The 72,089-nt window shown below is 43.1% G+C and overlaps 1 protein-coding gene and 1 long non-coding RNA gene across 3 annotated transcripts; one reads left to right on the top strand and one right to left on the bottom strand.

Annotated features, from left to right (window-relative positions):
* Positions 1-12,079: 12,079 nt before the first annotated feature.
* On the bottom strand, positions 12,080-40,551 carry LOC103654570 (DEAD/DEAH box RNA helicase family protein). 2 transcript variants are annotated; one of them, XM_008681414.2, is made up of 22 exons: positions 40,437-40,551; positions 39,743-40,364; positions 38,453-38,596; positions 38,261-38,343; positions 37,117-37,231; positions 36,688-36,779; positions 36,180-36,234; positions 35,973-36,094; positions 35,791-35,904; positions 35,485-35,678; positions 24,019-24,143; positions 17,490-17,553; positions 17,049-17,125; positions 16,281-16,330; positions 16,039-16,204; positions 15,816-15,937; positions 15,424-15,741; positions 15,255-15,318; positions 13,917-15,011; positions 13,736-13,790; positions 13,432-13,587; positions 12,080-13,118 (listed from the first exon to the last, which is right to left on the bottom strand). In XM_008681414.2, exons 1-22 carry the CDS (start codon positions 40,479-40,481, stop codon positions 12,596-12,598), a joined length of 4,401 nt encoding a protein of 1,466 aa, XP_008679636.1. In that variant the 5' UTR covers positions 40,482-40,551; the 3' UTR covers positions 12,080-12,595. The 2 variants fall into 2 exon arrangements, with proteins under 2 accessions (XP_008679636.1, XP_008679637.1); XM_008681415.3 differs by having other exon boundaries at positions 15,816-15,919; positions 16,048-16,204; positions 40,437-40,548.
* A 22,586-nt stretch (positions 40,552-63,137) lies between these two features.
* On the top strand, positions 63,138-63,627 carry LOC109945624 (uncharacterized). The gene is made up of 3 exons (XR_002268883.1): positions 63,138-63,223; positions 63,323-63,406; positions 63,494-63,627. It is a non-coding gene; the product is annotated as an uncharacterized lncRNA (long non-coding RNA).
* Positions 63,628-72,089: the final 8,462 nt, after the last annotated feature.

Raw genomic sequence — 72,089 nt, 5'->3', positions numbered from 1 at the left:
GGCCACCGATATCGGATTGAGCGGCCAGAATCTCAGCGTACCCCTTCACCATAGCTATCTTACAAAATAGTCCCTGCACTTGTGTTAAAACAACCTGCCATCCAACTCGGGATAGTCTGAGTCTTGGGAAATTTTGCAAGAATAACCCCTGGCTCTTTGGTATTTGGCGCACAGTCTAAAGGGCAGGGAAAATCATATAATTAATTATAGAAATTGATTTTTAGTACAAAAATAAATTCAGAAACTTGATTAATTCCTAGAAAATTCATAGTAAGTCCAAATTGATCCATTTCAGTTCCTATAATTTCGTAATAATATTGTTTATCACTTAGTACCACTGTTTTAACATGAAACCCATATTAAATTTGATCACCTAATTAATTTTGTGTCAAACACATACAGACTTCGGAAAATCATAACTAATTCATTTTAACTCTGTTTCAATCCGTTCAAGTTGTGTTAGCCTCGTATAAATATTTACTACTCAGTAGCAACATTGATTATATGATATCCCATACTTTTATAATTAGGTAACTAATTTTATGAATCTATGTTTTCTGGATTAGGTTATTATAATATTAATATAGTATCCTGACCTTATGGTTATCTTTGGCCTAAAAGATGATTTATAATCAAGTAATGACTTAGATTAAAGTTGAGTTAATTATTTATAAGATATTCTCTCATATGATGTATACCAGTCAATTTATAATATAGTTTAATAGTTAAATCACATAGATCTCCCATAAATCATAACTCCTTAATCGTAACTCTGATTTTAGTGGTTTGCGAACCCACGATCTCGTAGCGACGCGTAGATTATTATTACACAGTTTGTTCTTATGTTTGGTGTGATGTTAATTTTGTCTATACCATTTTTGTTTGTATGGCTACGTTTAGCAGTGAGGTCACAAGTCACCTGAAGAGCAAGTTGGTACCTGGAATCTCAAGCCCTAGGCAAGTTGTGCCCTTGATCACTTTTTACCCAATAATGTTCTTTATTATCACTTATCAATGCATAGGTTTAATTTTGATGGGACCCAATAGGTCACCCTAGACTGATTATCCTTTTTCCTTGTTTATCCCTGAATCATTTGGGTAGTTTTGCTATTGCTCTATATGGTTTTGGGTTTAATATTACATTATCTTCATGTTCCAATTATTCTATTATTTTATTTATTGTTCATGCCAAGATCATTATTTTAAATTGGAACATGGAGCTTAACTTGAGAAACACGTGCCACCACAAGGGTGGAATGGGACGCCCTTGGCTGACTAATTAGGAAAGCTAGTCGAAGATTACCTTACCCGAAAGGGGCAAAGGCAGTAGGGGAGTAGGCGTGTAGGGAGGTTCTCGGGTTGATTTTGCTGTGATGGCGGTCAGACGAGGGATTCCTACATTGCTCTTCCTAGAAACTGTAGCGGGTTTTCGGAAGCTAGTGGAACTTTGTAAAGGCCTCGTAGTGGATCCCTAGCCATTCACCTCGGAAGTGTCTAAGAGCCTTGCAAACCCTGGCGACATGGGATACACGACTTGTGGGTACAGGGTACAACCTCTGCAGAGTGTAAAACTGGTATACTAGTCGTGCTCGCAGTCATGAGCAGCTCGAGACTCTCGCATGATTAAATTATGAAACTAAATTCAATTTGTCATTTGCATTGCATGGGATTTATTATTAACTTTGTTCTATTATTATGGTTTGGTATTTACTTACACTTAGTAACTGCTAATAAAATTTGACCAACTTATTAAAATCAATGCTCAGCTTTAACCCCTGTTATTGATCAGCCTTACACATCACATGAACTCCCACCTTTGGTGAGTTCATGCACATTATTCCTCACAACTTGTTGAGCTATGAACGTATGTGAGCTCACCCTTGCTGTCTCACACCCCCACAGGTCAAGAACAGGTACCACAGGATGAGGCACATGAAGCATGCTTTGATGTGTTCGTGAGAGGTCTAGGCCGTCGTCTCCTAGTCAACTTTTGGTTGCTAGACCGTTGTCTCCTTTCGATGTAATTATTTATTTATTTTGTACAGAACTCCAATTATATAGTAAAGTTGTAACATTCGTTTTTGTACCATGATTCATCATATGTGTGAGACTTGGTCCCAGCACACCTGGTGATTATGTTCGCGCCCGGGTCCCTAAAACCCGGGTGTGACAAGCTGATTCAGCTCTAAGGGAAATCTTGATGAATTCAAGATAGTAAACACAGCGATAGACGAAGCTGTTGATAAACTGCTAAACGAAGCTGCAGAAAAAGTTATGAAAGAAGATGATTAAATTATGTGTAAAAACATTGTAAAGTCTGTGTGTTGCTTTTATGTAAAAACAATTGTGTGTTGTATGTAATTACATTATATACTATATTTCTTTGTGTAGTGTGAAATTAACATACATACCGTTTTTTAGCCGAAGGCGAAAAAATACTTTCTTTTCACGCTTCATATAGAAAATCCCCTTTTTGCCGAAGGTCTTGTAAATTCATAACGAGTACCGTTACCGAAGTACAAGCATTGGCCCTTTCTTTGTCTTGTTTGAGGATAACTGTTGTTGAAGATATATCATTTTTCCCTTTGTCCCACTTTAGTCCATAATTTCTCAACAAACACGTATTTAGCTTCGCAGCTCAGCCGCATTTGTGGATGAAGGAGCAATTTCCCTTCTCCGCTCTTTATGGATGATGTGAAATGATGCATGATGTTGTGATGCAAAATGATGCGATGATATGATGCAAAAGATGTTTGAGTAAAAATGACGATATAATACATATCATAGTAAGACTCTACATCCCCTTAGGAACGACTTTGGAGTCTCTTCACCTTTACTAGGTGGCATTTTAGCTTTGCGTCCCCTTAGGAACGACTTTGGAGATTCTTCACCTTTACTAGGTGGTATTTTAGCTCTGCATCCCCGTAGGAACGAATTTGGAGCTTAGCCCTACATCCCCTTAGGAACGACTTTAGAGCTTCTTCACCTTTACTAGGTGGTATTTTAGCTCTGTATCCCCTTAGGAATGACTTTGGAGCTTCTTCACTTTTACTAGATGGTATTTTAGCTATGCATCCCCATAGGAACGACTTTGGAGCTTTTTTGTCTTTGTTGTCACACTCGATGGTGTAACCGCAGGTTTATTACATAGTGATGAAGGTTGCACCTCCTCAGATTGTTTTTAGAGCAAGAATATAAAGCAAAAGAAACGAAAATTACAATAGTTGTGTAATAAGTTTTTGATCCAGCCCCTCTGTTGCTTCAGTAAATATGCCTGGATTCTGGAACAGTATTGTTGACTGTTCGAGCTTCGGACTCCTCTCTTGTATCACGCTACTTCTGAACCTGACACTGCCGCTGAGGCTGCTGATTGTGAGATGTAGTTGGAGCCAATGCAGGTGGTTGCGGTAAGATCCACCCAGCTAGAGAGTGACTTGCCAAAGCAATCGAAGTTGTAGGTTGTGAGAATGGTTGTTGGTTACCCACATACTCGGGGATATGTGGGGAGTAGCGCGAAGCAGTGTGAAGAACATGCTTCGGTTGGCTCTAGCATGCTTCGGCCTCAGCTAGTTCCTTCTGTTTTGTATCGTAACTTGGCAGGTTCTTGTTGTATGCCCTTTATTCTCACCGTAGAATAGGCAATACAGTCTTCTTGGTTGAGAGTTATATCTTCTATCGAAGCTTCGTCCTCCTCTGCCTCTTGCGGTTAGCGGTCTGAAGGAGCTCTACTATGCCCCTGTTGACTGGGAGTTGTGGTGCTGCCCTTGATTATGATTGTTTCTGTCTTCACTTTGACTAGGATTATAAATTGTTCTGACATGCCTAGGATGAAGCCTTCCCCCGAAGCCCCTAGTGAACCCGGAGTACCTGTAGGCTTCCTCCCTTCTTTGTCGGAAATCATTGTCGGCTCTGATATACTCATCCATCTTTTGGAGAAGCTTCTCCAGGGTTTGAGGGGGTTTCCTGGCAAAATATTGAGCTATTGGACCTAGGCGAAGTCCCTTGATCATAGCCTCAATGACGATCTCATTTGGCACCCTTGGTGCCTGGGCTCTGAGGCACAAGAACCTTCGGACATATGCCTGCAAATATTCTTTGTGATCCTGTGTGCACTAGAACAAAGCTTGGGTGGTCACTGGTTTTGTCTGGAATCCTTGAAAGCTAGTGACCAACATGTCCTTCAATTTCTGCCATGATGTGATTATTCCTGGCCTGAGAGAAGAATACCAGGTTTGGGCAGCGCTCCTGACTGCCATGGCGAAGGACTTTGCCATGACAGCCGTGTTGCCACCATAGCATGATATAGTTGCTTTGTAGCTCATCAAAAACTGCTTTGGGTCTGAGTGACCATCGTACATGGGTAGCTAAGGTGGCTTGCACGAAGGTGGCCATGGGACACCCTGCAACTTTGTGGCTAGGCGAGAAGCATCATCAAAAGCAATGTTATCATGGTGAAAATTATCATACCACTTATCATCGTGGTTGGGGCCCTCCTGGCGATGATCTCTTTGTTGTGGCTTATGTCCTTGCTCAGTATCCAGTGCGATATGACGCATCTCCCCGGCTGCTTCAACAATATTCTTTTGGAGCTCAGTCAACCGAAGCATCTTCTCCCTTCTCTTTTCCACCTGTTGATGTATAGCTTCCAGGTTGCTAATTTCTTGGTCTACCTCTTCGTCTTGTGGAGTTGGGCTAGTGGCTTTCCTCTTCTAGCTTCGGGCCTCCATTAGAAGGATCCCATCTTGATTGGTGTTCAGGGGAGCAAGGACAACCCCTGGCGCTGTTGTCTTCTTCGGCGGCATGACGAAGGTGATTGCAGAGTTCACCTGACGAAGGTGGTCGTCGAGTTCACCAGAGATGGATGCCAATGTTAGTCTCTCGTTCTCGATTTCTATACATAATCAAAGACAAGGCAACACTATATTAAGAGAGATAATCAACCTTCGTCCACAAGTAGTCATCCCTTTAAGAGGACTTCTTCGTAGACGAAGGTTATAGTTTTATCCAATGAATTGTGGTTTATCTTCATCAATAAGTAAATAAATGAATGTAACATGTATTAAGAAGCTTGAACATGACAATTAATCTTCCACATTAACTGTATCTTTCTTCTCCTTCGTGTATTAAATTTACAAACATACCTTCGGCTCTAGAAAGCGAGTTAGAGCGAAGGTGAAGAGAAGATTACATGCAACTGTTGTTAGGCCCTTCCAAAAAGGTTAGCCCTCAGAGATTACACACAAAGTTTACAAATATCACAGGACAACATTGTCTTTTGCCCTCAGCGACTTGGATAACACCTTCTTCTTGTATCATCTTCCTGTGTTGTTATGACGAAGCAACGTTCGTTATCCTTCCAATGTTCCGCATCGAAGCTATGCTGGTTCCGAAGCACCTGTAATACTTGATAATATGCTGATAACAAATGGTTAGCCGTGTTTTTGAGGACCTTCGAAAGACGAAGGCCACCAACACATGGTTGTTAGAGTGATCTTATATTTATAGAGGAAATGTAGCATTTCAAATAAGATTTTATTATTTCCATGCATGCCAATAAATTTTCTTTCATCGCACATTCCTGTCATCCTAAATTTATGTGCATGCAGTAGAAAACAGATTTTTACGCGGTGTACCGAATTGCATAAATACCTACACCATATAGAATAATTAGTATCAGCAAATATCATAAACTTGTTCTAGCAAGCCTAGTTGCATGGCTGTTAGAGCGATCCTATATTTATGGAGTCATCCAATTTTTGTGTGCATACAATGTAAACGAAAATGTCATCCAAAATTTGCGTACATACAATAAAAACTCCCATGATCTACCATAATTATCGGATCTACTATAAAAATAGGATCTTCATGCATGCACCTACGCATGTGCACATGGTTTAGTGGCTCGGTGAGGTTTTTATGCTTTCTCTGTGAACTATTTACATTGTTTCTGTGGACTATTTACGCTATTTGCGCAAAAAATGCATAAATACAATTTATAGCTGGTGTCCCACGCGGGAGGTTGGTTGTTGGACCAGGAGTTTGACTGACGCACGTGGGGGAGGTTGACATGGTGCATGGATGGGGGGATGCACCTAACATCCTCGCGTGGGATGTAGGTGGGCGCGCTGGTGCGGTCTAGCCAGGTCGCGGGTGGTCGGCCAGGGCATTCTCTAACATTTGGAATCACAGGGCTCCCAATACCACTTCCTATATATATATATATATATATATATATATATATATATATATATATATATATATATATATATATATATATATATATATATATATATATATATATATATACTGGGCTTCCAAACAGTACTAGAAGCACCAACCGCCCTGTCACACCTAGATTTAAGGGCAAACCCGGGCGCATCTCAAATGTGTGCTAGGATCAAGTCTCACACATATGATGACTCATGGTACAGAAATCAATGTCACATATTTATTATATAATAGGGGTTCTATATAAAATAGCTAAATAAATACATCATATGATGACAACGATCCTTCGCAACCATAGTTGACTAGGAGACGATGGCCTAGACATCTCCGAACTCATCGTAGCATCCTTCATATTCCTCATTTGTAGTACATGTTCTTGGCGTGCAGTGAGTTTAGCAAGTGTGATCTCACATATGTTCATCGCTCAGCAAGTGTGAGGAAAAGTGTAGTGTAAGTCTTACCGAGGAGAATGGTTAAGACTGAGCATTGCTTTTAAATCGTTTGTCAAAATTTTATTAGCGATGACTAGGTGTAAGTGAATACCAACCCAATTAAATAATTGATCGTAATAAATAATAAATCCCACAATGCAATGCAAATGACATATTAAGTTTAATTTCATAAATTACTCATGTGCGGGTCCGAGCCGCTCATGACCGTGGGCACGACTGATATACCAGTTTTACACTCTGTAGAGGTTGTGCATCTTTACCGAGAAGTAGTGTTACCCTTTTGCCAAGGGACTGCGAGTTCCCATTCATGTCTACCGAGGAGATGAGGCATGGTCCCACTACGAGGCATTTTCAAAGTTCTACTAGCTTCATAAAACCCACTACGATTTCTGTGAGAAGGGGACGATATAGGAATCCCTCATTCGAAAAGCCATCGTAGCATGATTGACCCGAGAACCTCCCTATACTGGAAGCTCCTCACACTGCGGTTGCCCCTTTCAGGTAAGGTAGTCCTCAACTAGCTTTTTTAATTAGTCAGCTAAGGGCATCCCATACCACCCTTGTGGTAGCACTATTTTCTCTGGTGGTTCTCCATGTTCCAATTAACACAACGATCTTATCATGAACAATAATAGATAACCAACAATAATAAATCATAATGGAACATGGTCATGAATCATAAGTATCATTAAACCCAAAATCAGGTAGAGCAATAACAATACTACCCAATAGTTCATATGTTTGCAAGGTATAGGGTAAACAAACTAGGTAACCTATTAGGTCCCATCAGCTTAACCCAACTGTGCCACGATGATTAAAAGAACATTATTAGGTTAAAGAAAGTGATCAAGTACACAACAATACTTGTGATTCCCATCAGCTTATACTTGTGATTCCAGGTGTCTCCCAAAAGTTGGGCTTCAGGTTCCTCGTCACCTCGCTTCTATGCGCAGCAATACATATAGAAAGGCATAGAGTAGGTAAAAAATATTACACCAAAGATGAAAACAAACTAAATAAGAATATTTTACGCGTCGCTACGAAATCGTAGGTTTGAGAACCACTAAATTCAGAGTTAAAATGAATTAGTTATAGATTTTCTATGTTTCTTGATTTATTTTGTACTAGAAATTAATTTTCAGATTTATTTTATCTAATCCGAAGCATATAAGTATCGCGGCTACTATTTCTAGCGAGTTCAAGGTTGTTTTTGTAAGTAAAAGGACCTATCTATTGTAATCTTTATATTAAAGTGGACTGCGGGTTAAATCTCTTAAATCGTGAGGTCTCTTTATAAAGTTTGTCGTGGACCAGCACACGCACGCGGCTGCTGGCTATTGGATCGCCATACGACAGCCTGAGATAGGCCATGAATCGGTATGCACAGGTAGCCGTAGGATTAGAGATTCACGGTCGAGAGACTCGGCGCATCCCGACCGCTCATCACTTGATAAACCGCTCGGATTCAGTGTACCTAACTGGTACCTATGATCTAACCACGGTCGTGCATTAGCATATCAACGTCTGACGCCCCTCCACCCCAATCGTCGGCTGGATGCGGCAATGGTACTCTGCTCGCGGTAGAGGACTCTGACGAGTACATCGGACATGCACTCTAGGGCCCCAGAAGCTAATCCAAAAGTACCTACATGAAGTACATGACAATGCGAACGACAGTGATGTGTTATTACCAGTGTTCGTGCAGTAGTGAGCTCCATCCACAACGAGGGGCGGTCCCGCGGTGACAGTGACAGAGGAACTCCGATGAGCAATCACCGGCGTTCCAGTAGATCATTGAGACTAGAAGCTCCACGTTCATGATCCAGGGCCCTAGTGAATCTCTATCTTTCAAACTGGCGATCTCAACTAGCAAAACCTTGGCCTCATTCACTTTAGCATCAGTTGGGTCCTCTATCCAGCTGGGCACTCTCACATCTGGCTACCTTCGAGAACGAGGAGGGAGTTATTGTGGTTCCCCATGGTAAACCATTCGAATAACCACCCTTTGATGTTATCTTTCAGGGGAATATCCAAGTATTTAGCTTTCTTGCCTCGACGAAGCACCAGGCTAGCCCCTCCAACCACTTGATGTTGCCCACTTGTCATCCCCAGCTTACAATAGTAGAGATTTTTCCACAGTCCAAAATGTGGGCTAATCCCAAGAAACGCTTCGCAGAGGTGCATGAAAATAGCAATTTGAAGAACAGAATTAGGGCTTAGGTGGGTCAAATTAGAGAATAGTAATCGAGAAGACCGCAGAAGGAAGGGGAGACGGGTAAACCCAGGCCCCGAATCAAAAAATGAACAAAAACAATGGACTCATGGGTGTTTTCTATGGGCACGGTGATCCCTTGCCAAACGTTCCATGAACTCAACTCTTTTGGAGGAAGAACGCCCACCTGGACAAGGTGAAGCAAATCGGATTCAGAAACGATGGAGGTGTAGTTACCACAAAAGGGGAGTTGACTATTGGGATCAATAAGGGATGGCGGTTGTTGCACCCCTGCTTCTTCTTGGGTGCCATGGGACCTCTCGTGACCACAGAATCGAGAGCGGGGTCACTAAGGTAGGAGAATTTCAAAGGAAGAGATTACAGCGAAAGAAGCGCTAGGGTTTCTGCCAAAAACTGTCAGGCATAAGCACGTATATATAACTACCCCTACTTATCATAGCATCAGCACTAGGGAGACAATATTTTAGAATCGAAAAGAAAGGTGATGAATCGGACAAGTTGAATTGGACAAAGAACTCATTTTGGCGTACAAGTCGGTCGGGAGAAGTCAGTCATCAATACTAAAGCACAAGGATACAGGAAACTGAGAAAAATGAAGAACTCAACACCAGCGATCATACCTCAAACGCAGCATGAAAGAGAGAGAGAGCTCAGTACTCAAAAAGGTAGGAAACAACGACTTTATTATATAAGAGGGGTGTCATTACATGAGCAAAATTAGTTCATTATAAATTGATCCTTACAAAAGACTCCTGCCCCCACTGCTACCCCTACACTACACCTACTACTTCTACTTAAGTCAATGTCACCTCGCCACTGGCACCGTCGTCGCCGTTGTCGCCCTTGCCGCCGTCGCTGTCGTCCTTGCCGGCTGCACCACCTTCATCACAGTTGTCTTACCCGTCGTTGTCGTCCTCCGCGAAATCCTCGGGTTCCTCCGAGTCATCGAGGCCGACACGCTCGATACCGTAGAGATAGGATCTCTCCTCTGTCGATAGACCCATGGAGTCGTCCGCGCAAACGGGCGACGAGGGTTCGGGGGATGGCGGAGGAGTCCCCTCCTTGGAGAGCTCCGAATCAATGAAGTCCTCCGGTGGGGGAGTCGGAGGATGCTTCCTTTTCCCACCTTTGGCCTTCCTCCTGCCCTTACCATCTTTCTTTCCCGCCATCGGGGTCTTTGGAGGAAGAAGTGAGAAAAGAGAAACAAAGACGAGTAAAGGAGTTGGCAGCGCACGATGGCCTATTTAAAGAGGCAAAGGAGCGCCTCTTAGTCTTTCGGACGTATAATGAACAGTACCCATCCCTCAAATGTTGCATGGGCTTCCAAGAGATTGTATGCTTCTATCACCCTTTGGCGTAACATGGCACCAACGAGCAGTAAATTAACCGCTCAGACGCATTATTATGCCTCGTCAACTCAAGCAACTATTCTTTGGACAAGACGGTATGCACACCCATTGGGTGCACAGATTGGATTTCTAAAACACAATCTTTAAAATATCAAACGGCAATCATGCAAAATGACAAACTTGAAGATCGGCAGAAGTATCCTGGTCAAGCCTGAGTCAACTGGACCTCTATCGGTTGAATTCAGTCGGCGGCTTTAACCAAACACGTCCCGACTAGAGTTCAGTCAACCAGATTTTAGTCAGTTGACCTTCCATCGGCCTAGTCACCCTAAAGGTACCATCAGATCAGAAGCATGATTTACTTGTATCCAGAGAAGTCAAACAAATCCTGCGAAGATAAGATCCTAAGGACCTTCTAGTTGATTGATACTCAAATCAGCTCGAAGCTCGGGGGGGCTACACCCTGCGGTGCACCCAATGGACCCGAACATGGCAAAGTCGCACTCGAAGAAATGTAATCAAATAGCATGACTCATTCTTAGAGTCTCAAGCCAATTACTCTCAAAAATTGGCTTGAGCCTCATGGGCTTGTGGGAGATAGATATCCCATGGGTCCTCGTAGCATGAATATGTTCAATGGGCTGTCTAGTGGGCCCCCAATAAGTTGTCCAGCAAGCATACTATTGGGCCGCACCCAGGCAAAATAGGTTTCATCAAAGAGAATGACGCTCGGAGTTGGAAGCAATCCTGAAGGATTGGCGCAAGGCTGCTATCTGTACGCACCTGTCGCAGAAGGATGGGTGATGTTCTGAAAGCATGTTTTGCGCACAACCGAATGGCAAGATACTCAGAAGGAAGCGATCGGACTCCAGAAGATCAGGAGCGCTCGCAACGACAGAAGATAGACTCAGATGTGATTAGATAAGCTTTCACGATCTGTAAAGAGATACCTTCCCATCCGTCTATATAAGGTTGTGGAGGTACCCCTACAAAACTCTCTCGATATCCCTCTCTTTCGAATCACGCCCACCATTAGACCGATAGATCTTATCCATCGCCAACCATGAATCATCTGTAATCTGTGCACCCCAAGCAAACTCAATACTCATCACCAAACATGACGTAGGGTGTTAAGCATTCAGGTGGCCCAAACCTGTATAATCCCCTTGTGTTCCGACGTGCTTCTTCCATCGAGTTACGATCAACGACGTCGTCCTCCCAAAAGCACTACATGGGTTACCCTGTAGTGCGCAATCGGAACATAAACACCGATAGGTACCAACATGCTAGAACTATCATAACCAAGTGAAAAAGAGGGTCTAAGAGGTTGTGATGCTCAGTTAGATTCATTGCTTATAATTTTCGTCATCTTTATGTTCGTCAATCGATGAGTATCAAGAGAATATAGGATGCGTACTTTACGGCTCGAACCACTCTATAGTGTAAAATGATAGGACACTAAATAAATTTTAGTTCAAAATAAATATAAATATGATCTAATCCTTAAATCTTATGGCCTTGTTCGGTTATTCCAATTCTATGTAGATTGAAGTAGATTGGAATGAATTGAGATGAATTTTGACTTGCTATAGATTTAAATCCTATATTATAAAATTTAAAGTCCATTGTCACCCATACTTGCATATCACGCCGAACTTATAGTCAGCCATACTTGCATGTCACGCCGAACCTATAGTCATAGCCACTAAAAACGCGCTTAGATTTAATGCACTGTCCTCAGAATCTCTGTGCTCACATTGTCGCGCCAATGTACGAAAACGCGTACGTTAATTGAGATGTACAGAAATCGACAAGACTGCACAAAACATTGCCTGTTTTCGGAAAGCAACCAGGCATCATGTACCAACCACTCGTCCTATTGACCAAACTCCACGTTGCCATCATGCTGCACGGATGCCTCGTCTATGCAAAACCAGTCGGTTCAGCATCGAGAGCGAGGATAATCCTGCGCAACAAAAACCGACACTGACGTCACCTTTGCCACTGGGTTTAACACATCAAGTCTCTGAAATGTCTGCATACAATAAGACCCTTATACATCGAACAGTATTTACAGGAGAATATACATGGTGTATTGAGCCTGTACTGAGATAAATACTCTACAAAATCTGCCGCCAGCGCATCTTCCAGCTCCAGGGCGCCGATAAATATCACAGCGGCAGACATGCCAGATCCTGCGGCATTGTCATGTGATGCAGGTTCGGGCCTTCTGCAGAAAACCTCATTGCTTGTGCAGTTCTCAGCATGCTCTGAGATGGCTAGGTACTGCAGCTAGATGACATCATGAATGGATGCTAACTTTACCACCACTATCAGAGACCTAAATCGAATGACGGAGGTGCAAAACTCATGTCTGATGCATTCTTAATTTCCACTGGTTTCTGCGTCGATTGTGTGGTCTTCTGTCTCCACTGTTCGGTTGCTTGAGCTTCAATTGCATCAAGATCAAGGTTCTCAAAGAAACCATCATCAAAATATAGGTGATCAGCGACTCTGCTGGCGACGTGTGGAGATGGTTCTGGTGCTGGTTCTGGTTCAAGGTTTATAACAGGGATCGCCAGAGGTTGCTGGAAGCTTAGCCTTCTCTTTCTGCAATCCAGCTTAGTCGATGATTCACAATTGGCGATCCCTCTTTCACATCGATCCTGTACAAAACTGTACGATGGGCTTGGGTTTATGGTATGATGTTGTGTTTGAATCTCTTTGGGAGTCTCAGTGTAATTGTGCCTAGCCTCTGAAGAATAGCTTGAATTTCCGGTCCGAGAAGCAGAATTGTAAGAAACATCAAGGTACCTTGAGGGTAGAACTACTGGGGACTGAGTAAACAACGATTGCCTGCACAAACATCAAACGAAATTGGCTTCAGGAAAAATAGCAAACATATGAACTAAACTCGTGCAAATAATGTCAAACTATGTTACAGGCTGAATATCTTAATCATAATAATCAAACCGTGCAAATCCATTTGTTTTCAGTTGTAAAACAACGCGGTAATTTTGAACTGTAACTATCGATTATAAAACTTCAGCACTTGTGCTTGTTGATGCCATATTGAATGCCAGGAACACAATAACCACAAACATGCAATCTAGATGGACATCATTCCAAAACTGTGCCGGAAATGAGTTGGCTAATGATCTGATAATACCTGTAGAAACCCATCATGTCACCATTGTGTCGATCACCTTGTTCAGTTTGTGTAAATTCAGTTGGAGTTGCCTGATCATCAATGAAGCTATCTTCGTATTTATCTTCACTCTGATTATCATCCTCATCCTCTGAAACATATGCATCTTCAGACACCCTAATGCAATAATGCAAGAGTAAAGTTGGAAGTTGGTAAGATAACATGACGCATAGGTATAGGTAAGCCATAAAAATAGCAAAAAACAACCAGCAAGAGTTCGTCTGCTGGTATGTAGTTTCCATTCGAAAGGTGACAGGAATCTTACCCGACTTCCTCGTCAATATAGGCATCTAGACGCCTCTTGGTCTTCCTTTTTGTCCCTAGAATACGAGGTTCAAAACATCCAACAAGATGTAAAGATATGTTCCAACAAACACAAAAAAGAAAATGAAAAAAAAAATAACAATATTGAACATTGACTATAAGGGTTGCAAGAACCAGCTCACCCATAGCATGTTTTATTTGGTTTGGCCTATCTTTATTAGCAATATTGCATTCTTCAAACCTATCATCACAGCCATCCAAAGATATGGAAGAGACTCTTTTGATCTTGTCACCATATTTGCATAGTCTTCTGTACTTAGGTGCTTGCTGGACTGATCCCGATGCATCCCCCCCTGACCTAAGCTGATAATCACCTGAGAAACTATCACACAGCATATTCCCAGGAGTATGTCTTGTAGTAGTAGCCATCTTCACATTTGAAGGATGCATTGGCTCTTCTGTTTTGGCTCGAGTCTGATCTAGCATATACAACCTTGATGATCCATCAAACTCGTTTTCCCCACAAAGCAATTGATCGTTTTTCTCAAAGTTCAAAGGTCCTTTGTGACTTCCAGCTACATTGGCATGAGCCCTCTCATCACGTGACTTTGGAGAACCACGCTTTGGCACAGCTCCAAAGTCTGCAGCTTCATCCATCTCTAGACGTAGGTGGCTAACTTCAACCACTGGAGACTCAGGAACAATTCCTTCTTCCATATATACTGTTAGCCTTGAATTAAGCTCCATGTCTTCCTGATATGAATAGGTGGACTCTGGCAGTTTAACATTGCAGGGTGTGTCCATTTTCTCCCTTGGGCTTGTCAGTGTTTTGGATGGTACAGTAGTAAGCACATGATTGTCATCAACATTGTCACCATGCCAAGAGCACTCAGGGGAATGCATGGCTACAGTTGATAAATTATCCACAAACAAATGTTTGTCTGTATTGGTACCAAGGACAAATTCAACTGTTGTCCTACAGACGCCTGCTGCTGATCTGTAAGGTTTGGCTTTGTTCTGATCTTTGTTATTCCAAACTGCACTTTTTATGTCCTTACTGAATGCAATTTTTTGAGGCAGGACAGGTACATAAGTAATCAAAACGCTGCCTCTTCTATCCACAGTTACATAATCACCACTGAAGAAAGTGTGAACCGGATACTTCTTAACTGGAGAACCTGGCACAGAAACATTTTCATTCCACACTACACTCGATGAAGCTTCTAAACCGTCACATTCCTGAGGCATTTCCTCATTTCCATTAGCAGCATAGAGACCTAAACATGGTTAAGAATGCCATTCACCAATTAAACAGAAGTAGATTTGAAACTCCAGGCTTGTAGTTGTGAAATTACCGAATAGAAATGATATACATTGAACAAATGAGTTGCCATAAGAAGGGAGATGGTTTTACATAAATTAAGGGAAAATAATATTACTGTTAGAAGCTTATAGTGCTAAAATGTCAGCATCATAAACTAAACAAATTTACAAAGGAAGAATATGACGAGTATTGGTACCTTCATGTTCCAGACCCTCCTCCACAGCAGAAACATTAGCAGGTTCTTGCAAAGGGATTTCACACTGAATAAGAGTTCAGAAACAATGGTACCAAGCATGATTTGTTTTCATTTTTAAATTATACAGAATAAACAACAAAAAATTCACACAGATTTTCAATGAATCTACCTTTGTCCTGAAAAGAGATGGGTCTTGAAGTTGCTTCATAGCATCAGTTAGCATATCTGTTGTCCGAAATGAATGTGGAACTTTGTGAACGACACTTGGATAAAGCTGAAATCTAGGAAATGCCACAAGGGACGGCCTCCAAACTTCTTCTTTGCACACACTAAAGTACCTAGTAATCATTTGACCGTCTGCCTCCGACATCTTCCATGGAATTGGCGAGGCTTCTTTTGCGGCAACCCTCATTTTCTTTGCGTGAGGAATATACTTGTCTATTGTCAACTTAACATACTTAACTTCTGGTTTATAGACATGTGGAACCTGTTGATGTGGATAGTTAAATTAGTATTTCAGAATAAACAATTTTACGGAAAAAATACATTATACAAAATTACCATCCTAGGACTAGCATGGTATTCAAATCTCTCACTGTTATGCAATAGCTTCCTCATGGTTCGACAATCTCCTTGTTTCTTTCTGTACCCCTGCAATTCCTGACCTTCATAAGCCAAAACCAGTATGAGCAGTTAAGGTAGCAAATGCCAAAGAAGAAAACTTGTATAGAAATGTAACTTTTGAACTTGAGAACGTGCTATTCTCATCATCACAAAAGGATATCAACTCGACCTTCATTCTTTCTCCCGGTTCTTCCCATCCGTTGAATCATCCTTAATGGTGAGACATTGGCATCGAAACAGATCACGAGATCAACCTCAATAATATCAAGTCCTTCCTCGCCAATTGATGTTGCCACCAAAACATTATATACCCCAGATCGGAATTTCTGTAAATGAACTAGATGATTAGAAATGCCATAAGTAGTGCCAAATCAAGAACTGATAGGAGTTATTATCTGATACCTTCAAAATAGCTTGTTGAGTTTTTTGGCTTTGCCCCTTCAGTTGGTTACCTGTCAAAGACCGAAGCTTGAACTAGTAATGTGAAACAATTATCTGGATTCATGATTCATCTACTGCATTTTTATATGCCCCACATCTTGTAAAAACTTCTTCTGTAGATGTACCTAGACAAAAGAGGTAAGGGGCTATTCACTAGGTTCAACCATTGTGTTTTGATCGTCATCTAGGTGGCCAGGCGTACCCCAGATGCCACAGGATGCCACAAGTGTTAGTTACACCATATCACCTAGGTGTACCCCCAGCACCACAGGACAGCACATCACCTCAAAAACCATGGGATCAACTGAACACAATCCCTCACTCATGCCACATGTTCTTTTCCCTAGTATATCCTAAATAATCAGTATAATGTAGTACTAATTTCAATGATCGATCACAAATACATGTCATTTTGGACATACATGGAATCAATATCTTCAATTTTTAACTATTGATAGCTTTTAAAGTATTTTATTCGGAACATTATAATTCCATGTATAGATTTGTTCTGAAAGGTAATTCCATGATATTATGGTTCTATGGCTTTTACATATGTATGTATAGAAAGGCCATTGTCAAAGTTACATTTTGGAGACTGTCGACAGAACGTCAGAACGACATGGTTTTATAACGAGAGTAACTGAAACAATAGCTAATCAGAACTAACAAAAATATATCTGCATGACCTACTTCTGCAAATATTTAATACTCCAACAAGATCCTCCATACCTGCTGAGCTTTGACCAATGAATTCAACAGGTCTGACAAGTTTATCATCAATATCCTGTAGTGAGCAATATATTTCACTGCATTGCAAAGCATTCAGCAAAACATTCAACATTTATGATGAACTGACAAACAGAGGACAATTAAAGTGTTTTCAAAGCAAGCATGTCAACAATAAGTTTATATGTTATATAAAGGATCGTGAACAAAATTTAACAAAACAAATGTGGATACTTAATCTGTAGATTACAAGAATTTGTCAAGACAAAAGTGATTTAAGGACAGCTATGGCCAAACTTGACAAATGAAACAAAAATACAAAACATTTTTTTCCAATCATCAAATAGTTCAGAGTTCAGCAGATAAGTGCCAGAACAGGAACAGAAATGTATGAAAAATATACTTAGTAGAAATAAAGACCAAGTTGCCAGGTTTGATTCTTACTTGACACTTTCTCGGTAATGGGAAAATATAATAATCCTTGAGTCCTTCAAATTGGAATCAGTATCTATGCCATTAAACATAACGTGTAAACATAATGCGTTCAACGACAAAGAACATGTAAACATAACAAGCTATCATATGTGGATAATTCTAGTTGATGTTAAGCAGCACTTGGAACTCCATGACGGCATGAATTAAAACATAAGTCCTTCATAAGGGAACATGCATAAATTAATGGGGTACAGTGCAGCGGTCACTGAAACAGATGAAATAATTCCATATTACCAGAATACTACTATTACTAGCATCATGTGTGCTGATAAATTGCAAACTGTAAATAATCAAACCCAACAGACATAATACTACTTTGCTACAGACCAGTATACCATCATTACAGCCTCTATTTTGAAAGGTGGTCCTACTCACCAGCTCACTTGGCACCTAAGTGCCTTGTCTAGGCACTTTCCCATCTAGACTAGTTTAGGGCATTGATCATTGTATGGAAGCGGAACAAATCGGAGATGGGGAAGATGAAATATGGGTGCATGATGAATTATGATGTCAAATTTCCTTTTTTTTGCATGACAGTATTCTAGCTGACTGGAAAAAGGTACAGATGTCAACCTAGGCAGAGCAAGATCAGTTGTACTGTAAGAAAGGGGTTCAATTAGCTGACTGGAAAAAAGTAGAAATGTCCACACCAAGTGTTAATGTAATATAAGTTAAGTGTCCGTGTGCAAGTAGTGTTCTTATGTTCTTATACTCTTATCTTTATTGCAATTATGTGCAGCTCTCTTGCTGTCTGCATATCTGATGATGAAATAAATCTTGAGCATCTTTGTGTATGACAGCAGTCCTTTGGCAGCCAAGGACAGCAGCCTTGCTGCAGTTTTGACTGCACAAGGACAGCATCTGCTATCTTGACTGCACCTTTAGCATCTAAGGACAGCATCTGCAGTTAGGACATATCCTTTAGCATCTAGGGTCAGCATTCCTACTTAGGACAGCACCTTTAACATCTTTGCAGTCCAATCTTTGACGGACAGCACCTCTGTAGTTCAGCCCCTTGCGCTATAAATATATATCACAACCCTTAGATGGGTATGGCATTGTGTAGTGTGTTAGAAATAAACAAATAAATTGCTCCAACTCGTAGTGTCATCCTCTGGATGAGAGTAAGAGTCCTGTTGCTTACAATTGATATCGAAGCCAAACTATCATGCAGCCTAAACATCTCTTGCGCATCTCCTTCCCGCGCATCTCCCCATACTCAGTCAGCAGCAAGAACATCGACTGTTTCTACTCAACCCTCCTCTCGTGCTCAGACGAGCAGCCTTTGTCCGAGACAGCCTCTTCCCCACACAACAACCCCACGCTAGCACACCATGACCGAAGAAAAGCCCCAGCTCGGTCACTTCAAGTGTGCGGCGCCAGCAGGAGGCCGAGGTCACTGCGGCATAGGAACGCGAGCGAGCAGCTGCAGCGACAGCGGCGAGGGCATCACGGATAGTTGCAGCGGGACTGGCAGCAGCGAGGGCGAAAGTAGAAGCAGCGGAGGCGACGGATGCTACACGTGCGGCGGCAGCAGAGCTCGAGGCTCTGTGTGGCAGTAGCACTGGTAGCTCTGCTTCTGTCGACAGCAACACCAACGACGAGCTAAGGCTGGCGAGAGAGGCAGCGCGAGAGCAGACAGCACAGTGGGCAGTCGTGCATCCCCATGGGGGCACGAGCGGCGGTAGCCCAAATAGGCGCAGACGCGCCGACGGCGCACCGGGCGAGAGTGCACGCGGTGGCAACCCAAACGGACGTGAACGCGCGGCAGTGCTCTCGGTGGCGGCGGTCGGGTCAACGGATATCGTGGCCTCTACAGGCGGTGCGGCTCTTCCTCCCCGGATCAATACCATGGCCACCGCAAGGTCCATGCAATTGTCAAGGACATCAGTCCCGGTGGTGGGTGGCCTACCCTCACCAAGACCAACTACGTCGAGTGGGCCGCGGTGATGAAGGTACGGTTCCAAGTTCGCCACATGTGAGAAGTAATTCAGTACGGCGACGCCGATTACTATGAGGATCGATGGGCGTTGGATGCCCTCATTGCTGCAGTCCCTCCCGAGATGCAGTTTTCGCTTTCCCAGAAACGGACTGCTAAGGAGGCCTAGGACACCATCGCTGTGACCCGCATCAGCGGCGACCGTGCCCGCAAGACCACACTGCATGCACTTCGCAAGGAGGGGGGAACCTGGCCTTCAAGCCAGGTGAGGATGTTGATGACTTTGCTCTCCGCTTCCACACTATGTTGCAGAAGATGGTGCAATTTGGCGACGACACCTACGATGAGAGAGCCATCGAGAAGCTTTTCTGTTGCATCCTTGATAAGTACAAGCAAATCGCTCGCTCGATCGAGTCTCTGCTAGACCTCTCCACAATGACGATCGAAGAGATGATGGGTCATCTTAAGGTCGTCGACGACGACGAACCACAGGCTCTCTCTGGGCCTATCACCATCGGCAGGAAGCTACATGTCACTCGGGAGCATTGGGAGGCCTGCCAGGGTGACAAGAAGAAAAGGATGTCCTCTTCCTCGATAGGTGGCCGTAAACGTGGCAAGCCGCACAGAGGCGCGCGGAGCGGGACACGAGGACGTGCTGATGGCGGTGCCCACGAAGGCGCACAGGGCGGCCCGCCGGCAACCAAAAACCGCCACGAGACAACACCTGCCACAATTGTGGCAAGCTCGGCCATTGGGCTAGGAATTGTCGATAGCCACGACGCGGCCAGGCCCACATCGCACAGGCGGAGGAGGCTCTACTCCTAGCACACGCAAGCATCGAGCTACCTCCAACAGCACCGGCCAGGACGGCTCTCCTCCAACTTGATGAGTCAAAAGCACACGCTTTCCTCAGCAATGGCTCCAACAAGGACATGATCGAAGGATGGTGCCTCGACACTGGCGCCACTCATCACATGACCGGTCGACGGGAGTTCACCGAGCTTGATTCTAGTGTCTAAGGCTCCATCAAGTTTGGGGACGCCTCCGGCGTAGAGATCAAGGGCGCCGGCACAGGCTGCTCACCGGCTGTGAACGCCATCAGGCGTGCAAGTCATTGTGGAGACAGAGTACAGTCGCAAGTTGCACGTGTTGCGCACCGACAACAACGACGGCGAGTTCACAGTGGTTGAGTTCGCGTCGTACTGCGCGGATGAGGGTGTTCTGCGCCACTACTCGCTCTGTTTAACCCGCAGCAGAACGACGCCGTCGAGCGACGCAACCAGCGAGTTGTGGGGATGGCTCGGGCTCTCCTCGAGAAGAGGGGAATGTCGGCTGTCTTCTGTGACAGCGGTCTACATCCTCAACCGCTCGTCCACCAAGGTGCTCAAGGGAATGACGACGTACGAGGTTTGCCATGGGCGCAAGTCGACGGTCTCTCACCTACGGGTCTTCGGTTGTCTGCGTTCACCAAAGGCTTGGCCACATCGGCTAGCTCGACGACAGGAGCACCCCGGGGGTGTTGATTGGCACGTGGAGGGCTCAAAGGTCAATTGCATCCTTGACCCAGGAACATAGCGTGTGCGCACGGTGCGCGACGTAGTGTTCGACAAAGGACGAGGATGGGCAAGGGACAAGGCGGTGGACGACGACTCGACTCCGACGTATGACAACTTCACCGTCGAGTACGTCCACTTCGAGGGAGCTGAGTGAGTAGGCAACTCTTCTTCACCGAGCAGGTCTACCCCAGCCCCCAAGTCTCCACCAATTCAAGTGACATGCTCTCCAACCACGACACCGACTACGACGAACTCTTCGCCACCACGCACTCCAGCACCAATGATAAGACCTCTGGGCTTGTCCACTCCGACACCAACTCGTGTCGAGCAAGATCTGGTGGAGCTCGTTACCCCAGTCTCCCACGACGAGGAGCGTCGACACGTGCCATGACATGACAGCGAGTTGTTGCGGTATCGTAGAGTGGAGGGCCTTCTCATTGACCCGTCAGCGTCGGGCTTAGCGCCTCGCAATCTAGTGACAGATTTGCATCTTGCGTGCGACGACGGCGAGCCTCGATCTTTCACGGAGGCTGATAAACATGTGGCATGGCGTGCCGCGATGAAGTCGAAGATGGATGCGGTTGAGACAAACCGCACCTAGGAGCTCGCTGACCTCCCTCGTCCACGCGATCACCCTTAAGTGCGTGTTCAAACTAAAGAGGGATGAAGTCGGCGCCATCGTCAAGCACAAGGTTCGCTTGGTGGCAAGCGGCTTCCTGTAGCAGGAGGGAATCGACTTCGACGATGCCTTCGCCCCGTGGCACAGATGGAATCCGTGCGACTCCTCGCACTGGCAGACCAGGAGGGATGGCGTGTTCATCACATGGATGTCAAGTCATCATTTCTTAACGGCGACTTCAAGGACGTACACCAGCCGCCACGATTTGCGATACCTGGCAAGGAGGGCAAAGTGTTGCGCCTACGCAAGGCCCTCTATGGCTTGCGACAGGCACCGAGGGCGTGGAATGCCATGTTGTATTTCACGCTCAAGGGGATGGGCTTCATGCCAAGCCCACACGAGGCGGCCATATATCGGCGAGGCAATGGAGGAAATTCCCTGCTAGTGAGTGTCTACGTCGACGACTTGGTGATCACCAGCGCCAAAGATGCAGAGGTGGCAGCGTTCAAGAAAGAGATAAAGACCACCTTCCAGATGAGTGACCTAGAGCACCTCTCCTACCTGGGGATTGAGGTGCACCAGGGCGACTCCGGGGTCACACTTTGCCAAACTGCCTACGCTAAGCGTATTGTTGAGCTTACTGGGCTCACCGACTGCAACCCAGCTCTCACTCCAATGGAGGAGAGGCTAAAACTGAGTCGTGGCAGCACAACGAAGGAGGTGGACGCTACTCAGTATCGGCATCTTGTGGGGAGCCTTCGCTACCTCGTCCACATGCGGCCGGATTGGCATACTCTGTCGGCTACGTCAGACGGTTTCTGCAGTTACCGACGACGGAGCACAAGCAGGTTGTGAAGAGGATCATCCACTATGTTGCGAGGACTCTCGACCAAGGTCTCTACTACCCGAGGTGCCTTAGGGAGGCACACCATGTCGTGTACAGCGACACCAACGCATGAGCATGATCCACTTCTTCCTCGGCAAGTGCCCTATCAGCTGGCAGTCAGTCAATCAGCAGGTGGTGGCTATGTCTATACATAGCGGCCTCCACCGCTTCAACTCAGGCGCTCTGGCTTGCTCGATTATCTCCTCAGGAGAGACACTGGAGCGGTGGAACTCAGGGTGGACAGCCAGTCTGCTCTGGGCTTTGGCCAAGATCCATGTGTTCTGCAAACGGAGCAAGCACATTCGGGTGAGATAGCACTTAATCCGAGACTGTTTGGCAAAAGAGGGCATCAAGGCGCGCTACATCAGCACCAAGAACCAGCTTGCGGACCTGCTTATCACGCCCCCTAGAAGGATCAAGTTCCTAGAGTTTTGCTCCAGGTCCGGGATGACCCAACTTTCTCACAAGACAACGCACAAGACTTAGGAGGAGAATGATGGAATAAGTCTTTGAGCATCTTTGTGGATGACAACAGTCCTTTGGCAGCCAAGGACAGCAACCTTGCTGCAGTTTTGATTGCACAAGGACAGCATCTACGGTTTTGACTGTACCTTTAGCATATAAAAACAGTTTGACTGCACCTTTAGCATTTAAGAACAGCATCTGCAGTTAGGACAGCACCCTTAGCATCTAAGGACAACACCTTTAGCATCTAAGGATAGCATCTGCAGTTAAGACAGCACCTTTAGCATCTAAAGATAGCATCTGCAGTTAGGACAACACCTTTAGCATATGTGCCGTCCAATCTTTGACAGACAGCACCTCTGTAGTTCAGTCCATTGGGCTATAAATATATATCTGAACCCTTAGATGGATATGGCATTGTGTAGTATGTGAGAAATAAACAAAAAAAATGTCCTAACTCGTAGTGTCATCCTCTCGATGAGAGTAAGAGCCCCGTTGCTTACATCTGAGAGGGGGAAAGCCTGACCGCCTGTCTAAGTCCTTTTGAAACATTGCTTACAACATAAAAATAAATAGAAGCACCATTGCCACACACACACATAATACTCAATACAAACAAGCTTTAAGCACAAAGTTAAAGATTTTGTGATGATTAGATGTCTTCAAAAATATGTTTCCTATCGATTATAAATCTAATGATGCACCATTGAGTTCATAGGATAAAAATGCACTCCCTTCGTTCCAAATTGAAAGTCGTTTTATTCAATTATGTAGATGTTAATACATTTTTCTATAAATTTAGTTAGAGTTAGACAAGTTTGACTTCATTAGATACACTGTGAAACATATGAGATTAGATACACTACAAAACATATGTGTATTAGATATTGTAGAAGTTAATACATTTTTCTATAAATTTGGTAAGAGTTAGACAAGTTTAACTTAGGACAAAGTTGCAACAACTTACATTTTGAAATGGAGGGAATTCAACATTAAGAAAGAAGGTTACTTACTAAAGTGCTCAACCATCAGCCTTTTCAATTCCTGTACTTTTGGAGTAATACTGTGAGATGAGGAAAGCTTCATCTTTTCTTTTAATCGCCAAAAGAATTCGTTCTTGTGCATCAAATTCAATGACCTTCAATAAACGAGAATAGAGTTAAAGATGAACATAGATAAAAGCTTGCTTGCAAACCAACGCGCAAAACCAAAATATAAGTATTGTCAAGGGCCTTAGTGTCTAGGGTAGGTGGCCCTATGCTACGAAGATCGTAGCCGCGGTCCGTCGTCTTCTCCGGCGAGGTTATGCCCCTCTGTCGTCGGCTTAGTTGAGAGAGAGAGAGAGATTAGGATAATGATATTTCTTAATTCCAACTCAGGTCTGGTTACAGGAATATATAGGCCCCTAGGCCTAAAGCATGTAGCTAACTGCTCCCTAATTCTAGGGCATGCAAACAACCCTTAATTCTAGGCATGCGAACAACCTTAATTCTAGGCATGCGAACAACCCTTAATTCTAGGCATGCAAACAAACTTATCTAGTTTCTATCCTTAATTCTAGGCATGCAAACAAACTTATCTAGTTTCTATCCTATCCACTAGAGTCGACGGTTGTTGCCTCCTAGGCGCGCTCACGTGCACGCCGCACATCCCTGGCGCGTCGTTGTCTGACGTAGGGTCGGCCGTACATGGCATCTCTCCCCTCCTCGAAGATCAGCTCGTCCTTGAGCTGGAACGTCGGGTGCCGGGCGCAAAAGTCGTCGAAGTCCTCCCAGGTTGCCGACTCGGCCTGCTCCCCGCGCCACTGGACAAGCACCTGGCGGACCCCGCGTGCCAGGCGAGCTCGCACCACCCGGACCGAACGAGGGTATGGCCTGTACCTTGGCCGGGTCCATGACCACGCCCGCCGCCGAGATCGCGTGGCCAAGGTAGGCGACGGATGGGGCGGCGAACGCACACTTTGTGCGCTTGACGAAGAGGTGGTGGCGACGCAGCTCGTCGAGCACGGCGCGGAGGTGATGAAGGTGATCCGCCCATGTCTTGCAGGAACTCGTACAGCCCGTCATGAGTACGGAATGCCGTCTTGTGGACGTCTTCCGGCCGCATGAGTACTTGGTGGTACCCGGAGCGCAGATCTAGCTTAGAGAAGTACCGCGCACCATGGAGCTCGTCTAGCAACTCATCAACCACAGGAATGGGGAAGGCATCCTTTACCGTGAGCGCGTTGAGGGCGCGGTAGTAGACACAGAAACGCCAGGACCCGTCGGCCTTCTTGACGAGGAGGACCGGCGAAGAGAATGGCGAGTCGCTGCAGCGAACGATCCCATGCTCGATCATGGCGGCGCACTGGCGTTCCATCTCGTCTTTGTGGGCCGCCGGATACCGATATGGCCGGATTGCCACTTGTTGCGCACCCGCCTTGAGGGTGATGCGGTGGTCATGGGCGCGCTGCGGTGGCAGACCTATAGGCTCGACGAAGATGGTACTGAAGGAGTCCAGAAGCGCGTCTAGGAGCGGCTCGCTCGCCATGGGGGCGCTGATGGTGGTCGGGCCTGATGCAGAGACGCCTGTCCAGCAGGTTGGGCGTCCGTGTAGGTGGAATGTCATGCGACGGATGCCCTGGTCCCACACAATAGGCCCGAGCGCGCCCAGCCACCGCGTGCCGAGGACGACGTCGTACCCGGCCAGCGGCAAGACGAAGAGATCAGCCGGGAACGGGGCGCCCTCGACGATGAGGGGGGCATCACGAATGACCCCGACGCAGGTGACCCGCTCGCCGTTGGCGACCATGGCGGTGAGGTGTGGCCACTGGTGAAGTGGCAGTCCCGTGCGCCGTGCCGCTGCTTCGGAGATGAAGTTATGGGTGCTGCCGGAGTCGAGGAGGGCGACCAGCGAAGCCGCACCGAGCGCAACTGTGATCTACATGGTGTCAGCCACGGGCACCCCGGCGAGGGCATGCAGGGAGCGTCGCCGTCCGCGCCTTGGGCCGCATCATCAGTGTCCTCGATCTCCACGCCATTCATGAAGAAGATGCACCTGCAAAATCAGTTGTGGCCACGCGAGTACTTTTCGTTGCAATTAAAGCAAAGCCCCTGACGGCGTTGTTCCACCATTTCTTCCGATGACAGGCGCCTGCCCTCGCCCCAAGCTAGGGCTCCGCCCGCCGCAGCACCTGCTGGTGGTGGCGCTGGAAGGGCCACGGGCTGGGGGGCCGCTGGCAGGTAGGTGATGGGGCGCCGGAACGGGCAGCAGAGCGCGCGGTGCGGCCCTGGCAGGGACCGAGGGCCCCCTTGTCAAGCTCCATCAGCTCCACTTGGCACGCCAGACTCATTGCCGCCGGAAGCGACTGCGGATTGTGGATGTGTACCGCGTGGCTGAGCGGCGGTAGGACGCCACCCATGAAGAGCTGGACACGTTGCACCTCCTCCAATGGACCGGCGCGGGTCAGCAGTGCTTGGAAGCAGTTTTGGTACTCCTCAACGGATCCCGTGCGCCGGCACTCGACGAGCTCGAAGAGTGGCGCGGAGCGGATAGGCGGCCCGAAACGCAGGTGGAGGATATCTTTGAATCGGCTCCATCGAGGAGTGCCCTCGTCCTCCTGCAGCTGGATATACCAGAGTTGTGCCACGTCTTCAAGATGGTATGAAGCCATCCAGACCTTCTCCATGATGCGCTGCTGATGGAAGTAGGATTCGCAGCGATTGATGAAGAGCAAGGGATCGGTCTTGTCGTCGAAGCGAGGAAAGTCGATCTTCTAGAACTTGGGTGGCCGGTCGTGGTGGTGCTGGCCGTAAGGAACGCCGCCCCCGCCCGCCCGCCGACGATGACTTCTCCTTGTCGCGTTTCAGCGCGATGACTTCGGACTGCAGCATGGCGACAAAGTCGGTGAGTTGCTCTATCATCTTAGCGAGGTCGGCATTGGATGGTTCGGCCATGGGTGAACTGGAGGATGCGGCTAAAGGTGGGGAGGGTGGTGGGCTTTGTGGTGGCGCGGTAGGGTAGGTGGCGGAGGTGGGTGAGTAGGATCGGCGTGACTGTGATACCAGGTTGTCAAGGGCCTTAGTGTCTAGGGTAGGTGGCCCTCGGCTACGGAGATCGTAGCCGCGGTCCATCGTCTTCTCCGGCGAGGTTATGCCCCTCTGCCGTTGGCTTAGTTGAGAGAGAGAGATTAGGACAATGGTCTTTCTTAATTCCAACTTAGGTCTGGTTACAGGAATATATAGGCCCCTAGGGCTAACCGCATGGAGCTAACTGCTCCCTAATTCTAGGCATGCAAACAACCCTTAATTCTAGGCATGCAAACAAACTTATCTAGTTTCTATCCTTAATTCTAGGCATGCAAACAAACTTATTTAGTTTCTATCCTATCCACTAGAGCCGGCGGTTGTTGCCTCCTGGGCGCGCTCACGCGCACGCCGCACATCTCGGGCGCGTCGTTGCCTGACGTAGGGCCGACCGTACATGACAAGTATCAACTCCATAATCATCACAGTCATAATTTTTAAGGCGGTAAGGCGACTGTCCCCCTTTTTACCTTTTAAGTAGTAAAGCGTAAGACGAGTTGATGCCTTAAATATATTTAAAAATAGAAAAAATATTAATATTTGAGAATTATTGAGGACAAAAATATTAATAAAGAAGAGAAAAAGGATAAAAAAGAAAAAGACCAGTCGAGTCGGTCTACAAATCAGCCCAACTGCCCATTAAAATAAGGTTTCCCACTCCCTCTCTCCCAGCCCTCTCCCTCTCTTGAGCGGCCTCCCTCTCCTAGACGTCTCCCTCCCTCTCAGTCGCCACCCTCTCTCTGTTAAGGCCCATATTGGCTCATATACCTATCTACATATATGGGAGAGTCATCACGGGAAACCCCCATATATTCTCCATCTCATGGTACGTAACATGGTATCAAAGAGCCAATCTGATCCGTTTTTAGCGCCCTCCATATTTGGTCGCGCAGCTCAACCTCTGGCCGCCGTCGCGGCTGCTCGTCGGGTGCCATCGCGCCGCCCCTCCTACTAGCACGTCCGCCACCGGCGGATCCTCTACGGCAGCGCACGTCTCTACAGACGACCGAACCTTCTTCCGCCCGACGTCCATCCCGCCGGCGGCCAGACCCTCTCCGTCCGGCGTTAGTCACGTTCGTCCCGTCGGCTGTCTTCTCCGTGCCGCCTAGGCCCGCAGGCTCGCTCCGCCCGGATCTCGGCGGTTCCCGGCATCATCGCGTCGTCCAGTCGAGACCCGTCGACGGCTCCTGTCTACATCAAGCTCGGGCCATCTCTAGTTGATTTTGGGTCTTCATCTGCCACTCCTCGGTTTGGATATTGCTGGGTTTTCTTCTTTACAACTTTGATTGGAACAGCCTTCAGTGCTAGTATACCATGTTGCAGCCTACTGCAATTCCTATCAACATCACTTTGGATGGTCAAAATTACCGTGAACGGTCCTTCTGTGTAGAAACTGCTTTGCGAGATCATGGTCTTGCCTTTCATTTGATTGATGATCCACCTGAGCCCACTGCAAATAACAGTAATGCTTCTGAAATCAAGACTTGAACAATTAGTGATGGAAAAGTGATGGTTGCTATTGTTAACAGTGTCAATTCATCCATGATTATAGGTCTTTCTTCATTCAAGACTACAAAAGCTATGTGGTCTTACTTATAGAAGTGTTATGTTCAAGGTAGTTGTGCTCTTCTCCATACTCTTATGCAGAAAATACATTTAATAGAGCAGCATGATCTATCCATTGATGAGTATTATTCAGCTTCTGATCGCTTGATGGGTCCTTTGATGTCTATGGTTCCTTCATGCACTGTTAATGACTGAATTGCACATAAGTTCATTAAAAAATTCTTCACATACAGATTTGTTATGGGTCTCAGGACATATTTTGAGGTTATCCGTACCAAATTGCTTCATGGGTCTGCAAGTCTAACTATGACAAAGGCTTTATCTGATTTGCTTGCTGAGGATACTTGCCTCTCATCTATGTATGTCTGTCATACTCCTGTGTCCCATAATGTGTTGGCAGCTTCTCACAAGTCTGGTGGAAAAGACGGTTGCTTTGAGCCTTGCAAGCATTCCAGATATTCTTGGGTCTTTTCATGAAACATCGTTCTGAGCTATATTCTATTTATCAATCTTTCACACGAATGATACATACTCAGTTCTCTGGCCCAATTAAAAAATTTCGCTCTGACTCTGGTGGTGAATACTTGTCTGATAGGTTCCGTCAGTTCTTGACATCCAAGGGTACTCTTGCCCAACTCTCATGTCTTGGAGCTCATGATCAGAATGGTGTGGTTGAACGGAAGCGTTGCAATATTATAGAAACAGCTCGCACCTTTCTTATTGCTTCCTTTGTTCCATCTCACTTCTGGGGTGAAGTTGTGTCTACTGTTGTTTATCTAATCAACAGACAACCATCAACTAAATTAGTCAACAAATATCCGGGTGAGGTACTCTTTGGTACTAGTCATGATCATCTTCGAGTTTTTGGTTGCATCTGTTATGTTCTGCTAGCACCCCGCGAGCGCACCAAATTAACTGTTCAATCTGTCGAGTGTCTTTTTAGGATACAGTTATGAGCATAATGGCTATCACTGCTATGATTATTCAGCTCGCCGCATGCGTATCTCACGTGGTGTGGCATTTGTTGAAAATTGTCTTTTCTTTTATAATTCCTCTACTTCCTCTTCGTATTCTCCAGTAGAGACCACATCTTTTTTTGTGTTTTCCTTCAAGTAATGACACTGTTTTATATCCGCACTTGCCTGGTCCCCTTTTGCCTATATCTCCACCAGAGACATATTCACCACCAGCTTCATCACATCGACTACCTATTACTCGTGTCTATACTCGTCGTTCCATTGTCCCTCCACATGTCTCGTCGCCTCTAGCCAGTCCTGATACTTCTGTGCTTTATTATGCTAGCAATTCTGATGAGCTGCAGGTTGCCCAGGGATATAATTTATGTGATCATACTACCATAGCACCTCCATATCGTTATGGTTATCCACGTGCTACTGCAGTAATTGTTGAACCAACCACTTATCACGAAGCTGCTGGTATTCACGAGTGGCAACTTGCTATGATTGAGGAGCTTGTTGCACTTGACTGCCTGGTACTTGGGATATTGTTCCTTTACCGTCACATGTTGTACATATAACATGCTGTAAGTAGAGGGACTCTAACTCTCATCAGAGGATGACACTATGAGTTGGAGCAATTTTCTGTTTATTTCCTCAAACACTACACAATGCCATACCCTTCTAAGGGTTGGGATACATACTTATAGCCCAAGGAGCTGCCGAGGTGCCGAGCATATGCTCCTGAGGTGCTGTCCTACACTATGGCTACACTAGATGCTGTCCTACACCTTTACAAAAGCAGATGCTAACTGATGTCCACACCACACTGCAGCAAGGACTGCTTTACAAAAGCAGATGCTAACCGCCTGCACCACACTGCAGCAAGGACTGCTGCTGTCCATACTGCAGCAAAGACCAAAAGGACTGTCCACACCACTGCTGCTGTCCATACTGCAGCAAAGACCAAAAGGACTGTCCACACCACACTGCAGCAAGGACTGCTGTCCTGTAGCAAGGACCAACAGACTGCAGGACTGCTGTCCTGTAGCAAAGACCAAAAGACTGTTGTTGTCCTTCCCACAAACCACGAGACTTATTCCAACACATGCAAATGGGTGTTCAAAGTAAAGACCAAATCAGATGGTTTTGCTGAGCGATACAAGGCTCGTCTTGTTGCTAGAGGTTTTTGTTACAATGGACGCACTAACCAATTCAACCCAAAAGCTTAAGCTGATGAGAGAAGGTAGCCAATCCACTTATACACTTCAACACCCCCACTCACGTGCAGCCAGAGAGAAAGGCGCAAACGCAGCCAGAGAGAAAGGCGCAAACGTGGAAATAAATGGGTGGAGGCACAAATAAAGCCTCTGCCAGGATTCGAACTCGAGACCTCTGGCTCTGATACCATGTTACAATGGACGCACTAACCAATTCAACCCAAAAGCTTAAGCTGATGGGAGAAGGTAGTCAATCCACTTATACACTTCAACAGTTTTCAGCAAAGTCAGGGTCGAGATTATGATGAGACTTTTGCTCCAGTTGCTCACATGACTACAATTCATACTATGATTGCCATAGCGGCTACACGTTCTTGGAAAATTCACCATATGGATGCCAAGAACGTCTTTCTCCATGGTGATTTAAATGAAGAAGTTTATATGAAGCCACCTCCCGGTATTGAGGTTCTCTCTGGTTATGTTTGTCACCTTCGGCGTGCATTATATGGTCTCAAACAAGCTCTTCGTGCTTGGTTTGAGCGCTTTGCCTTTGTTATTATGGTTGTTGGTTTTTCACCTAGTAATCATGATCCTGCTCTTTTTGTTCATCAATCCTCACAAGGTCGTACTTTACTTCTACTCTATGTCGATGATATGTTGATTACTGGTGACAACGAAGAACACATTTCCTCTGTGAAGAAGCAACTTGGAAAATTGTTCATGATGACTGGTTTGGGCTCTCTAAGCTATTTTCTTGGCATTGAAGTAGTGCACTCCACAAAAGGTTACTACCTCTCAACCCAAATATAATCAAGATCTTCTTGCACGGTCTGGTATTACTGATACATGGACAGCTACCACCCCTATGGATCTTCACTTACAACTCTGTCCATCTGATGGCACACCTCTTGCGGATCCTTCTCGGTACCACCATATTGTGGGAAGTCTAGTCTATCTTACTGTGACGAGACCCTACATAGCTCATGTAGTACATATCTTGAGTCAGTTTGCGAGTGCTCCAACTTCGGTGCATTATGGACATTTGCTTCGGGGCCTACGCTACTTACAAGGAACATCCACTAGGTGTCTTTTTTATGCTCAAAACAGTCCGCTTCAGTTTTATGCTTATTTTGATGCAACGTGGGCAAGTGATGTGAATGATTGTTGCTCTGTCACGGACTATTGCATTTCTCTTGGCTCCTCTGCTATTGCATGGAAATCTAAGAAACAAGTTGTTTCTCACTCCAGTACTGAAGCAGAACTTCGAGTATGGATCTGAAAACGGAAGTCAACCACCACAAGTTTATGTTGGGGCACAACACTCTCTCCAGGCATCACCTTACAATCCAAACATGCTTGTTTATCTTCTCTCATTGTGAGAACGAAGTCGATCTGGCTCAAACGATGGGCACTGCTAAAAGTCACCAAATGAGACTTTTTTTGAAGAAAGTGTTGCATATCACTAGGTTGTAGGCTACAGCAAAGTCCAAAATATACTCTCCTTGATTCCTACTATCATACCTGAAACCTCCATGAGCCATCTCATAACCTGCATTTGTTGAACCTACATGACCATTAATATCTCCTCCAATGAAAACCTTCTCATTGGTGGGTATTGCTCTAACCATGCCATCTAAGTCTTCCCAGAGACTCCTCTCGCTCTCACTGAGACCAACCTGATGGGGCATATGCACTTATAATGTTCAAGACTGCATCCCACAATACTAGTTTGACTACGATAATCCTATCTCCCTGCCCTTTGACATCCACCACTCCATCCTTGAGGCTCTTATCAATCAGGATACCTACTCCATTTCTGTTTGCCATTGTCCCTAAGTACCACAGCTTGAAAACAGTGTTCTCCACCTCCTTCGCTTTTTGCCCCTTCCATTTTGTCTCCTGGATAGGATATTAACACGCCTCCTGCTCGCTGCATCGACTAACTCTCTTGGCTTACCTGTATAGAATCCTATGTTTCAACTACCTACACGGATCTTAGTCGGCTCAACTAACTTCCTTACCCCTTGCACCCGTTGAGACAGATGTGAAGACCCTTGCACATTTGTCACTACACCTGGGCGCCAATGTAGAGCGCCACTAAGGAAGCGACGACCTGATCCTTGCTCACTTGACACCGCATCCAGATCACGACACGGCACGCCACCAAGGGGGTGGCGGCCTAGCCCTTGCCCATTTAACACCATACCCAGGTTCTGAAATGGCGCGTCGCTAAGAGGGTTACGCGCCCAACGGTTTTCTATTGGGTTTCATCTCCATTTGAATTTTCAGTAATTATAGCAAAAAATTATAATGGTTGTTTGATCGACAAATTATGCTTGCTCAGACCCAAAATAGTATGCAGCAGCACAATACCCCCTCGGTCAATCCATTTCAATGGCTCACGTATCCAACAGGTCCAAAGGGAACGGGTCAGTAGCATATTCAAAACCTGATAAGATTACCAAATCATAACCAGATGGAACTTATAGCAGCACTTGTACTGGGAGAAGTTCAGTCCTTTCTTGATCTAGCTAACAGAACAACGTGTCTAACAAGTACTGGACACCAGAACAGCAACGATATCATTTTTTTATCTTCACGGCAACGAAGAAGGCAAGCAGATCCAAATCCTCTTTGTGCTACTGATAGGAAGCAAGTTCCCTAAGCTGACTGATCTGAGGTTGTAGCGATGAGAGATCGGCGGACGAGGCTTGAACCGCGAGGGACGGCGGCCTGGCGTCGTGGTTGAAGATGCAGTTCGGTGGAACAGGAGGCAGCTAGGGTTGGATTCTCCCGACTCCCTAAAGGAAGCCGGAAACAATACTTGTTTCTGCTTGATCCAATCCAATAGTGTTTACAGGTATATATAGCTCTCTCAAATCAATCTAATAGCTCTCTCAAATAAATCTAACTATCTAGATAAACCTCTCACATCTAACTATGGGCCTTGGCCCTACCCTTGCTTATCCGCTATCAGCCACTAATGGGCTTGCGGCGCCTAACATAAGCCTTGCCGTACATAACAGCTACAACCAGAAACTAAATAGTCGATATTTCCCTCCGGTGCTATAACCAGTAACTCAAACTCCAATGTAGATAATTTAGAGTTCAACAGCAACCACAAGACGGGATCAACTAACCAGCAGAAGCAACAAAAGAGGAGCAAGAATTCCTCTCAACAGGGATCAGAGAAATCAAATAGCAGTAGTAATATCAATAATAAAGGGGCAGCTTACACTGTAGATGCAATCCAATCCCTCAAATAATCCTTCCACCCGCAGTAACGACAAACCACGACCAAAAGCAATGTTTTCAAGTCGGACGACTTGCTAATCGTTATGGCGGAACTACTTGGACGATTAATCTCAATTAATCATGATTAGTAGGATGATTTGGCGATTAATCACGATTGGTCCAAACCGACTTGGATGATTAATCGCGATTAATCGGATGACTTGAAACATTGACCAAAAGGTGAGGAACTTCGGGAATCCTAAGCTACGGACCCAAGCGGTAGCAGCTTGATCACATACTCCACACAGACTCAAGAACTGGAAGATAACCTTAAATATGAAGAACCTGATGGGATCACCATCTAGGGTTTCACGAGTGGCGGCTCTACCAGGAATAATTCAACAATAAAATTCAATCTAATCTAAAACAGGCTCTAGGCCTACGGTATATGGCATACAGGTCCCCTTCAACTCAAAGTCAGACCTTGACCCAACCACATAGCACAATTATGTTCGGACTCCACCAACCACAGTGACCCTATTGTTGATGAGTTAACTAATTATTAAACAAACCAACTAATAACACAATCTGACACATACATGACACATTAAATATTAAACAAATGTGGCAACAATGCAAACGGACAGTAGTTAAATTATGCAGTTACACCAGCCCCAGTTTCATGCATTCTACTGTCATGTACGGCCGGCCCTACGTCAGGCAACGGCGCCCGGGATGTGCGAGCGTGAGCACGCCCAGAAACTAGATAAGTTTGTTTGCATGCCTAGAATTAAGGGTTGTTTGCATGCCTAGATTTAAGGGTTGTTTGCATGCCTAGAATTAGGGAGCAGTTAGCTCCATGCGATTAGGCCTAGGGGCCTATATATTCCTGTAACCAGACCTGAGTTGGAATTAAGAAAGATCATTATCCTAATCGCTCCCTCTCTCAACTAAGCCGACGGCAGAGGGGCATAACCTCGCCGGAGAAGACGACGGATCGCGGCTACGATCTCCGTAGCCGAGGGCCACCTATCCTAGACACAGGCCCTTGACATCTACATCCATAATTTATTAGAATATCTCATATCTGGACCTTGACGATTCTCCTGAGCTGGAGTATAGTCATATATTATTTCATTTGGCATACAACAGGTGCAACCTGGCATCTCTATTCGCACAGAAGTACAGAACCAATTTAAATATACCTTTTTAGCTTCATCTCTTGTTTGTGCAAATTAATTCCTTGAAAAACAAACTTGGTCTCTAGTCTTGTATTATCATTTAGTGTTTATAAAAATGAACCAAAGTGAATAATTTGAGGAGCCATGGGCTATCAATTCATCAGTCCCCATACACCTCAAATTTATGAGCCTAGTTATGCATCACTACAAATAAAAATTTAAAAGTACATTTATGTAGCATAAGTGTGAAGACAATACCCTCCCTTCAATCGTTTGTCAAGATACCCATGTGCAAATTGGGTTCCATGGCTCAAAAGCAACTTCCTTGTGTGACAAAGTGGGCCAAGAATTACAAAAGATCTTTCAATTTCCCCTCTCTCGATTTCATGGATGTTTGGTGGGGGTACTTCCTTGAATTTATCCTTAAATTTCAGCAGTTCAAATTGGGTCCACTGGTGAAATCATGTGAGCAACTAACGATAATCAGGTCACAAGTGGATAAACATTCTTATAATCAAATGCATGGAATGGATGATTGTGATTTTAAAGGTATGATAAACATACATTTGAATAGTCCCGATGGTCAATCACACCAGCATCACGCAACCGATTAATATGTGGGCGTATAATATCCAAAAGCATATCAGCGACTTGAGTAGCATCACTGCCAAAAGGGACCTACACTGGAACCAGCGACTTTTACATCACAGAGGAACAACGAATTGCCAAAAAAAAATCACACATACCTGCACAAGTTCAACTTTGCGTGTGTTAACATATTGGTTCACTCTAGAATCTTCTTCATCACAATAAATCAGCTCCGAAATGTTTAAATTGTCTATAACACTTTGGATATCTGAATGCTTGGCTGAACCACAAGTAGGATAAGGTTGCAAACTTAGATGGTGCCTTCATAATTGTGCAAGTAAGTCTATTTTAATGTAGAGACTTACACCCTGGTGTAGCAGTTAGAGCTAAAATCCTTAAAGGCACACGAGCTGCCAACAACTGCAAATGTGACAGAAAATATAGACTGATCAAGCCAAGTTGCACAGCATTCAAACAACTAGTTGACTGGTGTTCCCTCTGGTCAGCAATAAGTGACGATATGGGGATGTCTCAGCTCTTAAGTCAACAATCCTGAACCAATTGCAATATTGCATATTACTTTTTCCATGTGTGAAGTTTGGATACTCGATTATTCAAATGATCTGAGTAACTTGTCACAAAATGCATTCATATAATTATACTTTTTCTATGTTTTATAACATTTTGTAACAAAAGGTACTAGTCAAAGTTGTGTTTGGAAACCATGTCAATGTCCAAAACACCACTTATTTGTGACTAAACAGAGTATTATAATGAATCAAAAGATATCACAATGAAAAAAATGATGACAACAAAACAGGATTTCAAGTGCAGGTAAAACAAATGAGTGTAGTACATGACAGTGAAACATACCTCTCGGATAACCATGCAGTATGCATAATTTCCTGACGCTCGATGAGCCTCATCTATCACTAAGCAAACTATTTGTTGTACCATGCATATACCTTTTAAAACCAAAGTTTATAATGAAAAAATGTATATAAATAATAAAAGTAAAATTGAAGCATATAACAAAAGTATGAACATAAAACAAAAAAACCAACTATATAGAGTTCTTAAATGCTGATTTTCAAGTAAGTTCGTGTTCAGTTATCATTCTAAAAATAGTAAACGGACCTTCAACTGATAGCAAGATGGATTAGCAATAACAACCAAAGAATATATCACAACCTCTGGACAATGGAAACAGCTTGTTTTCTTCTTATTTTTGTTGTCTGAGCGTCAAGTTTAATTAACTGGAACTAGCAATAAAGATTTCCAGAAACGTTTACAAATAATCACCAGATTGTATATCATTCTGAAGAACTTGTGGAGTGACAAAGAACACTCTCTTTGACTTCCAGTGAACTGATCGAATAGAAGGGCATTGATCTCCTTTCATATCTATTATCCACTCCTGAAAATGCATAACTATGTTAGTTTCCAGCATGCGGCAGAGAAAAATGTGCAGCGCATTACAGAAAAATGTACAGCACAAAGCAAAAATGAGATTTATAGATACCATACTATTGCTCAAGTTTGTTTTGGACCATGGAACTCTAAAAGTAGAATTTTTTACCGCCAAACTGTCAAGATTAGACAAATTTGGCCACCCAATTTGTTTCGAATGTGCTTTTGTATTTTCTGAAGACAATAAAGTTGATTTATTTGAAAAATAATAATAACCAATTCAATTGATATCAGAAAAAAATGAAACCAGTACCAAAATATTTATAAAATATAATCCATTTGTTGGTGCTCTATTTGAATTTATTTGTTTTTCCATTACAAGTGTTTTATTGCTCGTAGTTATGTTCGTTACTTATTAAATCATCGTTTTGCACTATATTATACCCGAGATTGACCTTAAAAATCCATAATACACTATGAGTAAACAAAAAGATATGGAAAATGACACCAACCTTGCAGGTGCCGTGCTCCACTAGATATATACCATTGCAACTAGTATAGCATTGCTAGCCTCCAAAAATAATTTGGTTAATTTAATCAACATTATTGGTTTGAGTATGGATTCTCTTGTTTGATCTCTAGGTTTAATATGGCACAAAATGGTGATTTAAAAAAATAACAGGCGCAAGCAATAAAACACTAGGAATGGCAAAAATAAAATCCAAATAACTCCAATTTCAGCACCAATAGACACATTATATTTTAAAAAAAAAATCAGTGCCGTTTTCATGTTTTTCTGATTTAAAATAAATTAGTTATCATTTAAAAAATAAACCAGCTTTTACTATTTTCAGAAAATACAAAAGCCCTTTGAAACTGGCCACATTTGTCCAGTATTGATAGTTCAGTGGCCAAGGATTTATAGTTTTTGAGTTGCATGGCCAAAAACAAACTCGGGCAATAATTGGATGGCCAAAAATAGACTTCTACCTAAATAAAAATAAGAAAATCACCAACAGCAGATTTATTGTGGTACCTGTGGTATTCCCACTGTATTGTGACATGCCTCAATTTGCTGAGTAACAAGAGGACGTGAAGGGCAGGTAAATATTATTTTTCCTGAATTTCCATTGTAAATAAAAACAATGTTTCAGCAAGCAATTTCCACAAAGTTCATAAAATACAGCATCAGAGAAGAAAACGGTTACAATGCAATGTGAAACATTACCTTCGGGAAACCATCGAAAGTAGTTGTACATCACTACCGCAGCAATAAAAGTTTTGCCAAGTCCAGTTGGCAAAGCTATTAACGTATTGGTAAACAGAGCCTTTTCAACCATATACTTCTGGTACTCTCGGACTTCTACATTAGCTGCAGCGCGTATAAAAATAGCCAAAATAAATTACTAAGGCAAGATGTGCTGCTTGGATTGCATATAACAACATAGTTATCTAGTGCAGTGTATTTAAGAAGCAAACATGGTTCTATAAGAACTGAACAATAACCATTATCCAGAAAAAATAAACAGAAACTTTGACAGGAATTTTCCATTGTCTATTTTCCAAATCGCTTAATGTCGTCTAGTCATTTGCATCTGAGGAATGAAACTTTGTGCATCCATGTTGAAATCTGGGTGTTTCCCTATGGTGTTTAGGCAGCTACTGCTAAAAAATCAAGGATTTCCTTCAACAGATAAAAGAAACTGGAAAAAATTGAAGTGTTGCGCATTAACAATTCACAATCAAGATATCATTTAGTAGAATGCATATATCCATCTCATACCACTATACTAAAATAGTGCAATTTAACAGTTGTTAGCAGATGCAATGGGCGGAGCAATAGAATCAACCATGTGAGCAACAAACATGTAATCCAGTTGTACTAAAGAATACGACAACCACAGTGCACTCAATACTTAATCTGCAACTAAAAGTGGAAACCCTGACAGTGGTTCGGGAACTCATGTGAAGGCCTAGTAAAACCTGCATTCTAAAGACATGAATAATCAAGCCAAGATATCCCAAAATCCAAATAACCAAGCTAAGAAGTTGCAACAATAACATCCTCAAAAATGACATTTGTTTGATACAACAAAAACATATTGCAAAGGGTGGACAAGCTCCTAGTCCATCTCTATCTGCTTCAACTAAAAGAGGTGCATGCTTCTATGGGTGCAGTGCTACTCCAGCAAACTAAACCACTTATCCTTATGTTATAGTTTTTTGCTTGATTTCCTGATGCAATCGTCTACCTAATATGGCTGCTCAAGTGCTTAACAAAACAAAGTTTAGAGTCAGTTTCCGCATTCCCAAGCATCTTGTACACTTCAGTACCAGCAAGAACTGCTGGAATGTATCCTCAAGCAAGATGGCTGCCATTATTAACTAATAAAGTGCCAGCATTCACTAAAGATGTCTATTTTCCAAGACAACTCCACCCATAAGCTGAATCCCAGCATGAAAACCAGAACAAAGAACAGTTATTGGCAAAATGCTGTAGAAACTCAAACCCCCTCACTTGGATAGATCCATGTCTTGACAGCCTCGTGGTCCAGGGAGACAGCGCAGAGACCATACTCAATCTCCATACTGGGCCGACGAGAGCATCCCTTGCCAGCACGATTGCCCCGACCCGAGCATCCCTTGCCAGCACGAGCTGCAGGGCGCCCCTGACCACCAGCCAGTGCCGGTGCCACCTCCGACGCAGCCCTCTCCTTCTCCTGCTGCCTCCTGGTGAAGGATTCGATGAACCGGTCCTCCACAGCTCTCTCGTTCGCCTGTCCCGAACATCCCTCGCCCGCGCGGACACCCGGCCGCCCTAGGCCGCCGCCGACTGGCTCCACCCCCACGCCCCACGACGCCGCCTGCACGGGCGCTGGAGCGGGCCTCTCTTTCTCTAGTCGCCTCTTGGTAAATGAGTCGACGAAGCGGTCGAGCGTCGACTGCCGCGCCGTGCCGCCGCCCGCCGCCGGTGGCCTGTGAAGCGGCGCCGATGCCGATGGCTCGGGGGGCCGCGGCGGCAGCGGATGATGCACCGGCGCCGGAGTGGGGGCGGGGGCGGGAGCGGGAGCGGGGGCGGAGGCCGACGCGAAGGCGCAGGCTCTGTCGATCTCCTGCACGGCGGCCTCCCAGTCGAAGCCCTGCGGTTAGGGTTACGTGAGCGGGGCGCGACGAGCCGAGGCGGAGAGGTTTGGGGGGGTTGGGGCGCTTACGTCGTCATCGTAGAAATCGACGGAGAGCCGCGGTGGGACGGACATCAACCGCTGGAGCGTTGGAGAAGCTCGGCGAAGGTCGGGGAATTTGGTATTCTGGAGGGCACGTCCAATTTGGGCGGGTAGATTGAAGAAGACGATGAGCTAACATGGGCTACTAGACCACGGGTATGGCGATAGGGCTCAGCTACGGATTGGCGGCCCGGCCCAATTTCTAGCGGGCTATAGGGCTCAGCTACGGATTGGCGGATTGCATGTCTATGATGTATTTTATTTACTCCCTCTCTTTTATATTATAATTCGTTTAACTTTTTTGTGCTAAGTTTAACTGGCCCGTCTTATTCAAATTTTCTTGAACAAATGAAAAATTCAAAGCCATATTTAAAATATATTATATGATAAACAATATCATAGTAAAAATTAACAATAATTATGAAAAAAATTAATAAGACGAGCCAGTCAACTTAGATAAAAAAAGTCAAACGAATTATAAATTGGAACAGAGAAAGTATATAACAAAAATGTTCAAAAATTGAAAAGTTGCCTTTCAGCAAACATGTGGCATATATCATTGTATTAAAAAACATTTTCTACACTTCCAAGATGTTTTTCAAGAACCTTAATAAAAGAAATTATAAAGAGTTCAGTTATTATATGACTTGTGTTCGTACCAGTGTTGGTCACATGTTAAAGCTCTCGTGGAAAACCATAACAGGGTAACACAATTACCGATGAATGCAAGAAGGCAAGAGAAGAAGGAAAATACGATGAAGAAGGTAAATGTATAATTCAAATGTAAATGGGATTGGCAAAGGGAATAACATCATAACCAAAATCATTCGTTTCCTTTATCATATAAGTTTCATTACAAGATACATTCGGAACGAACGTAGGCTATCCGAAGGTGAATAGGCTAAGCCCTTCGAAGGTAGTGGGAGTATGTGGATTGCTAAAAAGTGTTGTGTGCATGGTTATTGTTCACCTATTTATACAAGTGCGACTTTATACACCTTTGTATAAAATTACAGTAATGCCACATTCCTATAAATGGGATCTATAGTAGTAGTGGAGGGTGTTTTTGTCCTTTCTCCCACAAGACGTGTTGTGTACGTCTTCTTGAGCTCCTTCGTCTTTTTGTTGCTCAAGTCAAACAAAGATTTACCTCTCTTGTCACTTCATGAAGCAGGTATCGAAGCTTCATTTCCTTCATGCCGACGAAGCCTCGCTTCTTTCTCCATCTTAACAAAGTAGACAATCAAAACATGTGGAACCTGCCTCTTGAAACCTAATTAAAACATCGAGTTTCGTTACCTAAGGACCTTCGGCAAAGTCTTCTCCCCAACACCGAGCAACTTGATATCATGGCCGCTCAAAATTATAAGGTTGTTCCGACCCTCACCATTTGTAAAAACAAACTAAAATTTGGGGGCCATGGCCCCGAGGTGTCCTAGACTTCATGGAGCTTTTGGACTTATTGTCAAGGCCACCCAAGACCCTCCATGAGCCCTCAAACCTTTAGGTAGAGCCGGCCCAAGGCCCATGCACCGAAGGCGACCGCCGGGGGGGCCAAAAAAGACAGGGGCCCAATATCTAATATGTAGTAGGGGTAAGGATGTAGGCTGGCATGCTGTTTGTCCCTAGAAGCCCAAGAGCTAGGCTCTACGTCTCCATGCACAATGCGCAGGACTATAGGAGTCCAGGAACCAGAACGTCTACTTGTCTAGATGCGCCGCACAGGAGTTCAGGGCTAGACGCTGAGACGCACGATCAGCCAGGACAGTTGGACACCAGCCGCCGCCGCCACTCCGCCAGGCTCTCGACTTCCGGCCATCGGCAACCTGCAAGTCTGCAACCAGCCAACCAAGAGGCCACAGGCCAAGCCGCCCAAGCGACGAGCAGCCGAGTCGATCCGTCATCTTCCATAGCGACACAATCTAGGTGAATAGGTGATTTAATTTACTGATTTGGTGATTTCCTTACACCGCTTCATATTATGTAGCGTACTAGCCGCTTAGATTAGATGTTTAAAAAATATTTTTAGTGCACATGTCATACATGATACGTGTTCTTTAAAATTTTAATTATTTGCTTTTCTGATTAGGTCTTAGATGTTGCCTAAGAAATCATTGTCAAGTTATCAAAAAAGAAAAAAAGAGAAAACATGAAGATCAATTGGTTGAATCGCAAAAGGGCGCTTTACATAAGTTCTTTAATATTGATGTGAACGAAGTTGAAGGGCAGGAATCTGATCCTGCTGATGATCATACGCAACAGGACCATGATCATGAACGTGATCATAATTTAAATGCAGAAGGTAAGATCAGTGAAGATGGTTCAATGGAAGAAAATTTAGTTACAACAATTAATGTGGTTGAGGATAGTATGATGTGGGAAAACTTGCAGCCCTTATCTGATCATGAAAAATCAAATGATGATGAACAAGATAGTTCTGGTTTATCTATCTTTGATCTTAGAACATAGGATAATCTTGACAATAACAAAAGGGATATCTTAATTGAAAAGGGCCCGGTAAGAGATATGAATCTGGTTTTTCCTAAGGATTCCATTGGTAGACTTTTTTCATATGCTTACTATTCCAGAAATTTAAGTAATGGCGAGTCGTTTGATAGAAAGTGGTTGGTTTACTCTAAACATGTGAACAAAGTTTATTGTTTTTGTTGCAAGTTGTTCAAGTCAAGCAAAAGCAAGTCTTTGTTAGCATCTGATGGAGTGAGGGACTGGCAGCGTCTCAGTAGGAGACTCAAAGAACATGATAGCAGTGTTGATCATCTGACAAACATGAATACTTGGAATGAACTTAGGATGAGGTTGAGCAAACATAAAACAATTTATGATGATTTGCAGCGGGAAATTTCAAAGGAGATAGAGCGTTGGAGACAAGTTTTTTTTAAGAATTGTTTCTGCTGTCAAGTTTCTTGCTAAACATAATTTGGCTTTCCGAGGGACAAATGAGAAACTATACCAAGCTAATAATGGTAACTTTCTGGGCATAATTGAAATGATGAGTGAATTTGATCATGTGATTCAAGACCATATTAGGCGGATTCAAAATAGTGAGATTCATCATCACTATCTTGGGCATAGAATCCAGAATGAGATTATTTCCCTTCTTGCAGATTGTGTGAAACAAACTATATTAAAGGTCATCAAGGCTGCCAAGTATTTTTCTGTGATTTTAGATTGTACTTCGGATGTGAGCCATGAAGAACAAATGACAATGATTATTCGGTGTGTGAATATGTCGGGGGCAGTTCCAAGGGTTGAGGAGTTCTTCCTAGAGTTCTTGAAGGTAGATGACACATCAGGATTGGGTCTTTTTGATGAATTAAAAAGTGCACTGGTCTCTCTCGATTTGAGTAGTGCTGATGTGAGGGGACAAGGATACGATAATGGCTCAAATATGAAGGGGAAACACCAAGGTGTTCAGACTCGCATGCTTGAAATTAATCTAAGAGCACTATATATGCCATGTGCATGTCATAGTCCAAATCTTACTCTTTGTGATATGGGAAAATCTTGTAGGTATGATATTATTTATTTTATATGATACAATATGCCATGGTTTGAAAAAGATTGAATCTTACTATTTGTGATATTTTAAATCTTGTAGGCAAGCTATTACTTTTTTTGGTATTATCCAACGTATATACACATTATTTGCAAAATCTACCAAAAGGTGGAAAATTTTTGTTGACAATGTCCCAGGATTAATAGTTAAGTCATGGTCTAATACACGATGGGAAAGCCAAACAAAAAGTGTTCAGGCTATCAGATACCAAACTCCTCAAATAAGATCTGCTCTAAAAGCATTAGAGGAGGTGAGTGCACTTGACAATGACCCATCGACAGTCAGTGATTGCCAATCTTTGGTGAGTGCACTTGAGAATTTTGAATTTTTAGTTGGATTGGTTATTTGGCACGATATTTTATTCTCTATAAATAAGGTGAGCAAGAAGTAGCAATCTAAAATTGTGAGTATAGATGCTACTCTTAAACACATCGAAGGTGTCATATCATATTTTAAGAAGTATAGAGATGAAGGTTTCACTTCTAGTATCGATACGACAAGATTCATTTCATCTGAACTTGACGTCGAGCCAATATTTCCTACAAAAAAGAAAGGAAAGAGAAAGAAACATTTTGATGAACAAGAAGACGAGGATGAGGAAATGCAACAATCTGCTATAGACTTGTTTAGAAGAGAGTACTTCCTTGTCATGATTGATGCTGCAATTGCTTCATTGACTAGTAGATTTGAGCAGATGAAAGCATTTGATAATGTTTTTGGGTTCTTGTTTAACTCTGAAAACTTAAAATCATTAGATGAAGTAAATCTTTGGTCGCACTGCAAGATATTTGCTGAAAAATTTACTCATGAGAACTCATTCGATGTTGAGATTAATGATTTTTATTCAGAATTAAAGGTGTTGCAAGTAAGTTTACAAGATTCTTCGATGCCAGCGCCTGAGATTCTGAAGTTTGTTATGGATGCAGATTGCTATCCAAATGTTACAGTTGCCTATCGAATTCTCTTAACTATAACTGTGACTGTAGCTTCAGCTGAAAGAAGTTTCTCAAAACTGAAATTATTGAAGAACTATCTGAGATCAACTATGTCGCAAGAAAGGTTGAATGGCTTAGCTATGTGCTCTATCGAGAAGGATATCGTGGACACTGTTGATTTCAATGCAGTCCTTGATGATTTTGCATCAAGAAATGCTCGAAGAAGTATCTTTTCTTGAGAAGCAATGGATGTCATAAAGTTTTGTTCTTCATTAAGGTAATCATATTAACCTCAAGGTATAAATATATTGTTATTTTGGTTGACTTTATTCCTCGATAAATATTTGACATGTTAAATTAAATATATCAACGTATTTTTTTGCATGATAAATATTTGTGTGTGTATATATATGTATTATAAGATTTTTTATATATTATAGAGGGGCCATCACGGTGAGTTCGCCTGGGCCCCTCAAAATTATAGGACCGGGCCTGCCTTTAGGGCCCTTGGCTTTAGTTATTCCCAATGATCGGGTCCTGCAACCCTGTAGGAAGTGAGGTACTTGTAAGGACAAAAGGACTCCTAGAACAACTAAGTATGGGAGCACCCGAAAGACCAAGGAATATAAATGTTCCCTATTTTAAAGACAGAATATCCCCCGACGTAGTCTACTCTAGATATTATAGTGGTGTTGGCATTTTGGATAAGGTCATCATACTTTATAATAAATATGATATGTGATGTTACATTCTCATATGTGCATTGTTCCCACGACATAAGCGCGAGGCATGCTCAAGACTACTATTACATATGTGACATCATCCGTATAACCATACCTGAGTGCGCAAGTGTAACACCCTGAATTTGGGGTATAAAATTTATTTTCTAATATCCACCAAATTCAGGTGTTACCCTCTCTTTTCCTTGCTATTCTTTTCTTTTTTTTTCTAAATAATGGAGAGTTATTTTGTTATATATTTGCATAAGCCTCGTGAAGTGAGCCCTATAGGTGCTTAAGTTGTTTTATTCATGTTGTTGCAAAGTGTTCCTAAATGCAAAAGGTGTTTGAAACATGTTAATATACCTTGTACAAGCTTTCGGTAATTTTTCATAATTTTTCGAGTGTTTTTCTATTTTCCATAAACCAAAATCTATTTATTTGAGGTACTTAAAACATTTTCAAAAGCTCTAATTATGTTTTTTAGTTCATTGGGTGCCAAATCATGTCTAGGAATTTCCTAAATTTTTTGGAGCCTTCGGGATATTTTTCGGACATTAAATATGATTTTAGCATTTTTTTCCTGGAGTTATTTTAATTCTAAAAATTGGTTTATTTTGAAAAAATATCTTTAAACCCTAGCTATATAAATGGTTGGAATCCTCTCGCCGAGCCCTCTCCAAATATCAAAACGTTTCTCCAGATTCGATCCACCACTCCCAGAATTGCTCGCCAAAGTTCGGGGCGGTTCCAACTCCGGCGAGCAATTACTTTCAATTCGTGCATCGTTAACAGAAAATGAATCACGGCTCATGGGTAAAGTGTGCAACCTCTGCAAAGGAATCAAACTGATATATCAGTCGTGCTCATGGTTAAGAGCAGCCTTGGTATCCTCTTTGATTAGAGATACATATGGTTTGAGATGCTATGGTCGTGTTTATGGATTTGGTTACGGATGATGATGATGGTTCTATTAATGATGTTTATGTAACACCCCTAGTGTTACAATAACTAAAACTTTGACATGACATCATATTCATTAACATTTCATTATGCATGTTACACCTAGAGTGCATCCACTAGGTAAAAATTTCAAAACAAGCTTGTGATGTGATGACTTGACTAGATTAAAGAGGTCTTTGACCCTATGATAGGGTACTTTCCCAAGGATTAGAAACATGTGGGTGTGTGAGATGAGAATTAGAGCATGATCTTAAAAGTTAGTAAAGATGTTTAAGAAAGGCTAAACTTAGAGAGTTTAAGTGCCACTTAAACCCTAGAGTACTCAAACCCCTAAATACCCTAATTAGTACTCTATAAGGTGACTTCAATTTCTTTGCACTTTTGGACCAAAGTGCATATATCAAAGTGGTAGAGTAACAAAAACTAAGCAACTTTTATATTTGTAGATTTCCAAGTTTTGTGGAACAAATTGGAGTAAATTGCAAAAGATCCCAAAAGTACCCCTATACTTAACCCTCAAATACAGTGTTAACTGGCCGAGTTCATGCCCTAATATCTCCTGATCAGTGGATATTTTGCCATGGGTAACTACAAAAAATTTGTAGAGTTGCTATAGTAGTCCAAGTTTGATTAAGTGATTGAGCCCTACAACTGTACAGAATTTGGAGCAAAATGGCCTAGAAGTTGGGGTGTCAGTCGAGTGCTGGTCTAAAAAATCTGACTGACAGTTCCATTGGATCGACTTTAGAGCCAAATTGTGTTCGATCGAGTGAATGTATGATCAAGAACTTTATAACAAAGTTTAAGCTAGTATATTGGGCAACAACTTTTATGCATTTGGATTAGCAGTTTGTCACATGAAAATCAGAGAACGAAGCTCCTCAAATTACTCTGTCAGGCGCACTGAAGAAGATCGACATGTCACAGTTGCCTGAAGAAGATCGCAGGTGCAGTGCACCCGTCGCCGGTGATCTCCGCACCGTGATTCGCGTCGCCGGTAAGATTTATGCATAGTTTGGAGTGGATAACTTTGGTGGATGAAAAGATCCTGGGTGAGGTGAACATAGGCCCTGAGCTGGATCATTGTCGTGCCCACTTGCCCGTGCGGTCAATTGAAATATCGCTGCCGGTGTTCGTCGTGTTCCCGGTGAAAGACACGTAGTCGCCTGATTCACCATGGTGTCGTGGTCGTGGCATCCCCTAAGTCGTGACCGTCGACCGATGAATGCATGAGCTCCATGGTGGGTCTCAGTAATCATCCCACCGGGGAAATGAGTCTCACTCTCATCCAAAATTCAGAACCATCGTAGTCGATCACTATAAATTGAAGGCCCTACCTACTCCACTATCTTCTTACGAACCCAACGCACCATTCCTCACTTCTGATTATCCACCATAGCTCACGAATTCCTGTTTTCCCCCAAATCGGCCAAGAACACGCCGTGAGATGTCGTGTCGTGGCCAACCATCCACAGGTCCATTCACGTCCCTCTGGTCCGCGTTTCTACATCCTCTAACGCTAGTAAAGCTCTCGGTCTCGATCGATTGAACGCTACCGCGCCATAACTTAGAGAACGTTGCGATATTGTCCGGGAACGCCGTCGCGGACATAGCTCACGTCGACCGGCCGTTCCGGGTAGTCTCCGTCTGAGTTTGCGCAAGTACCATGACCCTAGTGAGCCACTCAGCCTTTCCGCGTCCTTGGATTATACTCGACCGGTTCGGGTAAGCCAGTACCGTCTTGTCAACGATCCGGTTCCGCCATTGTCGCGGTCAGCTATGAATTAGTGGCACCCTAGTTGAATTAAGCTTAGAGGGGTGTTCGGATAGCACCGGTGATGGAGCCGTACGCTCAACACCACCAGAACGAGTCGCTGTGGGTAGGTATGCACGGTTCCGACTAGGTGTTCGACCTGTGCACGGTAAGGGACCTGTGTCGTGAAGAAACAGAAATAGAAGGGCTTAAGTGCAATGGTCAGAGAGACACATGAATAGTACCCAGGGACTCTTTACTAGTTATTTAAATGGCCAGGGGCCTTTGCGCAAATCTGCCAGCGCGGGCACGGATGCAGGCGAGTTTCCGTGATCGTGGGCCGACTAGGGCCAGATTGAGCCCATCACTATTCATGTTTTATCTTTTTCTTTTTGCTGTCAGCTTGGGAAAATTGTAGAAAATAGTAGAAATTTGTTAAAATCATGAGACCAATTTTGCTAGGCTCCTAAAATCACATAGTATTTAATAAAAACAATTCCAAGATTTTTATCCCAAACCTAGAATTATGTAGCAATTAAAGATGCTTAAACCAAGTCTTTTGGAATTTTAGAAATAGTTTAGTAATTATACAAATCATAAAACTTTTTAAGTAAGTCTATTATGACGATTAGAGCTCCTGAGTGAAGTTTGAAATGGTTTGAGCATTGTTTGATCATAAACCCAATAACTAGCCTCACAGGGTTAATTACTTAATACTAATCCAAAAGGAATACCAAATTAGGAAACCCTAGTGATTAGTTTGTACCATGAAGGAAAGTTGTATTCAAGATGCAACTTAGTATGTTTCTATTGTGTAACTGCATATTCATGACATAGCTTAAGCATTCATGTACATGTATTATCATGTATAGAAAACGAGGAAGGAATCGTGGTAGAAGAAGAGGTTGTCTCCCAGACTGAAAATCCTCCAGCGGAGATCAATTTTTACTTCGACATCTGCGGAGTGGACCCTGAACCTCCTACAACACAAGGCAAGCCCCAGTGCATTATCCCTTTCCTTGTTGTTTAAAAACTTTATCACCTTGTCTAATGCATTAGGTGATAGGAGTTGTATGCTAAACAATCAATGCATTGCCTTCCTTGGAAAATTGGTTACCATTCCTTGTTACCTGATTTATTCAAACAAGTTTTCTGACGCTTAGTCTTGCATTAGAAAACAAAATGTTTTGTTTTAAACAAAAGGTGATGCTTCACATTGGATGGGGATTTTTATAAAGAAAATAATCATGATGGTGAATCCATCATGGCCGTGATGGGTTCAACATCTGAAAAGAGTACCTGTGCCAGGTACCAAACTTTGGGTTTTAAATGATAAAGATGAGACCGGTGGGTGACTTGTACGAGAAGAGAGTCTCGGTGTAGTGTCTCTGTCTGAGTCGTTTAAGGACTGAGCCGATGTAGGCTTAATGATCGAGGACCTTTTAACTAGCCACATGCCTCATCATGGGTAAGCTTTGCCTCGGTCGGACCAATACCAGAAAGGCCACCACACAATGGGAGTGGAGAGATGGCGAGAGTAGCGTGTACCCTCCGTGGCAAGAGGCTGGACGGTGGAGTATTTATGCTCTTGGTTGACGTGAACCCATTCTGGTCTTGAGAAACCCGGTGGTGAGTTGACATATGCAAGGGTTAAGTGCTACATATGTCGTGTGGTTGGAGATCCCCAGCTGGGTATTAATCGATTCAGATCACCGTTAATTCTCGGACATGAAGACTTGGTCACTGCCATACATGTAGCAATCAAGTGAACTGAAGGGATGATAAAAGATGGCTAGTATAGGCCAAGTGCTTGATCTAGAGTAGAAAGAAATCTAGATGCAGGTAACAACTTAACCTGATAATTAAAAATAAAATTTTAAGGATCCACTCATAGTAAGCTTTTCTGCAAAAAGAGTCTTTGAATCTTGATGAGCTTTACCTTGATTCCCAATGGCCAACATATCCTTGAGAGTCTTTTCCATTGACGGGTAAGACTTGCGAAAGTACACTCCTTACTCAGGGTTTTCAAACCCATGTTGTTGTAAGTGATGAAACAGTTGAGTTCTGTTGTTTTTGTTCCAAGGTGGTTCCCAAGCAGGAGGATGAAAACTAAGACATTTTTGGGAAGGTGTTTTGCCTTCCAGTGATGTAATAATAAGTTTACACACTCAAGTACTTAGATATGTAATAACTATTCTTTCTATATTTTCTTATGAATGTAAATTAAGTTATTGTCACCTTTTCTGCTTACTCCCTACTCCGATGATGTGTAATGTCTGTGTGATGGGTTAGGCGCTCTTGGGCGATATGATGGAGATACAGATAACCAAACTTGTCGAGTCGTTATGCACACCTGCATGACTGTCTGAGGTCCTTAGGACAAGGATATCTGTATGTGGGCCTAATACCTTGTGAGGTTCCGTGACAATTTCTAACTATGGATTTTGGTATTTCCACTATGAGGAGGTATTGATGGGATAATAACTTGGGTTTACCGATAAAACTTGGCTCATATTAATGAATAAAACTCGACCAAGTAAAACCAACCCGCTTTCAGCCTAACCCCACATAAAGCTAGTCCACCTCAGCTAAATGAAATATTTGTTGAGTACGTTGATATGTACTCACCCTTGCTTTCACAAACATCAAGTTGCCTTTGGTGCAACCTATGTTTAGGTAAAGAAGAAGAAAAAGGCGTCGAAGCAGATCTATAGGAGTTCCAGGACTTCGATGAGTTCGAGGATTAGGCTAGCGACCTCCCCTAGTCAGCTGCATGTGGTAGGTTTATTTACGTTGGATATGTTTCTATTATGTGCACTTTGATCTATATAATGTAAATGAATCTAGTCTGTAATACTATTACCTACTCTTTATTAATATTCGAAGCATTGTGCTATGATGAGTCATTTATGTAATCGATGTTTAACAAATAAGATAGGAAAGAGTAAATATTCACCTGTGAAATCCTTATTGGATTAGAATACTTTACCATGATTCAATAAGAATAAAAAAGTAGATTCCAAAAAAGGAAGGATTAGATTTTATATAAATATTGAATTTGGATATATTCTAGATCTTATTTCTTGACTATATATTTATTTTTTTAAGAAAGTCAAAATAAAAAAACTAACTTTGTCTATTATATATTGATGTGTATCTCCCCAAGTAGGATTCGAACCTACGACCAGTCAGTTAACAGCCGACCGCTCTACCACTGAGCTACTGAGGAAGAACAGACTTAAGGAAGGCAGGAAGCTGACTCTCGTTCTGTTGGCTACTCTCTGGTGGGGCCCACCCTATGTTGTCCCAGTGTGTAAACTTGCCTATGATGGGGTAAGTGAAGGCGTATCAGATACAGATCAGTCTCTTTCCCCGTAGGCATGAGAATGGCACCCTTAACTGGTTCTAACCATTCATTCTTCCCTGGTTCGATGCTTTCTCTAGTGGAGTGGATATGTGTTCGTCCCTAGCACATACATAGTTCGCATTTGGTTTGCCTTCCAAAATCGGGTGTGACAGCTAGAGTACCAGAAAGTATTATAAATTACAAATTGCTACACTAGTTACCAGCTAAATCGTACCCAACGACGTGGACTATGGTACCTATTGATACAATGGGCCATACCTTCCTCTACAGTAAGTTACATTTGTCGTTACAATTATGGCATGACCAACGCAATTCTACTAAGCACGACTCCACGTCCATGTCAAGACAAGAGTTGTTTGGCCTCTGTTGAATGGGACCCATAGTCCATTCGACATTTAACACTCTCTCCTTGTCACACCTGGATTTAAGGGACAAAGCCGGATGCATCTCATATATGTGCCAAAGAAGACAACACATATAATAACATAGTGTATAGAGATAAATATCATAATATCATCAGAGTACTTATTACATAGCAGAAGTCTTACAAAATAAAAGATAAATATTAAACGAACTAAGTCCATCCTTGGTGCCATAACGTCGACTAGGAGACGCCACCTAGATCAAGTTAAACTCCTCGTTGTGTGGCTTCTCTTGAACCACATGTTCTTCTTCTGTGTCGGGGGGTGTGAGACAGCAAGGGTGAGCTCACATATGTTCATCGCTCAACAAGTTGTGGGGAATAATGTGCATGAACTCACCAAAGGTGGGAGTTCATCTGATGTGTAAGGCTGACCAACAATAGGGGTTAAAGCTGAGCATTGCTTTTAATAAGTTGGTCAAATTTTATTAGCAGATACTAAGTGTAAGTAAGTACCAAACCATAATAAGAGTAATAGAACAAAATTAATAAATAATCCCATGCAATGCAAATGACAAATTGAATTTACTTTCATAATTTAATCATGCGAGAGTCCTGAGTTGCTCTTGAACGTGAGCTCGGCTAGTATACCAGTTTTACACTCTGCAGAGGTTGTACCATGTACCCACAAGTCATGTTACCCATCTGCCAAGGGGTCATGAATCCCATACCCTTGTGGTGGCACGTGTTTCTGAAGTTAAGCTCCATGTTCCAATTAAAATAAATGATCTTTACATAAATATAAATAAAATAACAGAATAACTAGAACATGGATATAATGAAATATTAACCCAAAACCATATAAAGCAATAACAAAACTACCCAAATGATTCAGGGGTAAACAAGGTAAAAGATAATCAGATTAGGGTGACCTATTGGGTCCCATCAAAATTAAACCTATGCATGAATAAGTGATATTAAAGAACATTATTGGGTAATAAAAGTGGTCAAGGGCACAACTTGCCTTCAATGAGCTCCTGCTCAGCAACTTCTATCTGCTGAACACCGGGATCCTCAGCCACTGGCTCTTTTACTCGCCACAATACAAACAAGCATAGTATAAAGGAGAAATTAACATCACAACAAACATGTAAACAAAATATATATTAATAATCTACATATTAAAATAAGATCATAGGAACATGAATCATTAATTTTGGAGTTATAGATTTTAAGTTATGAATTTCTAAAGGTTTTATGTGCTTGGTATAAGATTAATTAAGAATTCAATTTTATTATTGTTTTCATGTCAAAACAGATCCACTAGGTGATAAACAATAATATTAGAAAATTATAGAAACTGGAATGCATTAATTTGGACTAAGTATGAATTTTCTATGAATTAAACAAGTTCTAGTAATTATTTTTATATTAAAAATCATTTTAAAAATAAATTACTCAGGTTTTACTACTGACTGGACTGCGCGCATAATTCCCGAGAAGGGCAGGGGCCCTGGTGTAAAAGGATCCAAGACTCAGGCAAACCCAGGGAAGGACTGCGGGTTTATTTCTAAGAAGTCCAGGGACTCTTTTCAGATATTGCCAAGCAAAGGGGTATCGCGAGCACTGGTCCATTGGATTTGGATCTGAAGGCTCAGATTAGATCGCGCACCTGCGATCCCGCGCGCAATCGAGAGCCCTCCGATGCAATACTAACGCATCGGATTTAAAATCCTCAGATCTATTTCCACCCGCACGATTTTTATCCAACGACGTAGATCAACCTACTCCAGCCGGTATGCCGGATTTAACCAGAGCCGTTGCTTGGCTGATCCACGGTCCACACTCATCCTGGCCTATCCCGCGCGCCTTGACTTAATCTGCACCGTTGACTTTACAATCTACGACCCTTTCATCGTCTTCAACCTCCCGACACGGCGGGAGATGGCGCTGTGCTCCTCCAGGTGATGCGGCTTCACTTAGCGCCCTCACCAGTGCACGACGCATACATTATCCAAGCCCTAGAGTCCTAGCCGAAGGGATATGTTGGGGGCCATCGTCTTCCGAAGGTCCTCAAAAAACATGATTTAACAATGTTTCCATAGTGTAATACATGAACATGTACCTTCGGACTCGGATCAGAACCACAGTGTGAGAAGCACGAACAATACGAAGGTTGACGCAGCGCCGAAGCTACGCGCAAGGGAGCTTCGGCATGACAGCAGGAAAGGGAACCGACTTAAAGGGGAAAAGGCTATTTAGACCTCGATGGATTACCTTAGGGTCATTAGCAAATGTAAAGGGCATGGATGTAATTTCACATGGGCTACGTCCCGTGCCTATAAATAGATGAACAGTGCCCCCGTACTGTTCACGCTGACTTGGCATTTGCATTTGCGTCACGCCCGTACCTTTGTTTTCTGTCAAGCCGAAGGTACCAAATGTAATTCAATATTGTCTTTATATAATTTACGATTATATACTAAGAAATATATATGATAATGTTATTGTTCACATTATTTCTTATGCTTTACATGCTCCATTCGTTGTTAATATTTATACTTATATGTATGTTGAAATGATGAAGGTATGTCCTTCATGACCTTCATCCGGAGATCATTATATCCTTGAGGAAATAATGCTTCGAAGGATGAAGAGCATTAACAAGTAACCTGTTTTGGTGTTGCCTTGTTCTCAATTTATAGCATTTGAGAGCAAGTCCCCAACATTGGCGCCCACCTCCAGTGAACCCTCTTTTCGACCACCTTCGGCAAGCACTGACCTTCGTCATGCCACCGAAGAAAGCTTCAGCTACAGGGGCTGCCGCATTGCAGCCACTAGATCCGAACCAGGAGACCCTTTCTCTTCGAGAGGCCCGAAGCCAAAAGAGGAAGGCCACTAGTCCAACACTCCAGGAGGAGTTGGACCAAGAAATCAGAAACATGGAGATAATCCATCAGCAAGTGCAAAGGAAGAAGGAGAAGATGACCCGACTGGCTGATCTTCAAAGGCAGATCGACAAAGCCACCAAAGAAGTACACCACCTTGTTCAAGACGAGCAAGATCGAAGGCCCCAACACAGGGGGCTTCATCAAGAAGGCTTGTTCAACAACGATGGATATTATGATGATTTTAATCATGATACCTTTACTTTTGATGATGCTTCTCCCTTGGCAGCAGAACTGCAGGCTATCCCATGACCTACAGCATACAAGCCACCTCACCTTCCCATGTATGATGGACATTCAGACCCGAAGCAAGTTTTTGATGAGTTATGAAGCAACTATATCTTCATACGGAGGCAATGCAGCTGTCATGGCCAAGTCCTTCATCATAGCAGTTCAGAATGTGGCCCAAACATGGTATTCTTCTCTTCGGCCAGGGACCATTACTTCGTGGCAGAAGCTCAAGGATATGCTGGTGACAACTTTCCAAGGCTTCCAAACGAAGCCAGTCACAGCTCAGGCCTTGTTTCAGTGCACGCAAGATCACGAGGAGTACCTCCAGGCATATGTCCGAAGGTTCTCGCGTCTCAGAGCACAAGCGCCTACAGTGCCTAATGAAATTGTCGTTGAATCCATGATTAAGGGGCTTCGTCCAGGACCTACTGCTCAGTATTTCGCTAGAAAGCCCCCACAGACTCTGGAGAAGTTGCTTCAGAAGATGGATGAGTACATCCGGGCTGACAATGACTTCCGCCAAAGAAGGGAGGAAGCATATAGGTTCTCTGAAATGACCAGGGGCTTCGGAGGAAGAATCCACCCGAGGCACGTCAGGTCAATTCACAACTCCATCCAGAGTGATGACAGAGGAAGTCAACAGCAGAGACCGCAGTATTCTTCGCAAGCTTCGGGACAGCAACAAAGCTCTTTCCGCCCGCTAGCTCCAAGAGGCAGAGGTGCCAGGGGCTTCGGAGGAAGATATGGGGACCAACCTAGGAAGATCTACTGTCTATTTTGTGGTGAGGACAAGGGCCACAATACAAGAACGTGTCAAATCACCATCCAAAAGCAAAAAGAAATTGCAGAAGCCGAAGCCCAGAAAAATCAGCCGAAGCAGGTCCTGCACACTGCTTCGTGTCATTCACCCTACATACCAGAATATGTGGGTAATCATTCCGCAGCTTCTATTGCTTCGGCTAGTCAGCCGCAAGTTTCTTGGCCACAGCTTCCACCTCCGCCGCCACTACAGCCTGTCTACTCACGAGGTCAGCAGCTAGAAGGGAGCCAACATACCCATCAGCAGCGAGATTTTAGGGAGGGGTCCGAAGCTCGCATAGTTAACAACACTGTGCCAGAATCAAAACACATATATTGAGAGATATCCTACCTTTGGCACAGTTTTACATTCACTGTCGTTTTCTTTTTAATAAGGAACAATCAATGTAAACCTAGTTTTCTTGCTATTTTTAATTCTCTGTATTAGCTTTGTTTATGTCAAAATGAAATATACCTTTGTCACAGACTCACGAAAATGCCGAAGCTACAAAGAGATATTCCTTCGGGAATGCAGTGCTAAAAATTACAGTAAAAGTTTCACCGAAGCTACAAAAAGTCATTCTTAAAGAACGCAGCGTAAGTTTGCCGATGCTTCAAAAAGCCGTTCCTAAGGGAACACAGCGTAAGTTTTCTGCTCAAAAGTCGTTCCTTAGGGAATGCAGAGCCAAATACCGCCGAAATATAAGGCGAAGCACGAAAAGTCAACGCGAATACCCTCGTAATAGAAGGAGAAGAAGTTCAAAAGACATTCCTTAGGGAATACAGAACTTACACCGAAAAATAAACGGTACAGCCGAAAAGTAAACGACAAAGAGATTTCAGTCATTCCTTAGGGAATGAAGGTTGTGGAAGAAGCTTCAGATGTGTGTGTTTGGGCATTCATTTGCACGATACATTAGCATTATTCATTGCATCATATCACACAGCATCACATCATACATCATATCACAACAATGATATCAATTGAAAACAAGGCCGATCTTCGGGCAATGCTTTACAAAAAATGAAAAGAGGCCAAGGCACTAAGTAAGCTGAAAATCACAGCTTCATCGGTTCTGATGCGAAGAAAGCTTTTCTTTATGAAGCATTGATGTTTTACAAAGTACGGATGATTTTTACGAAGCATGAAAAGAAGGGAAGGTGTTTTTTCGCCGAAGGCTCAAAACGGTATGTACATAAAGTTTCATGCATCGCAAAAAACTGAATTACAAACAATTCATATATTACATTCAAGTACCAAATACTACAAGCATAGTTCAGCAAATGTTATAATAATATTCTAGAAATGTTTTTACAATAGCTACTCTTCTTCCTTCAAAACTTTATCTACAGCTTCGGTCAGCAATTTGGTAACGACTTCGTCTACAATAGCTTCAGCCATATTAATAATTTCTATTGTTTTCTTTGTCTCTGGGTCGGCCAGTGGGTCGAATGGCTCTGGGGGAGGAGATAGTTCAGCTGTGGTAGAAGACATGAATTAGTTCGAAGTCACAAAAATAAACAACAATAAAGTTAAAAGACATTAAGTAATACCTATCCGTCTTTCAAGTTCCGCAGCTTTTTCAGCTGCTTCCGCTGCTTCTCGAGTGTCATGAATATCTTTTTCGCTCTTTTTCATTATTTCATGGGCCATCCCTCGGCCGCCATTTTGCCAGATATCAGTGAAACATTTTCCGCCTATTGAGCTTGCTTCGACCGAGAGGTCCTTTGTATCGTCAATAGAGAAGGCAACTTCGGCCTGGGCCAAAGTTTTAACATGTTCGCACCCTGCTTTCTCCAAAATAGCTGCAACTCCCCTCGCACCAGAGAACGCGCAGACGTCCCCGCGGTCACTCAAAATTTCTTCAAAAGCTTTGGCTTCACCGCTGATCCACTCAATTACGCCCTCAGGATCGCCCCTTATGAAGTTGTCTTCGCTCGAGTACGCGACCACGTTGGCGAAGCTAGTCTTTATCTTTTTTACGTATTCCATAGATTTTTCAAAGCATCTTTCTTTTGATGCGCGAAGTTCTGCAACTGTTTTTTCATAATAATTTTTCTGGTACACACTGGCATCTTGATCAGCTTCGGCAACTGCGCATTTTAATTTAGCCTTGGCTAACTGTTTCCGAAGGTCTTCAATTACACTTTTCTGGGCCTCAGCTTGGGCTTTCGAACTAGCCTCGTCTTCTTTTATTTTGCTCACCAATGAAATTAATATTTTATCTTTTTTAAGGCCTTCGTTCCTAAGTTCAATTACTTCCGAACGAAGGTTGTTCAGGGCTATAGTGCATCTTTCGTCTTCGATATTTTTCTGTGCCCTGAGGGCATTGCTAAGGATCAAGCCCTGCACAAGGAGCATAGTATTAAGTATAAACAAATGAACAAATTCATTTTTTAAGTACAAAAATTGATTTACACACCTTTATGCTGTTATATGCTAAGCTGTCGGCCAATTCATCCTTCGACAGTACTGAAAGCCCATCTTCTAATGTTGGGAATCCGAAGCTTCTGCTCATCTCCCGGCAGACAGATATCTCCTTGCTGTCTGGGAGACAGTACAAGAAATCCTCTTCTCCGCTGTCGTTGAACACTAATGCCCCTTTTGGATATTTCAGTCTCTGGGCATAGTGTTGAGCCTCTTGTTCTTCTTCTTTAGAGAGTTTCTTCCCCGAAGCATGATGGATGATATATTCAATATTTTCCTTTAAAACTTCGGGAGTAGGAGTGACAATTTTCTCAGGCAAACTCTGCTGTGTAGCCTCTTCCTCTGCTGCCTTTTTCTCAATTTTCGAAGGTTGTTTATCAATAGGCTCTGAAGGCCCGGCTTCGGCACTAGCTTGGCTCACTGCACCTTCAACTTAGGCCGGTCTTGTTTCAGCCTCGATTTGTTTAATGTCTTCTCTCGGAGGCCGAAGCGGGACCAGATGGGGCTTTCGGAGGCCGAAGCAGGACCAGATGGGGCGCATGATGATTTCTTTAATGTCTTCTCTCGCCTTCAAATCATTTTTCACGTAAAACCACTCTTCCATCCAGGCCCCGGGCCACCTCTTCCGAAACGTTGGCACCGGGTAGCTTGCGCCAGAGCGAGCAGCGAAGCTATAGCACCCAAAATTGTTATGATATTGTTCTTTACCCCAGGGCTTCGTCTCGTACAAAAGTTCGTGTATGCTGCAAAAACATTTTGCACTTGGCTCTAGACCTTGACTCCTCACAGCCTAGACGAAGATCCCCATTCTAATAACTGCTTCGGGAGTGATCTGATGAAGGAAAATCTGGTACGTCTTCAAAACTTCAACCACAAATCTGCTCAACGGGAACCGAAGTCCAGCTTTGAAGAAGCTTCGGTAGATTACAACTTCGTTTTCTTCGGGAGCAGGAACGACTCTGTCTACGTCAGCCCTCACAATAGACATATCTCGAAAATACCTTCCTCTCATATTATCAAGATGACTCTGTTTGATAGTTGATTTCCCGAAGACTGCATGACTTGGTCGCAAGGGCCGATCTTCAGAGTCTTCGCCCCCACTCTCCACATCATAGCTGTCACTATCATCAGTATCTTCAGACAAGCCTTCCAGAATTTCTTTAGTAATCTTCTCTATATTCGTTTTCGCTATTGACTCAACAAATCCAGCAGTCTGCTCCTCAAGAAGCTTCTCCTCTTCGGTTAGCTTCGTCTCAGCAACTGTCTTCTTGTCTTAAGACATCTTATCTTCGGAAATGACGAAAACTTGTCCTTCAAACCGAAGTTAAAAAGCTCGAGAGCTATCAAGCGCTAGTAAGGACAAGTTAACAAATTGAGAAAATAAGGCAAATGGCACAAGCAGTGTATCAAATACAGGCGGTGTGTGATCCTATGTATACGCCCAGCACGCTCCAAGTTGGAGGGCCCCGTCTGTCATTGACTGATGCTATTCTAGCAAAGGGAATGCATTTTTTTGGACCTTCGGCTTAGGGCCTTCGTCCATGTCGCAATCTGAATTTGTTATTCTAACAAATTAATATTGCGAGGGGCTACTGTTGGGGGCCTTCGTCTTCCGAAGGTCCTCAAAAAACATGATTTAACAATGTTTCCGGAGTGTAATACATGAACAGGTACCTTCGGACTCAGATCAGAACCACAGTGTGAGAAGCATGAACAATACGAAGGTTGACACAGCGCTGAAGCTACGCGCAAGGGAGCTTCGGCATGACAGCAGGAAAGGGAACCGACTTAAAGAGGAAAAGGCTATTTAGACCTAGATGGATTACCTTAGGGTAGGGATGGATATGGATGTCTGGAGATCCGAATTATTCGAATTCGTATTCGCATAAGAGGCAAATATGGATATTCGTATTCGTATTCGAATTAAATATGGATGGCAAGGAGAAAACATCCGAATTCGACTAAAAAATCCGAATTCGGATTTGGATATCCGTTTTATTGTCGGATTCGGATTTAAACGGATACATCTGGTTATCCGAATTTCCATAAGCTAGCTGCCAGCCCACGAAAACGTCCTAGCTGAGCTAGCTAGCTCCTTGGCCTACTAGTGCTAGTCCAGTAGCCCACGAACCATGCCACCAGCCCACCACGGAGTGCAAGTGCATTGCCGATCGACGGCTCACGCGCAGCCGGCCAGCCGCACAAGCACAACGACTCGAGCACCGAGCAGAGCATTCTAAACCTAGCAGTAGCGACGGCGGTGGCGGCTGCTGCTCATCTTCGACCATTCGTCGGCCTGGTCGTCCGCCTGAAGCCTGCCTGGAGCCTGTCTGCCTACCCGTCCAGAGTACCCGGTGCTGCTGCCGATCCAGCGCCCTTACTGGTAATCCACTAATCCGCCCTTACCATGTGAATTTGGTGCTTTGTAATGGTGAATGACATGATATATTTACATATCCTTATGTTTTACGAAACTAGCAATAAAGGATAAAGGTGAAGTAGATTAATAACACCATGGTTCCAAGAAACATAAGGTCATCAGGAAACAAGCAGGTACATATATTTTTAGGCAACTTTTCATATTATTGAACCTATCAGTCAGTAAATAAGTTCAATCTACTAACTTTTCTAGGCATTTTCAATATGGAATTTATTTCTTACAGAGGTCAACGACATCTATAAATGAAAAAGAACTAGGTGAAGGTGACAACACCAATGTGAATGCAAGTGAGAACGTAGAGGCTAATAAAGAAGCAAGTGGTGCAGTTAATGATGTGACTGAATCTCATACCCCAATAGGAGAAACTTCATCCACCAAACTCAGGCGTACAAAGAAGAGAACTTCAGGAGTTTGGGATCACTACAATGATATAGTTGTTGAAGAAAAGGTGGGTGACATGGTTGTCAAGAAGCCAATGGTAGCATGCAAGTATTGTACAGATGTTCTTTGCGCTGCAAGCAAGCAAGGTACCACACGCCTTTGGAACCACTATTATTCATATCATGATGAAAACAAGGTGAAACCTAGCATAAGGAAACTGAGTTCAGATGATTTGATTTATAATGAGGAGGCTAGTGTTAGAAAATACTATCTTGCAATTATTATGCATGAGTATCCAATCAACTTTTGTGAGCATGAGTATACAAATGACTTCATTAGATCTTTGCGTCCAAATTATCCATTAATGGGTCGCAAGGGCAGTAGGACCAAGATCATGGATATCTTTTACAATGAGAAGAAAAGTATTTTTGACTACTTTTGCACTCTTGACTGTTGATTTAGCTGTACCATGGATTTATGGACTTCTAATCAGAATAAGGGGTATTTATGTGTGACATGTCATTTCATTGACAATGATTGGAGGATACATAAAAGGATTATCAACTTTATGCACCTTAAAGGAAGGCATACATGAGCTAATTTGAGTGCCGCATTTATGCAAAACATGGCCTCTTGGAATCTCGATCATAAATTATTTGCATTGACCTTAGATAATGCATCTTCCAATGATGTTTGTGTGGACACCGTCGTTTCCACCCTAAAGAATTAAGGTTCTGTTCTTTGTGGTGGCAAGTTCTTTCATGTGCGTTGTGCTGCTCATATTATTAACCTTATTGCTAGAGATGGTGTGAGTACAATTTCAGATGTGATTGCAAACATTCGTAGCCTAGTAGTTGTTGTCAAGAGCTCACCATTGCAAGAGGAGATATTTTTTAAGCAGGCTGCTGCTTTGGGAGTAGAGCAAAGGGGTCTTTCTTTAGATGTGTCCACTAGATGGAATTCAACCTACTTGATGCTAGCTGATGCTCTTCACTACAAAAGAGTTTTCCAAAGGATTATTCTACTCCATCCAGAAAAATATAGTAAGCATGCCCCTTCAAGCTTAGAATGGGACAATACCGCTGTCTTGTGCAATTGTTTGGAAATTTTTTATGAGTCCACTAAACTTCTCTCGGGGTCTTATTATCCAACATCAAACTTGTTCTTTTCTGAATTTTGTGAAATCAACATCAAGATTATTGAGTGGCTGAAAAGCAGTGATGGTTTCATTGCTTCCATGGCACAGTAGATGAAAGATAAATTTGACAAGTATTGGGAGAAGAGCAATACTGCTCTAGTTGTTGCATGTTTCTTAGATCCAAGGTACAAGATGAAAGTGGTTGAATTTTATTACACTGAGATGTCAGATGATTATGGATTCGATGCTATGTATGAATTCAAAAAAGTTCTGCAAAAGCTATATGATTCTTATGCCTCCATGTATCGTTCTTCTACAAGTCGCCCTATGCAACAAACTAAAGTTATAACCGCTAGATCTGTTAGAACATCTCAGTGCTATATGGACTTGAATGAGGAGCCAAAGAGAAAAAGATTAAGTTCATTTTTAAGGGACAATGTTGATATTGGTCAAGAGCAGCAATCTGAAATAGATCAATACAATAATGAACCATTGTTGAGTTGGAAAGAAGGTAACTACTTTGACATTTTGAGCTGGTGGAAGACCCATGGTGCAAATTATCCTATCCTTACTCGAATTGCAAGAGATGTATTGGTTATTCCTGCATCAACAGTGGCATCTGAATCTGCATTTAGTGCTGGAGGAAGAGTTGTTCACAAATATCGTAGCCATTTGGACCCTCAACTTGTCGAGGCACTTATTTGCACAAAGGATTGGATAAGGGCCGAAAGAAAAGGTAATTGTCACTTCTCAGTATTGTAAATTATATTTCTAATTGGTATATTAGATTATTAGTCACTGATTTTCCCCATGTGATTTTTAATTACTATTTCAGATCCATATAATGTAACTTCACTTCTTGATGATTTATCTAATATTATTGACACCGTGAGTGATGATAATGTTGATCATGATGAAGGTATGTAGACTGCTTAGCTTGACTACATGCTATTTTATTTTGGATCTCAGATTTATTTTACTATATATATTCTAATTCATATTGCAGATGCTTCCGATATTGTTGACCACAACGTCGATGATAATGACATTGTTCAAGTGGAGGAAGATTAGGATCATCTTTTTTTATAGACAAGCTGAGCTGCTTCATTCAATCATTATTGGTGCTTGTTATTCAGCAATATGCACTTTACGTTGTTTTGCACTTTTGTCAATTTATGTTGAATGTATCATGTATGGGTGTGCTGGTGAACTTAACAGTGAACTGAATGTATGGGTGTGCTGGACTGCTGGTGAACTCAATGGACCAATTTATGTCATTTTTTTGTTGTTATAGATTATATATACTACTAAATATGCTCATAAGATCTATATATATCAACATTGTATTTACACTATGCTCATAATTTACTTGTAACATGATTTTTGTCGACTATAAATTCATTGATAAAATAAATTAACACGTTACGAAACTACGTTCCAAGTCAAGTAAATATCCGAACGCGAATTCGAATTCGAACTATCCGTTTTGTATTCGTATTCGATAATATTCGTATTCGAATTCGAATTCGAATTAAAATGTGGTAAATAGTGACATCCGAATTCGTTTCCATGCGTATCCGATCCGAATCCATCCCTACCTTAGGGTCATTAGCAAATGTAAAGGGCATGGATGTAATTTCACATGGGCTGCGTCCCGTGCCTATAAATAGATGAACAGTGCCCCCGTACTGTTCACGATGACTTGGCATTTGCTTTTGCGTCACGCCCGTACCTTTGTTTTCTGTCAAGCCGAAGGTACCAAATGTAATTCAATATTGTCTTTATATTAATTTACGATTATATACTAAGAAATATATATATGATAATATTATTGTTCACATTGTTTCTTATGCTTTACATGCTCCATTCGTTGTTAATATTTATACTTATATGTATGTTGAAATGATGAAGGTATGTCCTTCATGACCTTCGTCCGAGATCATTATATCCTTGAGGAAATAATGCTTCGAAGGACAAAGGGCATTAACAAGTAACATGTTTTGGTGTTGCGTTGTTCTCAATTTATAGCATTTGAGAGCAAGTCCCCAACAGGATACTACAAGTATGGGCGAAATAAATAGTAGCGACTGGGGACAAGGACTCACCCGAGGTCTTGGCATCGTGGTTTGATTGGTGGCAAAGTTCCTGCCTGGTGGAGAATCGACCACGCTCGCACGACCCCCTCTCTCTGCGTGCGACAGTGAGCCCCGCCCCTCTTTCCCTTCCTGCAAAATTGCTAGCGCAGCAGCAAACCTTGGTTAGCTTTCCTCCTCGGGGCGTTGGGAACGCTAGGTAAGCGCGGTAGCCGCAAGGAATTTTTCCATGCAACGGCGACCGGGTTTATAGAGGTGGGCGAGGGGTAAGGATTCCCGTAGAACTCGGCGGTGAGTCCACGGAATTCGGCGATGGCTGGAGTGGTTGACGCGGCCGGTGAGCAAGCTGCGGCGGAAGAGACGGATTTGGCTCAACAAACCGAGAGGACGGCTAACTTGACCTGTGGGGCCCAGGCGGCAGTGAGTGCGTGTGAGGCTCGAGGATGTGGGCCGTGCAGCAGAATGGCGCGCACAGTGTGTTTTGTGGGCCGAGCAGAGAGAAGAAACAACCCAGGCGCAGGTAAGGTTTTCTCTTTTTATTTTCTATTCTTTTACTTTTTTTTTCAAATTTGAAGCATTTAAACCATATTCAAAATCCTTGTTTTGAATTTCAGACTCCCAGTGTCAAAATTATTACTACTGTGAATATGACCTCTACTATTTTTAATATTATTAGTTATTATTTTTCTTGTCACTCATTTAGGGGAGGAATAAATGGGTCCATAAACATTTTCCTTTCTCATTTTCTATTTTCTATTTTCATTTGATTTACAAATTTCAAGTTCGAATCCAAAATAAAGTTTAAGAATTCAAAATTTTAATACATACTCAAAAACAATTATGATGCAATAGATATATATTTATTTTAATTAATTTATTTGTTTGGTAGATGTTTGAATTATGAAACACACTCATATTGCTTTATTTTCTTTTTAGAAAAATAGTATTTTGAAGGTGGGATAAGAATTAGTAGTTACTTCAACAATAATTATTCATGTAAATAAATGCTTATGGCGCATCATTTAATGATATGCATAATCATTTAGTTGAATAGAAAACTTTTCTATTACCTCTTTTCTAAAATAATTCTTGGTTTTCAAAATCCAGTCCTCAATTTTCAACACTCAAGTATAATTTAAGATATCTGAATTTTGCTATTTTATTTCTTCATATATTTATTTTATTATTATTTTTATTATACAAATTTTGGGCCTTACACTCCTTTGGTGTATAAAACGGAGGAGTAGAGCAGCATAGAGAAGAATGTCGAACGAGGCCAATATAACCAACTTCTGAGGGCATACATAAAGGCGAACTATTGACCATTATGATAGAACTCTCACTAGAACCATATTGGTTGAAGAGCTAGGAGGTCATGGTTCTCAATTGATACTTGAGTTTGTAATCTTCATCAATTTTGTGTTCATCAATTTGTGATACCTAAGAAGACTAGTTTCATAACCCCAGCGACACTTACTGCTATCTTTGGATGCTTGAGGGGCTCAAGAATGCATGAGGAAGCTTCAGTAGAATGACATCCAAAGTGCTAAGTTTGCAACTAGGCAAGAATGTTTTGACTTATGTCGATGAAATTATTGTAAGTGGTACGAAGCAACAGGGTCACATTTCAGACCTTTAGGAAACCTTCACCAATTTCCAAAGGGTAGGCCTGAAGTTGAACTCTGAGAAATGTGTCTTCGAAGTAAAAAGGGGCTGTTGGGGACTTGTTCTCAAATGCTAAGAGTTAAGAACAAGGCAACATAAAAAGTGTTAAGTGTTAAAGTCCTTCGTCCTTCGAAGCATTATGTCCCTTCGGGAAATAATGAGTTTCGGACGAAGGTCATAAGAGACATACCTTCGTAAACATAACAAGTAATGACGAAGGACTCATATAAAGCATGAAATATAATATAAGCATCATCATAGAATCATTTCTATTTTATTAACATGGAAAAATAGAAATGATTTCAAATTACAAATGTACCTTCGGTCCTGAGAGAAGGTAAAAAGTACAAGCGTGACGCAAAAGCAAATGCCAAGTCAGCGTGTGAACAGTACGGGGGTACTGTTCATCTATTTATAGACACAGGACGCAGCCTGTGACGAATTACAATTATGCCCTTTACAAAAGTTTACAACATTATCTTAGACCTCTATGGATAAAAAGGTCATTCTATCTTTATGTCGGTTTGCAACGCCGAAGCTCTATAAAAAGGAACCTTCGGCCATTTCCTGGGGACGATTTCAGCCGAAGCTGCTTCTTCACGCAAGACCTTCGGCGCAACGAAGCATGGGCCCAACAGTAGCCCCTTTCGCGGCGCTAGATCGTTTTTCGTAACGAGCTTGAACCGTGAAAAAATCCTCTCAAGCTTCGGGAAGCCGAAGGTCCAAAAAACACCTTCCCTGAGCTCGTTGCCGAGAAACGATTCATTTCCCGAGATCGTGTCGGTCCCACCTTGCAGAGTCACTGTTTGGTCTTTGCGGTCCACTGCGCAGCGAGTACAAGTTACTGCCCGCCTGGTGTAAAAACCCTGCCGCTTCGCCTTCTTACCTGCAGCACTATATAAACAGACGAGTAGGTGTGAAGTTACCACAGCATTTACTGCTATTTGCACTGTTTTGCTGCCAAAATTTTTAACCATCACCGAAGCTTGTTTGTCAGATTTGAACGAAGCTCCATCTTGAAGCCTGCTTCGGAGAAAAAAGTATCAAAGTTTCACAAGTTCATAATTAAATGGCCAGAGTTCGCTCTACAGCTAGGGTTGAGCGTGAGGGGGACGAAACTGAAGCTTCGGAGACTGTGCCCATCTCCGAAGCGATGCAGCGCTCCGGACTGGTGACTGCGGAAGAAATGCCTGCTGCCGAAGCAAACCCGACAGCTGCCGAAGGAGAAGGGAACATTGAAGAAACCGACTCCGAAGATGACTACCGTATTGCCATGCCCAGCAAACCCAGCCACCTAGACTTTGGAAAATCGACTGTTTCAAAGGTTGATCTCGCCAAGATGGTGAAAGCAGGTTTTTTCAGTGAAGATCAGAAGAAGCTACTTCGCTTCGGGGGAGAAGAGACCACCCCGAAGCCAGAGAAGGACGAGGTTGTCATCTTCAAAAGCTTTTTAAAGGCTGGGCTAAGATTCCCTGTTCACGAGATTGTTGCGGAGATATTGAAGAGGTTTGGCATCTACCTTCACCAGTTAACTCCTAACGCTATCGTTAGGCTTAGCGTTTATATTTGGGCCCTCCGAAGCCAAGCAGTGGAGCCTTTTGCTGACAGTTTCTGTCGAGTTCATGAATTGCATTATCAAACAAAGGCCAGAAAAGATGGGCTTCATGAAAACTTCGGTTGCTACAATTTTGCCTACCGGAAAACCGCAAAGTTTCCTGTAATCAGCTACCGAAGCAAATGGCCGGCAGGCTGGAAATCAGAATGGTTCTATGTCAAGGTTGATGAGGACAAGGAGAAGCTTGTGCAAAGTCCACTCGAGCTAACTTTCGGAGAAACCCGACCCCACTGCAACATGACACCAGAGGGTCAAACTCAACGGGCAATGGATGAATTCAGAATCATTGCAGAGCATATTGGTACCAGGGATCTGGTTCAAGAATTCTTAGCATTCAAAGTCTTCCCTACTCTGAAAAAATGGGAAATGCCAAAGTTAAAGGGGGAGAAGAAGGAAGGGGATCTTGTCCGGCTTCCTTACCACTTCAAATTCAAGAAATATTTTAAGAAGCCCTGCCAAGAGTGGCTGGATACAGTTGAGGTGATGTGTAATGAAATTCTTGGAAATTATTCGAAAAAAGAAGATCAACTGATGACAGCAGCCTTCGGCACCCGTCCGAAGCGAAGGCTGAACCGAGTGCTTGATGCACTGGGTTTCGAATATCCTGATTATGCGCAGCTGAACAAGGGTGCTGAGGGCCAGAGAAGAAAAAGAGCGGCCGAAGCTTTAAACAAGGATGAAGAACAACCACCAAAAAAGAAGAAAATTGTCAAGAGAAAAATATCAATTCCAAAGCGAAAACTATCCGAAGAAGAGGGGACCCCCACACCACCTTCTACTAGCGACGTGGAGGAAATTCTAAAGGTAATGACTGAACCCATGCCCACGAAGCTAAGTCCATTAGGGCCTCGACTGACGAAGCTTTTTCAAAAGGTGGCGGAGCCGGAAAAAACGAAGATAGCCAAAGCGAAAAGGCAAAGAATTATTGCCGTAACAGAAGTTATTGACAAGACGCCACCGAGGGCGTCAATTCAGAAAACACCAGCTGTTGAGGGCACAGAAAATGTCGAAGTCGCACCTTCGGAGGTCGCGGCTACCGAAGCCGCTACAGCCGAAGATGTAAACTTAGAATCTACTATTGAAGACATCAACAAAATTTTAACAGACATGGCTGCAGAAGAAGCTGCCACCACTGCTGAAGAAACCATGGCCACAGTGCCTGGGAAAGGGAAAGAAATAGCCGAAGACACTTCGGACGACGAAGCCTACTCATTTCAAAATTTAGTCGGGCAAAAACTGTCGAAGGCCGAAAAAGAAGAGCTTAAGGAATACGCCAAATCTTGCGGATACAAGCCAGGAGCTCTTCTATTTGGAGGCATTGATGATGAAAAACTGGGCTGCATCCGGGACTCAGTTGGGGCTAAGGTCATCGGTACTCTATCAAAGAGTATCGGTTTTCCGAAACTAGAGACAGACATCAGCCGCTACCGACGACAACATATCGTCGGCAACTTATTTTATTCAAATTTCAAGGTAAACATCCTTCTCTCTAACTTCTATTGTTTTTTAATAATGGCAATATTCTTTAACGAAGGTTGTTTATTTGTAGAGCATGCTTCTAAGCAAAGCTTTGAGGATGCAGCAAGATCTAGAAGATAAGAAGCACGAAGCTATAATTGAAAATTTAGAGAGCAAGATAAAAGAACAATCAGCTATTATTGAAAAGAAAGACTTCGAACTTCAATCAACCGAAGGCTTGCTGGCAGAGACTGAAGCCAAAGTAGCAGAATTGAATTCGAAGCTTCTCTGCCAATCAAAACAATTTGAACAAGAGAAGCTAAAACTTGATTCGAAACTTGAAGCCGAAGTCCAAGCCAACTCAAATTTGAAGAAATCATTAACAAGCCTTCAGGATAAATGTTTGAATTTTAGCAACAATTGTATCCAACAACTAAAGAAGATCTTTTACTCAGTTGGAGCCAGCAGCGGGAAATTTACCCCTTCGGATGAAGATTTACCAAAAGCCTTCGATCATATCGAAGCTGAAATTGAAGAACTTGACGAAGTTATAGCTGGGCACGGTGACTTCTGTGCCTGGGTAGCTTCTCGGGGTACTGCTGCAGCATTCCTGAAGGCTGGCTGCGAGCATGGAAAGATTGTCAACAGGCCCAACTTCGCCCTGTCTCCATCAATTCTCGACGACATTCCTGACCTCGCCCGGAGCATCTCAAATAGATTCATAAAAATGATATGGACAAAAGGCGGGCGAGAGAAGGCTGGGGACGAAGCTCGAAGTCATCTTGAACCAGTAAGAAATCATACTTTGTACTTACCTTCTCCTTCACACTTGATTTTTACTCGGGATACCTTGATTCATGTAGGATGACGAAGCTGAAGGTGATACTTAAAGGATATGCCGCCGAAGCAGAAACCTGACGAAGATTATTAGGAGTAGACTAGAAAAAACTCAGGAGAATTTGTAACAACTTTTTGTAAATACAATTAATCTATTCTCAAGGAACTTTGTTCATACCTTGTAATATATTCTTACCCTTTTATTGAGACGCTTTGATGTGGACGAAATCAGTATTTTGAGCCGAAGGCGAAAAAACACCTTCCCTTCTTTTCGGACACAACGAAGCATAAAAGACCATTTCTTCTTTTTGCCAAAGCTTTTCTTTTTTGTACATGACGAAACATAAAAGACCGCTTCTTCCTCTTGCCGAAGCTTTTTCTTTTTTGTACATGACGAAACATAAAAGACCGCTTCTTCCTCTTGCCGAAGCTTTTTCTTTTTTGTACATAACGGAACATAAAAGACCACTTCTTCCTTTTGCCGAAGCAACAACTTAGGAACACAAATGCTATGAATGAATGCTTATGAATGCAAATGCTATGATGTAATGTGCGAATGAATGTCCAAAGCATATAACCGAGGCCACACTCAACCATTATTTCCTTGGAATCAACCACACATCAGCTCTGCATTCCCTTAGGAACGACTTTGGAGCTTCCTCGTCTTTTACTTAGACGGTATAAACTCTGCATTCCCTTAGGAACGTCTTTGGAGTTTCTTCGCCTTTTACTTAGGCGGTATAAGCTCTGCATTCCCTTAGGAACGTCTTTGGAGCTTCTTCGTCTTTTACTTAGACGGTATAAACTCTGCATTCCCTTAGGAACGTCTTTGGAGTTTCTTCGCCTTTTACTTAGGCGGTATAAGCTCTGCATTCCCTTAGGAACGTCTTTGGAGCTTCTTCTCTTTTTTTCTTTTTCAGTTTCTGCACTCGATGGTGCGTTCTCAGCTGTTACATTTACATTTTTTGGGGGATTTTGCTCTTATAAGACTAAAAAAGGAAATTACACATGATGGCCCCATTAAAAACCTTTCTCCCCCTTCGGAAAGGAAAAGGGTGCCATGAAAAAGAAAAGAAAAAACATAAAAAATTACATCATGTTATACATAGTATCGCCGAAGCTCATCCGCATTCCAAGACCTTGGAATTTCGTTGCCATCCATGTCCTTCAATCTGTACGATCCAGGCCTTGACGAAGATACTACTAAGAATGGTCCTTCCCATTTCAACTGTAGCTTACCCACTGTATCTGGGTTAGCCACTCTCCGAAGCACCAAGTGTCCCGGCTCAATATTTTTTAGCCGGACTTTTCTATCTCGCCATTTAACTGTTTCAGCCTGATATTTATTGATATTCTCCACGGCCTGAAGCCTGATCCCTTCTAAAGCATCCTTTTCCACAAGGCAAGCATCTTCGGGACCTGATTCTGCCGAAGCTACTACTCTTATTGATCCAGCTTTTGCTTCCTCCGGAGTTATTGCTTCGTCACCGAATAATAATTTGAATGGGGTAAAGCCTGTAGACCTTGATGTTGTTGTATTGTGGCTCCACACCACTTTGATTAACTGATCTGGCCACTTTCCCCTGGGTTGATTGAAGATTAACTTCATTATTCCTGTCATTATAATGCCGTTGGCCCTTTCAACGAGCCCATTTGACTCCGGATGCCTGACTGATGCGAAATGGATCTTCGTTCCAATTTGATCACAGAAATTTCTGAAAGCTTCGGAGTCAAACTGCGTTCCATTATCTACAGTGATTGCCTTCGGTACCCCGAAGCGACAGACAATATTCTGCCAGAAAAACTTTTGGACAGTGGCCGAAGTTATTGTGGCCAATGGCTTCGCCTCAATCCACTTGGAAAAATACTCCACAGCCACTATAACATATTTTAGATTCCCTTGAGCCGGTGGTAATGGACCCAACAAGTCAAGG

The sequence above is a fragment of the Zea mays genome, chromosome 4 (genome assembly GCF_902167145.1).
Source record: "Zea mays cultivar B73 chromosome 4, Zm-B73-REFERENCE-NAM-5.0, whole genome shotgun sequence".
NCBI lineage: Eukaryota > Viridiplantae > Streptophyta > Magnoliopsida > Poales > Poaceae > Zea > Zea mays.
Note: the sequence above shows the minus strand (reverse complement) of the source record. Positions and strands in the feature narration are given on the sequence as shown.

Bases quoted from the DNA above. Each gene is read 5' to 3' on its own strand.
- LOC103654570 (XM_008681414.2), bottom strand. From the start codon at position 40,481: ATGTCCGTCCCACCGCGGCTCTCCGTCGATTTCTACGATGACGAC. The intron at 35,905-35,972 runs GTATGTGTGATT...GTTCCAGTGTAG, and splicing joins GCAAAGTTGAACTTGTGCAG to GTCCCTTTTGGCAGTGATGC. The intron at 15,742-15,815 runs GTAATTTTGTAT...CCACATCAACAG, and splicing joins ACCATGCTAGTCCTAGGATG to GTTCCACATGTCTATAAACC.